General features: G+C 37.0%; 1 protein-coding gene across 2 annotated transcripts; it reads right to left on the bottom strand.

Annotated features, from left to right (window-relative positions):
* Positions 1-20,009: 20,009 nt before the first annotated feature.
* Positions 20,010-65,442, bottom strand: Gpr63 (G protein-coupled receptor 63). 2 transcript variants are annotated; one of them, XM_020154728.2, is made up of 2 exons: positions 65,309-65,442; positions 20,010-27,001 (listed from the first exon to the last, which is right to left on the bottom strand). In XM_020154728.2, exon 2 carries the CDS (start codon positions 26,851-26,853, stop codon positions 25,594-25,596), a length of 1,260 nt encoding a protein of 419 aa, XP_020010317.1. In that variant the 5' UTR covers positions 26,854-27,001; positions 65,309-65,442; the 3' UTR covers positions 20,010-25,593. The 2 variants fall into 2 exon arrangements, with proteins under 2 accessions (XP_020010317.1, XP_073934012.1); XM_074077911.1 differs by having other exon boundaries at positions 65,283-65,422.
* Positions 65,443-72,089: the final 6,647 nt, after the last annotated feature.

Genomic DNA, 72,089 nt, shown 5'->3' with positions numbered 1-72,089 from the left:
CATATTTTATTTAGATTTTTAATTGATTTTATGGTTGTAGCCCTGGGACCATGTGAGTCACTCAGGATGTTGAGAAAATTGACAACATGACTTCAGTGGGATTTTTTTCTTCTGTCCTTTTTCTGTCTTTGTTGTCCTTACTTGGATAGCCAATCCAGGAGAGAAGACAAGAGCAGGCCATGGAGTGGGAAGGGTGAGTAATCTCCATTATGGCTGGGGCAGATTTAGAGAGAGGCATTTTAAAGTTACATATTATGTATATCTTGAAAGATGAGAAAAAAAGACAGGATGACATAGAGGTGGGTTGAAGTCAAAAGGGAGGTTTTTAATGGTGATGTAGCTTTGGATGGTAAGGTGTTGGGTGGAAATCCAGCAATGGAAGATGGTCTCTGGTGGAGCTGTCAAGGAAAGGAAAGGATGGGAGAGTGGTGAAAAAAAGAGAGACAGCGAGGATAGGGGAGGAAGACTCCAGCCTCCATTCAGGGCCCAAGAGTGAAGCTGGGAAGAGCTGCTGCTATCCACTGCTTTTCTGGTTGTAACACTGGAGAGCTGGAGTCAAACCAACAAGCTCCAGCAGTTTGAAGAAAGGGAGGATCAGGACTTGAGACAAAAGAAAGCCTGAAGATAAGAGACCTCTTGCCATTTGCCATTTCTAACAATAAAGTTGTCAAGGTCTTGGAGGATATGGAGATTAAAAGTTTTAAATTTGGGCCATTTAGAGGAATTATCTAATTCTTTGAGTGGGTATTATCCATGTCCCAGGTTAGGAAGTTTTCTCTTGGGCATCCCCTGAAGAAAACTTGCAAAACTGGAAAAATGAACCAGGGGCCAAAAGTAGACATCTCTAACCTACACAGCTAGGGGCCAGCCTCACTGAGGCCAGATGGCCAGAAGGTGAGAGGGGGTGGGAGAAACAGGAATACCTAAGGCAAGAAGGGCCAGAGTCCAACACACTGAGGTGCCACAGGGTGCTAGACGGAGAGGCCATGTCTTACCCTTCCCTGTAGAAATCGGAGCCTGTGTTGAGCGGATGAAGTGAAGTCAGCAATGGGCCCTGCAGGAGATTGCAGAGGAACAGGAAGTTAGGGGCATATGTATGACCAAAAGGTCAGGCCCCAGAGCAATGTGGCTATTAGGTAGAAAAATGAAAGTAACAATATTTGGGGGGGCTTGACTCCAATCAGAAGGAGCAGTTGTACCTAGTCCTAAGCCAAAACAATTGTTGGCTCAGCAGAAAATATAGTAGTGTTAGAGTCATAGAGAGGATAGTGAGGAAGGAAAGAAGGATGAGAAAGAGGGAGAAATAGAGAGAGAGAGAAGTATGGAGAGAGGTTGGGTAGTTTGGGATAGAGGCGGGCACCAGCCTCATCCCTCTCGGGATCTTAGGTGCCTCTTAGCCGTAGTGTGTCGGTATAAAGCCCAGACCGAGAACCCCAGAGGAGTGCACCATTGATTGTATGAGGATCACCATGGAACCACAGTAACCCAAGAAGGGCATTCCCCCCACTTGAAACTCTCTCCTGGGTTTCAGCACTAAATGAAAGTGAAGAAGCCGAAAAGAGAGACATTCCGAGAAAAAATATGTGACCTTCACAAGCATCAGGTCTTTGTTAGGGAGAGGAGCTCTGAGAGGGACCCTCGCCATCACAGTAACACTCTGAGACGGGCTAGAGCATGCCTGTCTTACAGGCTGGTGACTTTAAACATCCTGTGGCAGGAAAAGGGAGATTGGAGGGGGATGGGCATTAAGTAAGATGGTTGGGAGGGAGGATGGGGGAGGTGCTGGACATTAGTGGGAAGGTCATTGGGAGTGGGTAGGTATGCGTGTTGTTTTCTAAACATTCCAGCATTTGCATTGTTTCAGTGTTTCTCTACATTCTAGCTCTCCTGGAGTCTAAAATGACTATACTCAGAGGAGCTTATTTTCATCTGTGCTTCGAATTTATACAGAAACTGCAGCCACTTTTTCTAACTTGCTTCTAGGTTAATTTACCACAAGGTGTTCTGTTTGGTTCTCTTTGGTGTTACTTAGCAGATAAAAATTGCTTGGAAATATTGTGAATATTCATATATTACCCTTATTATGTTACATTATTTAATTTTGTTTGGATCATAATATATCGCTCTCTCTCCTTTCCCCTCTGTCTCTCAATGTCTTTCACTCTCCGCTCCTTCATTCAAATTAGCATTTATTGCTCTCAAGAATGAATGGTTCCTCAGGGAAAATTCAGTAAAAAATTCAGATTGTGTGTTACTTTGAGCACAGCTGTGCCAAGTAATTTTAGGTTTTCCTCAGTTTAAAGTCACTCTTTTCTTACATATCTGAAAAAGGAAGTGGAGAAAAGTCATTTACCATTTACACTTTCAAGTATAGCATATCTACTAAAAAGAAGTTAAACTATTTCTAATCAAGAAATAAATTAAAATTTAAATTTTAACAATTTAACTTGTTAAAAATTAAAATTTTTAACACTTAAAATTTAAGTTATCCAAAATAAAATAGATATCCCCCACTGATGATAAATAATTAAATATAACTAAGAATTAACTCTTTATTTTAAAGGAAGACTACCAGTCCTGATTTGCTGGTTCAGGGTTAAAATCTTAGATCTTTTTGGGTTTTCACCTAATTTCTGGAGACCTTGTCAGATCATCACTTTCTTACCTACAACTGAAAAGTCTTGCTAGGGCTGTTCTCCAAGTGTGATTTCTTGCAAAGAGCACAAAGAAAAAAAAATCCAGTTATAAAAAGTAAAAAAAAGGACAATGTGCTACAAAAAAGTCCTAAATTCAAAACTGGTAAACAAGATTCTTAACACTTGCAAAGTTTACAAATTTTCCACACTGCCTAAGTCATACCAGTTTGTTTCTAATACCCCAAGTTTAGACAAAGAGAAAACAGTTAAAAATTTGGATTTATAGTTAAAGAAAATAATTTAAATAAAATTCTAGGAGAAACATTTAACTAAATCAAAAATGAAAGAAAATCACTCAGGCTGTGTAGTTATTAAGAATGAATTATAGTTATGTAGACTTACTGGTAAAAATAACCATGACCTATTAATTTGAAATCAATGAAGATTTGTAGAGTAATGTATGCAGTATAACGCCATTGTTGTAACATGAACAAAATTAAGCAAAATTAAACATGAGAAGAGGATGTAAGTTTCTAAGAGCATAATGTAAGTAAGTATACATAGCCAATGGTTAACATTAGGAAGGTGTATTTAAAAAGTAGAAAGTAGAGACTAAATTTTCATTCATATTTCAATATTAGTTTGACTTTCAAAAGTGAATGTTCATTATCTCATAACTAAAAATAAATAACGTAATGGAAAAATATACTAAGGAAGATATGTGCATCAGATAAGAGAAAGAATTTTTCATTCAATTTGATACATAGTTGTTGAAGGAAAGAATTGGCTTGAGCAGGACATTCAGTGACACACACAACCAGAAGTCCAGCCTTAAAGTGGGTTTCAGGAGTGACATAGCCCGACCTCCAGCTCCAATTCACTGAGATTTTCTTGGTTTTTCCTTTTTCTGTGCATTGACTTCATCTTGTCTGACAGGAAAAAGAGGCTGCACTCTGGGAATTATCTTTGTGTATTATATGTTTAGAAGAAGACAGAATTGCTGTTTAGAATCTCCCCTGGTAAACACCATAAATGCCTTCAACAGTTCTTACCTTGGGCCTCATTGGCCCAGTTTTATTACATTCCCAATCTTCATAAACTCATTGGCAAAAGAGATTGATACTATAGGTCATTTAGATTACCCTTAGAGTAGAGTGAAGATGGCTTCTGAAAATCAAGGGCTGAGTTGGAGAGGGGTCAGAAGTGCATATCTGAACAAAGCTGTGTTAGCAAAAAAAGAAGCAATGGTGAAATAATAATGGACAATGGAAGCCTAATGGAGTTTACATTGTTGCACCACATAAGCAATAAACTCTCTCTGATCAGAGAGAGTATATGAAAAAGTTGCAGGGCAGCAGTGGCTCACACCTGTAATTTTAACTACTTGGGAGGCTGAGACAGGGAGGATCAAGATTCAAGGCAAGTCCATACAAAAAGTTAGTGAGACCCCATCCCAACTAATACCTGGGAGCAATGCCATGCATCTGTCATCTCAAGCTACACAGGAGGCTGATATGGGGAGGACCATAGTTCAAGGCCAACCAAGGCAAAAAAAAAAAATTTTTTTTGAGACCCCATCTCAACAGAAAAAATCTGGGTATGGTGGCATGTGCCTGTCATTCTAGCAACAATGTGAAGCATAAAATAGGAGGATCATGGTCCAGGCCAACCCAGGCAAAAAGCAAGACCCTATCTCCAAAATAACCAGAGCAAAAAAGGATGTAGGCATGGTTCAAGCAGTAGAGCACCTGCCTAACAAGTGGGAAACCCTGAGTGTGAACCCCAGCACCACCCAAAAAAAGTGTATGAAAAAGAAAGTTTATGGTGCTTTGCTGGGGAACACATATCAAAGATTTATCATTGGAAAACAAAGAGGAGGGAAGTTTATAGAAAACCAGCCTGAGGAATACTTAAAACCTGAAAAGAAAAAGAGCAAACAGAACAATGACAACAGGAAAGTGAGCAAGTGCAATAGGGTTAAAGAGTGAATACCCTAACCATGGCCAGAGCCTAGAGAAACTGATGCAAAAGATACTTCTGCTGTATATTAAGGAAACACAAATTGCCAAGAAAGAAACAAGTTGGGGGAAGAAATGACCCAAGCCTTGTATGCACATATGAATAATAAAACAATTTAAAAAAAGAAAAAAAGAAAGAAACAAGTTACCAGAGGGAAAAAAGGGAACAGTAGTTTACAAGTAAATAAATAGAAAAGACAGATGAACGTATGGAATATTGCTTGGCCCATTAACAATGAAAGAAATGTATTTTGAAATAAGTACATCTCATTTTTCATTTACCAAGATAAAATTTAAATATTAGCCTTCATTTCAGTCTTAGGTTAAGACATATTCATAGAGTGAAAATGAGTTCATACTTTTCAAGAGGGCAATTTGACAATAAGTTAAATTTGAAAAAATGATTGCTTCTGAACCTCAAAATTCCAACCTTTGGGAATTTATCTCAAACAAACAAACAAAAGAGTAGAAAAATATGTTCAGAGATTTTTATCAGAGTATTATATGTAACAGCAAAGACTTCAAAACAACCTAAATATCAACAAATGAGAAAGGTGAAATAAATGATGACATATCACACTGATAAGAGTATTACAAAATCATTTTAAAGCACATTAAAATGTAATGCTAAAAGAAATTGTTAAGTGAAAAACAAAACAGTAGAATGTTAGTATCTGATTTCTGTTTTATATGGAAATAATATACTTATGCAAGACTGAAAGTGTAAATTAGTCGTTGGTAGATACTTCCTAAATGTTTTGTGATTTGCCAAATTTTTAGATTTTTCTATTATAAACATATTTTAATTTTATGATAAAAAGGGAGAGATTGTTAAAAATAAAAAACAACCAAACCTTTCTTTGGAGGCATTTATCCCAGTAATTAAGACAAAACAATTATTTCCGTTTATTTTCTATAACTATATCAATTCCCAGCTACTTGTTCATACAAAGCCTCAGTGAATTCAAATCATTTTGACAAAGGAAGTAAACAATATCTATCATATAATAAAGGAGCAAGATATCCATATCTTGTAATTTTTCCTTTTTTTCTCTTTTATTTATTTATTTTTTATTTTATTCATATGTAATTTTTCCTTTAAAGAAAATACTTGTTTAATGATTAAACTGGTGAGAATTGGATGGGGGAATTATTGGTTCCATTGCAACAACTATTGATAGGACAGATAAATAAGTTAACATGAGGCTATAAGTTTACTCTCATTATTAATAATTCTACCTACCTTTAGCACAATGAGTTCTGTATATCAGGTTCCTTGCAAACATTATTTTAGTTCCCAATTTCTCAAGAAAAATGAATCATAAGTTTCCTTTTCTTTCCTTTTCAGATGAGAAAACAAAGCCTCAGGTATTAACAATTGGCTGAGTCAAGACTTGAACCCAGATCGGCTGCAATTCACAGTCTATGTTCCCTCATGTACCCTAATCTGCTTTTCCATAGCACAGATATTTACTTCAAAAGTCCACATTGTCCAATACCTAAATTGACATATCCATCATTGATTTAGTATTTATGGAGGGACTATATATTACAGTCCCTCCATTATATATGACTGATGTCAAAAAATGTTCTTTGACTTTAAAGTATCCAGTCCTAATGAGGATTATGGGGAAGGGTAAGCAAGTGATTACAACAAAAATAAGAGAGCTTTTAGGAGAAGTGTGCAGGATGCTATGGGAAACCTGATAGGGGACATGTATCTCAGAATGGCATTGACAGGGAAGGGAATGTTTCTGAGAAATTTTTTTTTTATTTAAATTGGATGAATTCAGGGTTTATCAGGTAAATATATAGTTTCATTCAAGCTACTATCATAAAAGTGCCATATTAAAAAAAATCCACATATATGTGGGGTTTATAAAAATGGAAATTTATTTTGTATGGTTCTGAAACTGGGAAGTTCAAGGAAGGGAGGGAGGAAAGGGTTATTTCTACATCAATCAGCTTCCCATTACTGCAACAAAATATTTAAGAAATTAACTTAAAAAGAGAAAAGTTTATTTTGGCTCATAGTTTTGGAGGTTATATTCCATGATCAGTTAGTCTTGTTGCTTTTGGGCCTGTGGCAAGGCAGTACATCATGGCAGGAGTACATATTGAGCAAAACCATTGAACTCACGCCAGAAATGAAAAAGAAAAAAGAAGAAGAGATCAGGGTTCCACAATGTCCTTCAAGGGCATGCCCTCAGTAACCTAAAGCCTCCCACTAGGCCCCACCTCTTAAAGATTCCATCACCTTCCATTGGTACTATGAGCTAAGGAACCAAGCCTTCAATAAATGGGCCTTTGGAGGACACTTATCCAAACCATAGCATATATACTGTCCAAAATTTTTTACTATGTACATACACTAGTATTATTTATTAGATTAGATTTCCTTCTACGGTAGGTCATTTAGGCAGTAGCACAGAATGTGGATTTACAGAGTAAAGTCTATTACAGAAATCAAAGTTATGAGACTGAGGTGGTAATGGAAAGAAAAGGATAAGTTTGAGAAATTAAAAAAATGACAAAATTTGAGACCAACTAGATAGTAGGGAGATTATGGTGATGAAAAGGTCAAGGATAAAACATAGATTTATATCCTATTAAACTGGTTGAAAATTTATTCTGTAGAAAGAAATGGGGTATAAAAGCAAAAAAGGAGGTTTGTATTGGGGTAGAATTTGGGTGTAGATGATAAAGATGAATTTTTATGTAGACTTTAAAGTATTTGGGGAATATCCAAATGAAAATACAGTGACTTAAATTGTTCTAGTGCTCAGAACTGAGATTTGTACTAGAAATAGATGACAATGATAGATGATAGAGATGTGTGAGAGAGACAGAGTCAGAAAGAGAAAGAGGGAGAGAGAGAGAGAGAGGTGTATTGTCAGCATATTCGTGAGCAGCTAAGCTAAAGAACAGAATGAGATGATAAAATAATAACGTGGGGAACCAAGGAAGTAACATAGGGAGTGGTGGGGAAGAATAGTGTCCCCTTTAAATTAGGTCATATACGTGACCTAATTTTTAGAATCTGTCATAAAAGAGACTTGTAGGTCTTACTGTGAACTGACCTTAACAATTTGAAAGTAGAAAGATTTATTTTAGCTCCTGGTATCAGAGGGTCAGTTGCTTGGTCCTCTGCACTTGGGCAGAACATCACGGTGGCAGGAGTATATGGAGGAGATTGTTCACCTTATGGTGGACAGAAAGCAGAAAGAGAAGCAGGAAGGGTCCAGGGACAAGGTATCACTAAGGACACACTCCCAGGAAAGTAGGTCCAGCCTTCTAAAGTTTCCAGAACCTTCCAAAATAGCACTGTCAGCTGGGAACCAAGCATTTAATGACTTTGTGGGTAACATTTTATACTCAAGCCATAGAAGGGCCAAGCACATGAGCCAATGTCTGAGACTAAGGAAGGGCTAGATGCTCAGAGACTGAAATTCCCTAGGCCCAATCTCATAGTACAGAAACTTTGCCTTAACATGATGCCTGACTTTTGGTTACTAGCTCTTGGGACTCAGGTAATACAAAGAGGAGCTGTGGGTGGAAACCCTCATAAATCAACTCCCAAGACTCTGCAGATTATTAACTTGAAGTAAGACTACTGAGAGATAAAACTCTCAGCAGGTTCATTCTTCCTAACACACATCTGAGATGAGCATGACAAGTAAGGCAACAGACAAGAGAAAACCTGCTAGGAAGCAAAATGGGGTCAGCCAAAGTATTTGTTAGAATTTGGGCTCAGTAAGTCTTTGTTGGGATGCTCTACTTTTAATAGGTTAAATAAGCTTATTACACACACACTCACACACACATACAAACACAAATAGAATAAAGAAATGAGAACAGAAAGTGGGAGAATTTCATCCATGAATCATCAGAAATTCAAGGACCACAAATCACATGAGACCTTCTTTTATATGGACTGCCTGATTGTCATAGTTGATCTCCAGTACCACTTCCATGTGAATCTCTGCCAAGACATTTGTGGATCATAATCCCTACTCTAGTGTCCATCCATCAGTGGTAATCAATAGCAATTACTCATATTTGAACAAAGTGGGGTCTGCTCAGTAGCTGGGCATACATACCAGGACCAGAAGGATAGGATTTTCTACAGTCACCACTTTGTGGAGTTGTGCCCAGCCCATCTTGGTCCCATGAGCACCCAGTATCCACTGTCTTATTAGAATAGATGGAAGAGAGAATGAAATGGGAGTGAAGAATAAGCTGGAGGAAGAGAAAAACTAGTAAATGAACTTAAGTATAGCTGCTGCAACATTTTTTGAATCATTGGGTAAAGGACACTTTGAATAGATAAAAGGGAATATTGACAGAAGTAACTGGTTTCCTGAAATATAACTGTAATTGTACCCAATTGATTGCATGTTCACATGGCAGCAACCTTCTTCTTTCACTCACACAGCTATTTCCAACCCTCACCCAATGAGAACGTATATCTACCTGGCCAGATGAACTTCCATGCACAGACACAGTCAATTGACCTTGTGGCCTAGAGAAAAAAAATCATGAAAATGCCCAGAAATCATTCAGATACTCTCATTCTCATTTTCCCTACATATAACCTGCTCCAGCAAACAGAGCATCAAGATACAGCAACACTTTGTTGATGGCATAAGGAAGTTGAGGGGCTAGATTGTACAAGGGAAAATCTTTCCAGTAGAGTATCAAAAGGGAAGCAGAAGTTACACATGGGGTAACTCTCCTGGGCCACTATCAAATAGGGAGGGAAAGCCCATAGTGTACAGATTTCCTCTTCTTGGAATACAGTGGCCAGAAATAAAGAAGTCACTGCTGGCTCTAATGTGACAAAAAGGAAACAAAAACAAACAAACAGCATCCTGTTTTCCCCAATACTCATTTCATTTTCATTTGGGGCACAAAGCTAAACCATATGTCTCAGTCTCCATGCAAGAAGGTATATCCATGTGGCCAAATTCCATCCACTAGAATACAGGTGAAAGTTATGAATGCAACTACCAGGTTTAGTCTATAAAAATCTACCAAGGATCCAGGCATAGTACCTCTTTTACTCAATCTACTGGGTGGATAACAGCACAGTAGAATTTACATGCTGAAGACAGTAAAGCTTCCCTCATCCTAGATTCCTGAATGATCATATAGAGCCAACCAAGAGCATCTGTATTAGAGAGAGAGAGAGAGAGAGAGAGAGAACTGTTGTTGTGTTAAACCACTGGTTTGTGAGGTTTGTCATGCAAAGGTTACCACAACTTTAATGAATACACAGACTGATGGCCATGTCACATTGGTGGGGAAAGCTAATACCACCCAGAGTTATGGCTGGATCAGGGGAGATGATTATCTAGGTTGGCTGAAGAAAACATGGGTAGAGAAAGAGTTTGAATTTTAGTGTAATAAGGAGGCAAAACTAATCACTAGAAAACCTGCCCAAAGTTAAGGTCAATTAAGGAAGCCATTCATAAGAGTAAGAAATGAAGATTGAGCCAGGAGGATGTGAGCAAGTTGGTTGCATGGCATGAAGACAATCAGACCACGCAGTATAGAGCAAAGGTAAAAATGGACAAATAAGAAAACTTCAGCCTGCCCTTGGTAGTCAGCTCTTCACCCCATTAACTTGCTGAGGCCACTAGGCACCAACTTCATTAGGTAAGGCCAACAGATCAAAAGATGACTGTCAGAAGCCAGGAAAGATGGCAGATTGTTGACATCCTCTAATCCCAGAGCCTAATAACTCCAAATAAGGAAGACACTGGGGACCCCAAAGGATACCCTTATGGTCCCATAACCAGTGACAAGCAGGGCTCTCTACAAATCCACAAAGAGAGAAACAATTTCATGAAAAAACAGCTCTCAGGTCAGCACTCCTGATCTCCCACCCCTGAAGCGTTCACAGATCCACTCCTCTGTGCTCCCCTACCCACTCCCCTACCCACACAGAGGCTCTGGTCACCATGCTCACCCCTGCTCTGAAGCCCACCACCTCATGCCCTGAAATGCCTGAGAAACCCCCTCTGCAGCACAAGTAGGCTCAGGTCCCCCACTGCTACACAGGTGTCAGAAGGCACACATCCACCCACTTTATTGCCACACAGGCAGCCAGCCATGCTGGGAAGCCTGCAACCATGCACAAACACTCCACACTCTGTTACTCTGTGGGCGCCAGGAGGCCTGCTTCAGCACTGGCACTGTGCACAGCAGCCTAGCACTCCCCAGCATGCCTGTCCGAGAGTCCCCACTCCTTCCTCACAGAGCAAGAATATCAACAGGTCCACTGAGGACACGAAAGCAGTAATCTGCACCACAAGAACCTTGTGCAGTGTAAGGCTTCCTGTTTGTCTCTCCCTGAAGAAATTTGTTGGAACCCCACAAGAAAAAGCCGACAGGCTCCATGTGGCTGCCTTTGAATAAGGACCATCCCTGAGCTTGTCTTCCTTGGTGAAGACCACCAAGGAACTGCTGACACTGGAGTCTTCTGTCAATGAGGACATCTGGCAAAAAGCCTACCTCTGAGCATAACAATAGACTGTAAATACTGGGGAGCCACAAGAGGGAATAGCTGCAACAGGTGATGGCATGAAACTGGCAAATTGACAAGAGATCCAGTTTAGGTCTCCATCACCCCTCCTCCTCCTCATCAGATGCCATTCCCTAGCCATGTATTCAATTAGACTGCCATCTGGTGGACTGAAAGACTCAATCAAGAAGTGGTGGGTGGGGGGAGATGCTCTCGATAGCACTAAAAAACTCATAATCTTTAAATGTAAAATTTGTGTTTGTTGCTGTTAAGACTGTAATATAGATTTTATATTCATCTACCTGTGTCTTCTTGTGCTGTGTACTCCAGCAGAAGCTCTGCATTCTCGCCTTCCAATCTTCTCTCAAACCCTGTCTTCCACACTTCCCACTCTGGGCCATCATCACAGGAAAGCCCTGTAACCTGCATTTCTGTCTTTAATCTTAAACCACATATCCCCCTTTCTATTACCTTCCCCAACTCACTCCTTCCACCTAACAACAACCAGAACATCTCCCTAGCCCTCCCTAGCATATACCTCAACTAAGAAACATGAGTCAGCAAGGCAACCGCTCTCTTTCAAAAGCCACTCCATTGGGCTGGTGGAGTGGCTCAAGTGGTAGAGTGCCTGCCTAGCAAGCACAAGGTCCTGAGTTCAAGCCCCAGTACCGCCAAAAAAAAAAAAACCAAAACAACAACAAAAGCCACTCCATGACTAATGATTTAAACAACAGTGAAGAGGAGGAAGTATCAAATATTAAATTCCAAAAATTAATAATAAGAATGATTAATGAGTGCAAAGAAGAGACACAAAAAGCTAGTGTCTGATCTCAAAGACAATATGAATAAACAACTAAATGAGTTCAAAGAGAATACAAACAGATGAATGAAATTAAGAAAACCATGCAGGATATAAAAGAGGAACTCAATAAAGATACAGAAATACTAAAAAAAGTCAATCTGAAATAAACAGCTCAATATCCAAAATAAAAATCTCAATTGAAAGCTTGGTGAACAGAGTGGAGGAAATTGAAAATAGAGTATCAGGAATAGAAGACAAAGAAGAGGAATTAGATCAAATAGCAAAAGACCATGAAAGAATGCTAAGAAAACATAAATAGAACATGCAAGACATCTGGGACACCACGAAAAGACCAAACCCACGAATCATGGGTACAGTACAAACTATTCAATAAAATAAAAGCTGAAAACTTCCCCAACTTTGAGAAAGAGAAGGTCATCCATGTTCAGGTATCTTACAGAACACCAAACTCTCAAGACCAAAAAAGAAACACCCCAGACATATCATACTCAAAACATTCAACATATAGAACAAAGAAAGAATATTGAAAGTTACAAAAGAGAAAAAAACAAGTCACATATAGAGGCAAACCCATTACAATAACAGATTTCTCAACACAAACTCTAAATGCAAGAAGGTCATAAGAAGACATATTTCATGACCTAAAAGAAAATAACTGTCAACCTAGATTAGTCCATCCAGTAAAGCTATCCTTCGTAATTGAAGAAGACCTTAAAACCTTCTACAACAAGGAAAAACTAAAGAAACTCACAACTACAAAGCCAGTACTGCAGAAAATACTGAAAGGAGTCTTACACACAGAAGAAGAAACTAGACTGAGACAGGAAGATGCAGGAAAAAAATAAACCCTTTTGACCAAGCAGACCAGTAAAAAAGGAATAAGTAAAAGTAAACAACAGGGGAATAAAAATGGCAGAAAATACCATGCACTTCTCAGTATTAACACTGAATATAAATGCCACAATAAAAAGATAAAGAATAGCAAACTGGGTTAAAAAACAAGACCTAACCATATGTTGTTTATAAGAGACTCATCTCACTGAAAAAAATAAACACTGGCTTAGGGTCAAAGGGTGGAAAAAGATTTTCCAAACAAATGGACCCCATATAGAAGCAGGAGTTGTTATACTCATATCTGACAAAGTAGACTTCAGGCTGAAATCAGTCAGAACAGACAATGAAGGTCACCTCATATTAATTAAGAGAACAATTCATCAGGAGGGAATATTAATTCTTAACATATATGCACCAAACATAGAGACACCTAACTACATTTAAAAAACACTAATGAACCTAAGAGCACAGACAGACCCTAAAATAGTGATAGTGGGAAACTTGAATATCCCACTGCCACCAATAGATAGGTAATCCAGGCAAAAGATCAAAAAAGAAACTTCCAAGTTACTGAACACATTAGACCAAATGGACATAATAGACATCTACAGAGTATTTCACCCAACAGCTATTGAATACACATTCTTTTCTGCAGCTCATGGATCTTTCTCCAAAATACGTCATATTTTAGGACACAAAGTAAGTATCAAAAATTCAAGAAAATTAAAATAACCCCCCATATCATATTAGATCAAAGTTAAATAAAACTAGACCTTAACAACAAAGAAACCACAGAAAATATTCAAATACATGGAGACTGAACAACACTCTGTTGAATGACTGGAAATTGACCAAAGAAAGGAGAGAAGAAATCAAAAAGCTCCTAGAATCTAATGAAATGAAAATACAACTTTCTGAATCTGTGGGATAAAGCAAACTGTGCTAAGAGAAAAGTTTATAGTTATAACTGCCTACAAAACAAGAGAAAAAACCAAGACTTCTCAAATAAAAAACCTAATGATGCACCTTAAGCTTCTAGAAAAACAAGAACAAACCAACCCAAAACTAGCAGACAGAGAGGAATAATAAAGATCAGGGCCAAGATCAATGAGAATGAAACCAAACATCTATACAAAGAATCAATGAAACAAAAAATTGGCTCTTTGAAAAGATTAACAAGATCAACAAATCCTTAGCCAACATGACAAAGTAGAGGAGAAAAAAGACCCAAATTAATAAAATCAAAGATGAAAAAGGGACATAACTACAAATACTAACAAAATCCAGAGGACCATAAGAGAGTACTTTGAAAACCTGTATTCAAGTAAACTGGATAAAGTAAAAACGGATAAATTTTTAGATGAGTATGAGAACCAAAATTAAGCCAAGAAGATATTAACCACCATAATAGACTTACTGAAAACAATGAGATTAAAGCAGTAATAAAGAGCCTCCCTACAAAGAAGAGCCCAGGACCTGATAGATTCATGATCAAATTTTATCAAACCTTTAAAGAGGAACTAATACCAAAACTCCTCAAACTTATCCAGGAAATAAAAAGAAAAGGAACACTACCAAACTCATTCTATGAAGCCAGCCTTACATTCATCCCAAAACCCAACAAAGATGAAAAAAAGAGAGAATTATAGACCAATATATTTAATGAATATGGACACAAAGATTCTCAACAAAATACTGGCAAACAGAATTCAACAACACCTCAAAAAGATCATACACCATGACCAGGTCAGGGACGCAAGGATGGTTCTACATATGTAAATCTATAAACTTAATATGGGGTATAAACAGAATCAAGGACAAAAACCACATGATCCTCTCAATAGATGCAGAAAAAGCCTTTGACAAAATTCAAAACCCTTTCATGATAAAAGTTCTGACTAAACTAAGAATAGAAGGAATGTTCCTCAACAAAATAAAGGATATATATGACAAACCTAAAGCTACATTATACAAAATGGAGAACAACTGAAACGATTCCTGATAAAGTCAGGAATGAGACAGAGATGCCCACTGTCTCCACATCTATTCAGCATAGTTTTGTAATTCCTAGCCAGAGCAATAAGAAAAGATCAAGAAATAAAAGGGATTCAAATAAGTAAGGAAGAAGTCAAACTATCCCTATTTGCAGATGACATGATTCTATACCTAAAAGACCCTGAAAACTTTACCAAAAATCTATTAGAAATCATAAATTCTTTTGGCAAAATAACAAGACACAAAATTAACGTACAGAAAACAACAATGAACAGACTGAGAACGAAATCAGGGAAATAATCCCATTTACAATAGCCTCAAAAATAAAAAAGTACCTTGAAATAATTTTAACAAAGGAAATCAAAGACCTTTTCAATGAAAACTATAAACTACTGAAGACAGAAATCGAAGAAGACATCAGAAGATGGAAAGATCTCCCATGCTCATGGATCGGTAGAATAAACATTGTGAAAATGGCTTTATTACCAAAAGCAATCTACATGTTCAACACAATCCCCATCAAAATTCCAATGATGTTCTTCACAGAGATAGAAAAGTCAATCCTAAAATATATATGGAAAACCAAAAAACCTTAAATAGCCAAAGCAATGCTGAGCAAAATGTCCAATGCTGAAATTATCACAATACCCAACTTCAAACTATGCTACAGAGAGATAATAATAAAAACAGCATGGTATTGGCACAAAACAGACATGAAGACCACTGGGTCTCTCACCCTGTACCAAAATCAAGCCACATGCTTTCTCTCATACCTGGAAGATAGATCCAAAAGATAAATAAATACATAAAACAACCATGTGCATATACAAACTCAGATGGAGTACATGTTTGTGATAGAGAAACTACTCTATGGAACTCGGGGATGAAAAGAAAGGAAAGAGAAGGATAGAGCACAGACAATGTTGTAAAACATAACATCTGTGAAGGTAGAGGATATAGGGATGTGTACTGAAAGCTGTAGAAAAATGGGGGATGGGAGGTAAAGGAGTAAGAGAGAGTAATGGAAGGGGTCGAATGTACCAAAGTAAAGTGTACTCACAGTGGAGATACATTGAGACACCCCTTTGAACACTGACTTAAATATTAATAATGAAAATCAGGATACAGCATGTGTGGGAGGGTACTTGTGGGAGGGAGGTGAGCAGATGAAGATTAAGGTGAGGGTATATGGTTGAGGGACTTCATATACTTATAATAAACAGAACAAAGAAACCTCATGAAATTTCTTTAAGTGGGGCAGGGACAGGGTTGAGGGGAAAGACGGTGGGAATGATTTAACCAATGTACAATATAAACCTAATTGGAATTGTCACAATGAATCTCCCTGTACAATGAATTTATCATAATAATAACAAATTTTAAAACACACTGTTTGAAAAACGATGACTGTCATTGAAGATACTTTATTCTACTGACAATTCCCAAGGGAAAGAATACAGGTCACATTACAGTGGCCTGACATGTTACCCATGACAGGAGGCCACAGAAGGAGTCACTGGGGTGAGTCACAAGGCAGAAGGAAAGGAGTGTTGGCTAAGTCCTTTACTGTGCTTTCCAGGGGGGAGAATGGTTAAAGTGAGGTAAGGAAGCTTGGAAGTGGCTACTTTGAGGAAGCTTAGCAATCTTGAGGGCATAGGTGCTGTCCCTGCTTGCCTATTATCTGGCCTTTGTTTGATTAGGATGAGTGCAAATATGGTGACACAGGAAGTAACGGACCTGCCTCAAACCAAGATTCCCAAACTAGTTAAGACAGCATTAGAAAAGTTGTATTCCAATCTGCCACTCACTGGCAGTGTTTTCATGCTCTGTTTCCTAGTTCTCACCATATCTTTTGCCTCAGCTTTCAATTTCTCTCAAAAACTTGTGATTGTTGAGTACACTGCTGTGGGTAACAGACCCCTGCCAGAGAAAGAAGGAACTGCTGTTTTCACTCTTACAGTATTCTAACCCTTCTAACTACTATAAAACCACTATTAGCCACCTTTGGTTACAGCAAAAGTACCAAGTGTAGCACATAGGTTTTAGATGAGGGCAAATTCCCATGAGGCCCTGCTTCTGGGAATCAGGACTTAATGAGGACAGCCACAAGCCTCGTAGGCTCTTGGCAATGATAGCGTTCCTGAGGAAGGAGGCATCTGGCTTCAGTAGGATCTTCACCAGTCTAAGTTCTTCCTCACAAATAAGATATTTTTTGCCTTTCTAGTGGCAACTATGTGTAAAAAAATCTCAAGAAGAAACTCAGCACAAATCATTTTTAGATGATTTTGATCTCAAGAGTTTTCTGTTGCCCTTCCTTATAGAAGTTGTGTGCCTGCCTGACCTGCCTAGATTTCTGCCCTATATTCAGAGATTCTCTAAGGACTCAAGCAGCACTAATGCTCAGTAAGGATTTGAAGTTCATTTCCTGTGTCCCTTGCTTGTAAACGACAAATACATGACTTAGGACATAACACGGATATTAATGTTTTTCCTGTGTCAGACCTTGTGGATGGAATCTTTTCAAATTGCCAACACTGAGCTGTGTCTAGCAGTGAGCATAATGTATGCCAAGATGAGGAACTGAAGAAAAATGTAGACAGGGCCCACAAAACAGGGAAAAGTTGAGGACAAACTGAGAATAGGATCAGAGGCAATAGCTTGTGTCATGAGGTCCAAGCTAGGCTGAATAAGATAATCAAATTCTAAAGAATAATCCCTCATGAATGAGGAAAAAAGTAAAGTGAAGGAAACAAGACGCACAGGTAACAGGCTGGACAATGTAAGAACAGCATGAATTTGGTGTCTATGCAGATGTAGGTTTGAATGCATGTATTTCCATTTTATGAGTCCTGTGACCTCTTAAAATTCAATTAACCAAGTTGGAGCCTTAAAGGACTTGTGAAAAGGAATGATAATATGTACCTCCCAAAGCTGTCATAAGAACTGGGGTTTATATGTTTATGTAGAGATAGAATTTACATTCTCTAGCAGGCATCCAACAGATGATGGTTGCCATCAATGTGACTTGGTTGTAAACTTTCTATGGGCTTTAAATTGCTGTAACACCCTTAGCCAGGAGCTGGCAATTGAAATCATTATTTTTATTTATTATTTTAATATTTTAATATTTATTTATTCATTGAGCAAAATAAGTTAGATACCTTTTATATATGCATGTCTGAGATCTACCCTCACCATGTACATACCATAACATTTCCTGGTATTACGTGACTATGTATCTTTGTTTTAAATCATCAATGTTTTAAAGATTGGATTTTAGATATAAGTTTTCTTCACTTCTATACAATACTAGACTCATTTGGCTGCCTTTTTTGTTCTCCTAAATTTTCTTTCTTTCATTAAGCCAGCCTTTGTTCTGGTACCACATTAATGTACCTTTTGGTCTATTTATACATGTCTCATCTTGGATTGACTTTTTATTCCCAGTTTATTCCTGGCATAGACAATGAGCACAGTGAGCATACTTAATAAATGTTACATAATAACAACTATTAAATGTTCCTTTAAAATCTCAGGCAGCTTTTTATCTTTAGTTTCTACTTTGAGATAATTATATACTTCCTCAAAGCTATTTATAGTTCTGATCAGGAAGAACAGCTGAAAAAAAATGTGTTCATAGTCCTGCAAACTCTGAAGATCCCCTGTAAGAATTCAAATGTTATTTGACATATGGATGTCAAATTTCATCAATAGAAAATTTTTGCAATAAAAATTTCCACAATGGAGATAATGATGGAATATATCTTGTCCACACCACCATTGCAATTCATTTACCAAAAAAAACTGATATTGCACACTTCACTTGCTGGTGTTATCAGTCTGTCTAGTGCATTCTTTAGCTGCATCACAAGTCATTACCACCCTCTACCCTCTGAAGAGCTGAACACCAGCATGTTTCATTAAGACCACAAGATGAAGTCACAAGTCAGGCTTAAAATAAGTGGAACCAAGGGCCTCCTCATTGTATTAATCAGAGACTACAGGGTCAGTATATGTGTGTGTGTGTGTGTGTGTGTGTGTGTGTGCATAACTCTTAGGGTGGCCAATTTTAATTCAAAATTTAGCAAACTTACCACTTAATACACTCATCTCCAAACATGCTTAGATATGGCATTGGAAAACTCCCAGATTACTTTCTCCCTAAGCCAAGGAAGCATCAGACTTGAAGACCTTAGACCTGGGTGCTGATCTCAGATCTTGCTACTGTTTGATTTGGGTAAATCCGTTATTATTTCTGCCTAGAAAATTGTTAAAAAAGTTCATTTCCAGACTTTTAGGAATACTAGTCTCTGTGAGCCACCATGGTAAGAGATGGGGAAACAATGAATAAGCACAGTGCTGTGCTTTGGGGAGCTTAGTATCTAGGAGAGAAAGTGTGAAGTCAAGGTCAAGTGTGGGGTGGAAAAATAAAGATCTATTGAAGAAGTCTCCTTTTTTTTTTTTTTTTTGCTGAGGTATGGGGAGGTATTACGGCATCTCTGTCAAATTACATTTCTACATTTCTCTTCACTGTGCATCCTGTTTGACTACATATTTGTTTTCATGAGAAGCCTTTTAGCTCAAGAGCAAGCAGATAGAACCTGTTGTTTGGCAATAGTAGCCTTCACACAGATTCACATAAAATATTGTGACTTCTTGCAGTCGAAGTTAATTACAGATTTTAGGACTATAAATGCTGTTGGGGAAGTTGTAGAAGAAAAATCTTTCTTCCTGTCACAGAGAAATGGTTTCTGTGCCATTTATGGTACTTTACTAGCAGAGGAGGTAAGAGGAGAAAGGAATCCCTGACTACAGACACTTTCACGAGGAGTCTCCAGTATCTGCAAAGGAAAAGTTCCTTCAGCATTAAATCCAGAGGGACAGAGGTGATAGCAATACTTACCAGAGCAAGTGGAGTGTGGAGTCCCAGCTTAGAGCTTCTCAGAAATTTCTGTCTAGGCTAAAAAGATCCAACTGCTGATCCAAATACTGGAAAGCAGCAATTCCTGATCTTATTACATTGGCCTGCCCATATTCTTTTCTCCATGAGCTCACCTTTTTTTCTTAGTGGTTAAGCTTGAGTGATGAACTCATAAAAATTGTCTTAAAAATTTTCTCCAATAATTGTTCATATTAATTGGTAAAATCAACTTTATTTAAATAATCATGTACAGTGCCATACCTACTAATCACAAATTCCAAATTGCTGGGTTACTATATTTATATATACTACATATAGCTATTTACCAACACCACTGAGTCAGTTTATATTTGAGGATGCCAATGTCATTCCAATCCCAAAATACCTATCTCTTTAGAACACCTGGATGTTAGTCTCCCCTTCAGCCATTATTATTATTGTTTTAATAGTTATTGACAATATTAACTGACAACTACTGTGTACCAGAATTGAGCTCAGTGCTTAGATGAAAGAGTAAGCACCACACTACTCATGGGGCTCACAGTCTGGTAGGGACCATCACTTTTCAGGGGTGGCTTTTTCAGTTTTCCTCTGCAGAACTCCTGGAGTCCTCCTGACAGCTCTTTAATCTATTGGTGTTTGCTCCTTCGAGGGCTTAGGCAAGTATCCCCAGCAAAGACTGGGCATGGGAGGTGTGCACATGAAAGCCTCACAATGCCTCTTCCAACATCTAAGCCATGCCAAGCCTTGCCACCTCTGCCAGCCTTCATCACCTCCACCTTCTCAACTATAGATAAATATCCCAGGACTCCAGGCAAAGCAGTATGTAACAGGAACACCATTCTATTCTATAACAAAATTCTTTCCAAAAAGGTAGAACTCCTTACGGGAAGTAGTTACATGTTAGTGTCCCAAAAATTTCTGCTTCAACAAGCTCCATAAATGTTGTATAACATTAAAGATTATGTGTCCAAGGCTCTCAGAAGCCCAGTCATTTCTGCCTTAACCAAATACAGCTTATGACTTAAAACCCAGACCAGCCCAATCTAGGCTCAGCATTAATATCCACAGCTTTGATACAAGAATTTTTGCTATGAGAATTTATTTTCTAATGTATGGGCAGTAATAATCATCCAGTATGATTTTTAGTAAGCTCTTGTCCCTAAGGGCTCAGTTATGTCATCAGAGCATAATAGGAGCAAGGTGACCCAGAAGAAGTATGATTTTTGACATTAAACCTAAATTTGAATCCCAACTATATCTGAGTTACTAATGTCTTGGGAACAATTTCTTCAACTAGAAAAGGAGAAATGCTGTGAATTAAAATAGATACTGTATATTATAATCCAAATACAAAGCCTCAAATAACCCATTGTTGTTATTATTATCACTGTATTCTATGCTTAGAGTTAGTATAGCTGTAACTATAAATGCCTTCAATTTCCTTGAAACAAAGGACCCTCTTTAATATTACAGGTGATGGAAACTTATATAGAAAGGATACAAATAAATGATGTTTCCTATGGGTTTATAAATGGATTTTAGAAAGACCATAGATTTCAGAAATAGAATTGCAATATGAAATCATTTAATCAATATAGAAGCATTGTGTTTTGCCAGCTGCCAATCTAACTTTAAACAACACAGCAATAAAATTTTCATAACTCTCCTAAACAGAATTCCCTAAAACTGTTTTAAATCCTAATTTTTTTGTCAAGTTTCATTTCATCCTTAACAACTCTGAAAATTTCTAAAACTAGAATACAGTTACATACGCACAGGCTTTGAGAGTTAATTTGAAAATAAGAACCCAAAGGAAGCAGGATTTGAAACTAGTCAGATTTTAATTTTACAGAACATATTATTCATGATGAAGTTTTCTGAGATGAAGTCCTTCAAAAAAGAAACTCCACTTTAGAAATGTTGAACATTATTCATTTTCTTATTGGGAGCTCTTTTCTTGGTTGTAATAAAAATATGCACAAAAAACCATAGCATATAGGTCAGGTACCATTGTAATTACAAAGGACTAGTACCAGTAGATACCTAAGATGTGTATTATCATTTACTTGCAATAACAAACATGTGCTTCAATACTTTTATTATTATTAAAACTGAGATTTCAATGAAGCCAGTTTAGCAGGACTATGATTATGAAAGTAAAGTTGATCTAGCAGTTCTTTAAACTTAACACAAAGTCATGGAAGGACAAAATATCAAGCAGGTGGAAATTTTTCTGTAACATACACATAAATATTTTCATGTAAACAAAAGCAAAGATCTAAAGAATAAACATCCTTACGGCAACAACAATACATAGATTAAGAAAATTACTTTATTTTACTTCATGCTTCCATTGAATGTAACAGAGCAACAGGAAGTAGAAAAATCTTTACATTTTCCTCACAATCTTTAAGAAATAGTATACAATGAAGAGAAAGATGTCTCTAAGAAAAAAGTAAATATTAGAGTAATTAGACTCCTGAAAGTCATGACTTTCAACTAAGTCACTCTTTGAGCTCTACTGTTGAAACTATATGGTTCATCAGAATTTTGCCAGGTAAAAGAAAGTGAAGCTAACACTGGCAAGATCCACACTAATACACATGGCAGCCACTAGGCACACAATACGTAGATTTTCCTCTCAAAGTGGATTATCCATGCACTAGGAGATAATTGCTTGCAATATAAAACAAATATTTTGAGATAAAGTAGACAATATTTAAATGGATGTGAATTCTACAGGAGCATTTTTTTTGGAAGTGTGCCCCGAAGACCACCTGAATCAAAATGAATCAAATGTTCAATAAAATAAAAACATACATTCCTGACCTAATCACAAACCTTTTGTGGGCCCAGAAATTTGTACTGTTTAGCTCTCCCAGAGATATTCAAACACTTATTAAAGTTTAAATATCACTACTGCAGACTATTTGGAATTTCTCGTCTCTTTTAACCACAAATATTTATCTCTTTCATGTGTCTTACTTATTAGCCAGAAAGAAAAACAAAACCCCCCCAAAAAATTTCTGATTATGTCAGACAGCAATGATAATTAATAGTGGTAATTTCCCCTCTCAAGAAAACACGGGGGAATAGGCAACATGTAATTTTGCACCTAAATTTTTCAAAGATGTACCATAGTGCTTTTCTTTTTAAAGCTTTCAAACTGTGTACATAATAAAAATGATCAAGATGATTTGTAAACTGTCATTTAATCAAGATTATCCAGTGTAAAGAGAGCCCCTGTTCAGTGCTGTTGCTGAATTCTCACAAAGAGCCCTGACAGTCTTCCATGAACACTGAGCATCTCAGCAGGCACTCTGGAGACCTGGACAAATGAAACAATGCCAACTCGGCCGTATAAAGTACCTAAAAGCTGCTCAGAAAACAAGAATAAAGAAAACAAAGCTCAGTTTCAACTCTAGCCACAAAAGGAGTCAAAAGTCCCAACAATATGTAAGATGAGTACAGACCTTGATGACTTTCCTGAAAGTCAGAGCTCAAATATTCTTATTAATAATTGCTTGAAATCTAACTTATATTCACAATGGAAAGCAGAGTACATTTTACCATGCTACTGGTATCTACTACAGTGTTTATGTCCTATAAGATTCCTACGGACAAAAACAATTTTATCTGTGATATAAATTAGAAATTAAAGAGGTAGGTGACTATCATCCAAAGAAATCCCAAAACATGCTGAATAATATGCTTGCATCCCAAACAAGTTCTTTAACTAGATGTGAGTTTCAACACCATTGCAATCACCTTAAGAGCAGTGTTTACTTTCCAGTGATGTCATCACCCTTCCAACATCCTAACTCCTGATACCATGTCACAAGTCTTCAGATATTTAATATAAGAAGTAGCTAATGATGTAAAATATAAAGAAGTAATACTGGAGAGCAAAGAGTGATGCTTAAATTGGCTGGGCTCTTCAAATGCCTATACTCTTATACAAAAGAAAGCACATTAGAGTTGTACAAGTCATTAGATGTTCATCTAATCCAATTCTGGTCTTATAAGTGAAGAATCAGGCTTATTTTTTCCAACAACCCACAAAGTCCTAAAATTTTCAAAAGCTTCTATAAATTCTTGGTTAAAGTACCCATTTAGCCAAAGAGGTAGCCAAGAGGTCAAACTTCCAGTCTTTATGGCCTTATCCTGCAGTCACATTATGGCTGACTATTTATAAAGGGTGCCAGTAGTAGCAGAAGTCAACCAAAGCCCTGGATGCACTTTGTAGACAGTTGGCAAGAAAAACACATAGATTCTCAGAACTACTCTACTAAAACTTGCTCTAGGCTTAGACCAAGTTTCATCTTCCCTTCTTTGTGGTAGACACAGCACTTGAGGACATTCACAAACTCCAGTTCTATTCGGGCAAGGACTGAAGAAACAAGGCTACTCTACTCAGAAAATTTACAATGAACACAGCTGAACAGTTGGAAACTTCCAGCCCCATAAGTGCAAGACCTATGTACAGCTGTATTTAATTCTTCCATAATTGTCAGTCACTTGTTTTGCAAATAAAAAAATCACATTTATATTTATTATACTTGTTTATATTTATTTCTATACTTAAATTTAAAGTACCACTTAAAAGGTAGCCATGATTATTTTGTTTTCTTTTCTGTTTCCAGACTTTCTGTACCAGATTCCTGTTTCTTTAGTAACAAAAGAATGCAACTACTTTTTAAGTAAGGTTTTATCTTTAAAACAAGGATATACAAAGTTCCCTCTTGATTATAAAACACCTAAACTGAGTGAGTAGTCTATGTGGCACAGTAGAACAGCACAGTCTCAGGACCTCAACAGATGTTTGGATTTCAGCTCTACCACTAACTCTGGCCAGGATTTTAGTACCTGAGACTTTGCTTTCTTCATTTGTAAAAAGGAAAAAATAATACCTACCTCACAGGATGCTATTATGAGGGTAAGATTAGGTACAGTGCCTGCACACAGTAAGTATCCATTAGTGACAGCCCCTTCTCCCAACTACACTTGGTGAGAATCCTTAAGTAAAATGAATTGTCCCAGCCTGTGCCAGCTACTTTCCTCACTTTTTCCTTTCAGAAATTTATAAGGGTGCTGTCTCCTCAATTTTCCCCTATTGCTCTGAAGAGTCCCTATTGTGCTTAGAAAATTTACTACATTTTTATGTTCTCTCTTTTAAAACTGTACATGCACATAAAATATTTTTTTTTAAAAACTATCTTCCTAGAAATGACAATGTACCCATTTCCTGAAGCACAACATGTCATGTATAAAAACAATTCTGAAAAATAAGGTTGAATCAATTTGTACATTGTTTCTTAAAGTGCACCAAAGAAAATAGTAATGACCTTTAAAATGTCACTAACCAGCTTGGATTATTTTTTTAAATAAAACTAAATATTTATCAACTGAGATATATGGGGGTTTGACTCCAATGTGATAACAAAGAGCAGCAGTGTATTCTAGAAAAAAAATTGATAAGCTCAACTAAGTACACCTCAGCAGCATACAAAACACCTACAATTCAAGGTAACGGCAGGTGCAATACAGCACAAACCTGATTCCTTCTACAAGAAAATAGAATCAGACAATTTGTTTAAACAAGAAACCACTTCCTCACCCTAAATGGAGGATTTCTGTTGAACCTTGGAGGTAACAATTGTGATCACCTTCTATTGTGTGTTCTTGGTAACTGACCTACAACTACTCACCATTTTTTCTTTACACTATGTACACACGCAAAAACCATAAAAAACAACAAAGTTTAAGTGGAGAAAACACATGAAAAAAATTCACTTAATAAGGAACAATCATCATTCCAAATGTCAGAGTTCCAATATTCACACCACCGTCCGATGTTCCCCACACACATAGACAGCACTGGGACGTATCCGTCGTCTTGTGTGACCTGGGAGCCGAGGCAAAAACTTGAAGGACTTAGGCATCATGTCCAGGCAGGCGTCATGGAATTTCTTAATCCTCCAGTAGTAAATCAGTGGGTTCAATGCAGATTTGAGGTAGCAGAGCCACAGTAGCCATGTGCTAATCTCAAAAAAGTTGTGCTTATAGTAAAAGTGCTTACTGAATGTTGCCACAAGGCTGTAAGTGGTGAATGGGGCCCAGCAGACAATGAAAACAGCAAAGAGAATCAAAATGGTGGTGAAGGCACGTGTTTTAAAGGCCATGTCAATGCTTGTCTGGAAGGGTCTCTGTAGACTCATGAGACCCAGTTTGCTGGCCTGGCTGAGGCATATACCTTCTGGGTAGCTATGAATCCTCAAGGCATTGTGCCGAAGGGTATTAAGTATGCCCATAAATGAATACAGTATCACCAGGAAAGGTATGAAGAAAGATATGAGAGAAATCAAAATCACATAAGCCTGGTAACCTGGATTCACTGTGTACCCAAATACACACTGTGGAGCTCGGGAAGGTATCTGCAGCTCAGGGTTTCCAACAGCCAAGGGAAAAGCTATACAAAAAGAAGTTGCCCAAGAAACAGCAATCAAAACCTTAGCCCTATATGGATTTAGCTTATCTTGCCTCTGGACTATAATAAGGAACCTATCAATGCTAATGATAAGCAGGATGGTGACTCCTTCTATCACAAACAACCAGAAAAACATAGCAGATACCCTACAGAAGAATTTCCCAAAAATCCATCTGGTGGTAAGAATAGTTACCAGAGCAAAGGGCATGTTTAGTACTGCAAGTAACATGTCTGCACAAGCCAGGCTGGCTAGGAGGATGTTAATTGCAGATCTCATGGCAGCTTTTTGATAAACCATGAGGCAAACAACCAAGTTCCCAAGAAAAGACACAAACAGAATAAATATCATGATAGCGGAAAGAATGATCTGGAGAGGCAAATTTAGGCTCTTAAAAAGTGCTGGTGTTGGGGGCACAGCTGTGCTATTCACTGTCAAGGAACTCAAACCAGTGAGAGTCATGGTCTCAAAACTGTATCTAAGTAATGGACCAATGCTAGGATGCTGAAATAGTGGAGGGACTGTAATATTCATGTGGGAGTTTTCATAGACTACAAATGTTGTGTTGGATGCCCCAGTACGGGACGCCGTCAACACTGCCGAGAAGACCATGGTTTCAGGAGGATGGAAGGTGCAGGCAGAGATGTGGGTGCTCTTCAAGCATTAACACAGGACAGCAGTGTCAGGTTCCATTGATGAGCTTGGAAACACATTCTGGGAAATGAACAAAAAGTTCCGTCTTCCGCAGGAGTCCTTTCGCCTGCAAACAAGCCAAAAACATGAAAAGTAAATGAGAAATGAGCATTTAACTTCTTACCTTTCATCACTGAAGGATCAGTTTTGTTCTTCATAACCCTAAAAATATTTGTCTATAGCCTAATAAGCACTAAAATATTATTGTTCTGTTGCTTGACTTTAGTCAACCGTGATGAAAATTTCATGACATTCATATATAACGCAAAAAGGATCTTAAAATGTGTTAACGCCCCAAGACAAGTTATAACCTTATTGTTAACTTTTTTTTTAATTACAGTAGCATCCTGGCTTTCCATTGTCACTATTAAGACACATTTCATTGTCTGACTTTCAAAAGGGTACTAAATTTCTAACAGCTATTTGATGCACATTCTTATTGCATTTTTACATGTACATAAAGCTGAATGGCAAAAATACCTTAAAGTCAGTTCCCTACAGACCACAGGATAATACACACCTTAAGTCTAACATCTTTATAATGAGGTGTTAGATTATTTTCAATTAAAGTCTAAAAACAATATCCTGGCTTCCTTTCCTTCCCCTCTCCTTTCTCTCTCTCTCTTCCTTCCTTTGTCCTGCTTACCCCCTTTTTATCTCCCTCACTCCCTTCCTTTCTTTTCTTGTGTTTCTTCCCAGAAATTCCCTACCAATCATTTTAGAGAAGTCACTCAGGAAAAGAAATAGTCTTAGTCATATTTTTCAAAACTTTTCTTTCCCTAAGCTCTCTTTGCTTCTCATATTCTCTTCTCTACCAAGCCCATCTATTTTCATCCTTTGTCTTCTAATATGTATATGTCTCTATTCTTTCTCCCTAAAACTGACCTCATCTTATGTTAGCAACTTGACAGAAGATATTAACCAAATAATAAAAATGGAGATGCAAAAGAAGATGGATAGAAAAATATTCAGATATGGAGAATCTATTCCAAAAAAATTAAAAAGACATTTAGTAATCTTGTTCAAAAAGTTACTTATCACCATTCACTTATCCCCAATTTCTTATCAGTTAGTGCAGCCATCAAGTTTTATGAAAAGACCTTTCTTTTTTCTTTTTTATTAGTGTAAATTAATTGTACAAAGGGTTTCATTGAGACATTTCCATGAATTCATATGATGTCGTTTGATCAAATTCACTCCCCCATTATACTTTCTTAGCTGCCCTTCTCCCTCCTTCTTTTTAAACAGTATTTAGTGGTTACATTACATGCTATTTTCATATAAATGGATCTTTCATACACAGTTTAATAAAAAAAACTATTTTCTTCAGAGGCAGGAGTGTAGCTCAGTAGTAGAACTCTTGCCTGGCTTGCATGAGGCACTGGGTACAATCCCCAGCACTGCAAAACCACATAAATATAAACAATAAAATAAAATACTTAGTTTTCCTTGGCCATATTGAGGACTAAAAATTAAAAATATATTGAAGCTAAAGCAAAATCTTAACTTAAAATGTGCTTTGTAAGCTGTTATATTTGTATTTATAGCAAAAATAACTTTTCTACCACCGAGTCTTTCATTACTACAAAAAGTATAGTACTTCATTTGATTACTGAATCATAAAATGTTTACTGAAGAGCCTACTGTGTTAGTCACTAAGAAGAAAATGATTAACAAATGGCTCCTGGATTTCTTGTTAAAAAGGGAAGACTAACCACAGACATTGTATCCCAAAAGTCACACTGAAATGACAGTAAATAGACTTTATTAAACAAATTGTGTAAACCCAAAAGGAAGCAAATAAATGAAAAGCAAATCTACAAATAAGGAATTTTTAAATGTCTTAATACAAAAAGAAAATGGTGGTGTTGTGACTGACTTAAAGTAAACCAGAGAAAAATTTATCCTTGGTACTTCCAGAGAAATATACTTTGAGGAAACTCTGTATAGTAGTGACCACAGAAAGTGTGAGTTGGCCAAGAACTGAAAAAGTGACTGAAAAGCAGGACCAGTGAGACCCCAATCCATGCCCAGGTCTCCTCTCCTCTGGGCATCAAATGAAAGCACACATCCTCTTCCAGTAGTCCAAGTCTGTGGCACAAGTGATAAAAAGCAAACCAGAAAACATCATTGCAGGGCTGAAAACAAGGGGGTTGAGTAAATGTCTGAAATTCAACATGAATTTCTCCTTGCTCTACCTTGTTTCCAAACTTCCAAAAGCTAGATCATGCTACCCAGGCAGATGGATGAAGAAAAGAACTAGAATTTATAATGCCAGGGAACACAGCACAGACTTAATACCTTTGCCCAGTCTATGTTCGTGCTCTATTGTACTCCTGGCTCACTGGAATGTAAATATTTTTTGGCCTTATTGCTTTTCTTTCTTTCCTTTTTCATTGGCATATATTAAATTGTACATAATAAGGGGTTTCATCATATTTCCATATATGCAAATAATGTACTTTGATCATATTTACCATCTCTATTATTCTTTCACATCCCCCTGTGAAAGAATCCCCTTCCACTTCCCTAATACTCTTCCTTTTACTTTCATGACCTTGGTTTTCTTGTTTTGTTTTGTTTTCCCCTAACTTCCACAAATTTGAGAAAAAAATGTGTTATTTGTCTTTGTGGGAAAGACTTATTTTATTTAACATGGTGATCTCAGTTCTATCCATTTTCCTCAAATGACATAATTTCATTTTTCTTAAAGACTAAGGAAAACTCCTATATGATATGTGTGTATATTTATTTATTTACTAATTAATTAATTTATTTATATATACACACCATTCATCTATTGACAGGCACCTAGGCTGATTCCATACATTGGCTACTGTAAATAACGCCAGGATAAACATGGGTATACAGCTATCTTTATAGTAAGCTGATTTTGATTCTTTGGAGTATATACCCACAAGTGTATGACTGGATCACATGGGAGCTCTATTATTTTTTTTTTTTGAGAAACCTTCATACTTATTTCCATAGTGGCTGCACTAATTTGCATTCCCACCAGTAGTGAATAAGAGTTCTTTCCCTTCACATCCTCACCAGCATTTATTATTATTTGTTTTCTTGATGATAGCCATTCTGATTAGGGCAAGGTGGAATCTCAATGTAGTTTTGATTTGCATTCCCCAGATGGCTAAGGATGTACATTTTTTTTCATATATTTATTGGTTATTTGTACTTTTTCATTTGAAAGTATCTATTCCATTAATTCATCCATTTATAGATTAGATTACTTGTTATTTTGTATTTAATTTTTGAGTTCTCTATATATTCTGGATATTAATCTCCTGTCAGATGAATATCTGGCAAAGACTTTCTCCCATTTTGTAAGCTAGCTTTTCACTATGCTATTTCTTTTGCTGTGCATAGATCTTTAATTTGATATAACCCCAGTTGTCAATTCTTTCTCTTATTTTCTGAACTGTTGAAGTCCTACTCAGAAACTTCTTGACTGTAGGTCAATATCTTGAAGTGTTTTCCCTATGCATTTCTTTGATAGTTTCAAAGTTTCAGGTCTTTCATTCATTTTGAATCAATTTTGAGAAATAGGGATCTAGCTTCAGTTGATTTTGAGAGAGGGACATAGTGCCTACTTGTAGATATCCAGTTTTCCCAACACCAGTTGTTGAAGAGACTGTCTTTTTTCTACTTTGTGTTTTTGGCACTTTTGTCAAGAATCAGATGGAAGCACTGCTCGAGGTTATTTCTGGATCTTCTATTCTATTCCATTGTTTTGTGAGTCTGTTTTTATGCCAGTACCATGCTATTTTTTGTTACTGTGCCTCCATAGTATAGTTTGAAGTCAAGTGTTATGATACCTCTAGCATTGCTCTTTTTGCTTAGGATTGCTTTGGCTATTCAAGGTTTTCTGTGTTTCCATATGAATTTTAGAATTTTTTCTATTTCTGTGAAGAATGTCATTAGGATTTTGATAAGGATTGCATTAAATATATATAAAGCTTTTGGCACTATGACCATTTTAACAGTATTTGTTTTGCTGATCTATAAACATGGAAGATCTTTCCATCTTCTAGTGTCTTCTTCAATTTCTTTCTTCTACGCTTTATAGGTTTAATTGTAGAGGTTTTTAATATCTTTGGTTAAATTTATGCCTAGCTTCTTCTATTGTAGTTTGCTTATTCAAGGCTATTGTAAATGGGATTATTTTCCTGAATTCTTTTTTTAGTGAGTTCATTATTAGTGTATAGATAAAGCAATTTTTGTATGTTGATTTTATATTTTGCTACTTTGCTGAAAGTGTGTCAGATCTAAGAGTCTTCTATAAATTCTTGCAACCTGAAGTCAACAACATATTAAAGAGATTATACATTATGGTCAAGTTAGCTTTATTCCAAGAATGCAAGAATGGTTCAACATACATGATTCAATAAATGTAATACAACATATAAACAGAAGCAAGGACAAGAATCACATGATCATCTCAATAGATGGAGAAAAAACTTTGACAAAACACAACATCCCTTCATGATAAAGGCCCTGAAGAAACTAGAAATAGAAGATTCATACCTCGACATAATAAAGCCTGTACATGATAGACTTAGTAGCAATATTATACTGAATTTGGGAAAACTGGAAGCATTTCCTCTAAAATCAGGAATACGACAAGGATGCCCAGTCTATTCATACTTATTCAATATAGTACTTGAATTCTTAGCCATGGTAAAATGGTAACAGAAGGAAATAAAATGGATATAAACAGGAAAACAAGTTAAACTATCCCCATTTGTAGATGATATGATCCTATACTTAAAAGGCCTTCTTATTTTCTTGTCGAGAAGTTTAAAAACCGAAGAATTGCTTTTGGCTGCTCATAGTAACCATGTTAAAAGAATCTTTCCTCTTGACACTTCTCATCAAATAGCATTATGACCTGAAGTTTCTTTGACTTTTATACCAAATCAAATAAAAGCTTTATACTTAAAAAGCTTACATTTCTAAAGAAATAGATTTTAGCACAAGGACAGTAGCCAATTAGCTTAGGATGGTAACACAAAACAGTCCTAATGTTAAATCTAACCTAGACCAATGTTTCTGTGCCATTTTTGAAAATGCTTAGTACATTTTCCAAGTAAGAAAAAAGTGGCTGCTGTCTGCATATATAGTCATACATACACACGTATATGTATATATACACACTGTGCATGTACAAATATTATAAAACTTGTGTATGACTGAGTGATTAGATTTATGACTCTTTCTCACTTATAGTGTCCACAGAAACAGCATTGCAGTTATTAGGTTTGTAAGTGTAGTGATTTATGTTTGGAGTATGCCAGAATGTTACATTACTAGGGCTTCAGAGGCTGGAATAGTCAGTGGAGGTTGAAGTAAGCTCTTAGTCCTCTCTCCCTAGTCATTTCTGCTACTATAGTGCTTTAGATAAATTTCTATTTCCTGAAAAGATTATATTCTCCTAGAAGGAACAGACTGATTCTATTAATCACATTCTGCTCTATCACTACTATGTTACACACAACCCAGTGAATATTTGGAAAATTAAATTCACTGGCACTAGGTTTTAAGAAATAAGGGGATTTTTTTCTTTATTCATTTTAATATTTATTTATTAAATAAGCACACAATTTAGGAAATAATCAATTTTTAAATAAAAATCAAACACTGCCTCACTTGTCACCATCCATTTTTAATTATTTTAAAGGTCTATCTCAAGTTTGTTTATTTATTTATTTTGGTTTTTGAGATAAGATTTCATTATGTAGCCCAGACTGGTCTCAAAATGCAAAGATATTATGTAAGATTGGAAAAAACATATTAGATGAGATAAAATTTACTGGTAATGGGTACATTAAATAAGGATTCTGGATTCCCTGTGTTAGCCTAGTAATTAATATAGTTCTAACATAGGTGTGCTCAGTTTGTTGACTGAAGCCTTGTCCCAAATGTTTCATGTATCACATGAAACTGAAATGCTATAACTTTTTTGGTACAGGCAGAACTATCCAAAAACTTAGGTAGGTGAATATGTTGGGATGAATTTACAATGCAAGGTCTACTCACCCACCTCTACCACAACTGGGAAGACCCAGGATTTTGAGATACGCATTGATTGAGAGGATTGACAGCATCCCTGAAGATCTTGGCACTAGTTATTTTCTGCAGGGACCAGGAATAACAATGGGAAAAGATGCCATCTAGAAATAGGGTTCCTGAATTAAATGGAGATGATAGCATCGCAGGGGTCAAAAAATAAGTGACAACATTTACCCAGAGAGAGAGTAGGGATGATTACCATAATGGGCAGCAGAGTGAAAGATGTAATCAGAATAGTTTGACTTGCAGAGATCTTTGGTGTTTAATCATGGTGTCTCTAAAAAAGACAAAACCCCACAAGATCTTGTTTGATCTATATAAACACAAAGCTATAAATCAAAAAGATGCAGTGTTTCCCTAAGTTCTCAATTTGAGCCAGTTTTTAGACCTACAGCCCCTTGAGTCAGAGGAAGTCAAATACCCATGAAGAAGGGTCCTTGCTACTCTGACAAATGTTCAGACTGCAAATCTTCCTTAAAATCTTCCCCCAAAACACTTGTATCCAATTACTACAGCAATCAGACATCAAGGAAGAGGAAATAATCTGAATTTGAGGAGACTGTTGAATATGGTTCTGAACTAACACTCATTCCTGGAGACCCAAAATGGTACTGTGTTCCAGCATTCAGAGCAGGGACTTGAGTAAGTCATGAGAATAATGAAGTTTGGGCTCAATTCCAGTTCCCAATTATCCCAGAAATCATGATTATTTTTACAGTTCTGAAACATGGAGTTGGAAGACATACTCAGCAGATTCCCTCCCTGCTTCCTTAATCTGTAGAGTAAGAACTATAGTAGTAAGAAAAACCAAGTACAATCCCCTCCCTAAAACTACCTCTATTTACAAAAATAGTAAACCATAAGCAACACTTCTTTCCTATAGAAATTACAAAGATTAGAACCACCATTAAGGATTTCAAGGATGAAGGTGATCATTCCAACCATATACTCATTCAATCTGCCTATTTATTCTTGCAGAAAAACAAATAAATTTAGGAGAACACAGATGCTGTACCAGATGTGGTTTCACTGCTGAGGCAAATAAACATATTCCCTAGAACAGAGCTACTGATGTGTCAAGTTCTGTTTTTTCCTATATGTGTTAGCAGACTACTCAAAGTTGTTTGTTTCCACTGACACCTTACTTCCTACCTCAGGGCTCAAACAACTCTCCAGCACACTGACATTTTATGGTCCATAAGGGCCTCAAACACCCCTGCATTCCATAGAATGCTATGCTGTCCATTATACACTGACTGAACAGTAAGCTGCAACTATCCTATACACCTTGGAAGGTACATGTATAGAAGAGGATCAGGAAAAGATTCCTACACAAATTTTGCCTGCCATCTTTATAAATTTCCTAGGTATCTAAGAAAAATATCCATTTCAAAGTAATACCTGGCTCCTCCTACCACTAGAAAAAGAACAGAATCTTGCCAACTTTTTTGAATTTTGTAGACAATATATACCTCATTTGGGTTTGTTATTCTGACCCATTCTGCCAGCTTGAAAAGCTGACATGCTTACATAATAAGTAACAATAAGAGAAGCTTCAGGTCCAGGCTGTTATAAAACTTGCTCTGATTCACTGATTCACTGGTATTTTAAATGTCTGTAGCAAATAGGGATGCTGTCTGGCATTTGATAAGCACCCTACAGGTTTTGCTGTGAAAGTGGCTGTGCACAGGGCATTTAAACCTTAAAAGGAAGTTATATATGTGGAATCAGGCCTGGCAGGTCCTGAGGGCACAGTCAGGTAACACAGTATGTCAAATTTCCATAGCTCCTATTCTTACTTTACATTGGTCCTCTCTTTAAACTTCACCTGTGGCCTCATCGAAGAATTGCTTGTGATCAGTTAACTAATGAAAAATATTCAGGTATGATTTATAGATTGTGCTACACAAGATGTTGGTGACACTCAGAAGTGAAGAGTTGCATCATGACAGTCCCACTCAGGAGGACAAGGAAGGGGAAACTTCCCACTGGGCAAAAATTTGAACAATATGCCTGGCTGCTCACTTTTTAAAGAAGATATGTCAGAGATGCAGAAGTATTCTCATTCATGGATAATGCCTAATGGTTTGGCTGACTGGCACACGCTTGCTAAAATATATAACCACCAAGAGAAAAAGCTTAATCATCAGTTAGATGAGATGGCTCACTTTATGGAAATAAATCAGTCTTTCTCTAGTCACTCCTGTCTTCAGTCAAGAGGTCATGGCACAGAGAAGGTTGTACATGTGCTCAGCAACATGGATTTCTATTCACCCAAACCAACTTAGCTACAGTTCCTGAGTACTCAACCTAGCAACTCAGAGACCAAACTCAACTTGCTGGGCACAGCAACATCTCCTGGGGACAGCAGCCGGCCAGCCATCTGGCAACTTGTTGATTACAATGACTATTTCCATTATTGGAGAGTTCATTCTTATTGGAACACAACCACATCCTGGGTAATCACCAAATTAAGCCATCCAGCATGATGTCAGTACATAGTATCCCGTCCTCCTTTCTTTCACACGTCCTATGTGTGCAAGCGAAAAACAATCAGGTAGCTGATACTCTCACTGCAGTTATACTTTTGGAATAAAGAACAAGACAAATTATTTAGAATTTTATTTTTAAGTCAGAAGTATAATGTACTGACATATCAGGATACTCTTTCATACTCAAAGAAGGAAGTTCTATTCTTAAAGAGAATTTCTTCTACTTTTTATTAGGAAGTAGAATGTCAAAAAACTGTCTTAAGGTCTTTAAATTTATGTTAGCTTTTTAAATTTTCACAGCAACACTATGAGATTATTACTATTACAATCCCCATTATAATAAGGAGAAAACTGACACACAGGAGGTCAGGTAACTTGCCTAAATAGCCTAAATAACTAATGATGGGTAAAGATGGGATTTAAACCCAGGATATCTGCTCTTAGCCACAATGCTGTGCCATAAATCCAAGAGTAATATGCAGACATGTTATTGGTACAAGAAAAATATGACACATACTTTATTTTCATTTATATATCACTTATAAATTTTCAAAGACATATCACTAAATTTAAAAGGCCTTTACAATAAATTTAGAAATGACTGAGAATGAATCAAGATTATGTCTGTAATTTTTTAGGAAGAAATTCATGTCAATGTTGAGCTCAGTCCCTTGATTGCAAATGTCTAGGTCTGCCAAGAAATGTATGACATATGGAATCCAAAAATGTATGGGAAATTCAAATACTCTTTTTCTGCTTCCAGAAATGAGATTCAATAAAAAAAGGTCTAAACAGTGGTAAATTTGCAGTTTTTCCCAGTGTAGATGGCTCTAATAACTGTTAAAACACATTAAGATCCAAAATAATGAGGTTGGTTTTCATGTGTGGTCTTTAAAATCAGAGTGGCCACCTTTTAATAACAACTCCCAGGAAACAACGGAGAAAAGGAAATTGTAAAATCCTAATAGAAATGAGCTGAGTCTGTTAGTGAGCAGAGCCTTCTATGGCTCAATACATATGTTCTTTTCTTTCATTTTCTGTATTTTTCCCTTCTTTTCAAATCCATAGTAATTCATTAATACATAAAACCTATCAACTTACACAAATGCTAAGAAAATGACATCTAATCATGGCCCACTTCAAGCCTTTTCTAACTTCATCTTACCATAAGCACTTCAGCTATAGAAATGGAGCTGTAAAGATAGGGAGACTGTCTACAGCTTTGCTCCAGGAACAGTGTGTGAATATTTGTAGCAAATACTCACAAACTGGAGAAATTTAGGGGAATCACACCCAGAGGGAAAAAACCACATTCTCATTCATTTGTTCACATTCTCACTAGTTCTTAGGTGAAGTAAACAACAAGAAAATGCAAATAGTTCCTAATTCATGTTTTCATATGAATTGATTCTTTACAAAGAAACAATTTATATATGAACATACTAATTTTTAAATTAATTTTGGGATCTTTTTATTCCCACATAAATATATTCCCTTTCAGGACTTAGAATAACATCTGTATATTGGAATCTTAACCATACACCAAAACAAGGAATGTGGTTCTCTTTCAATTAAGCTTTTCCTTTTATGATAATTGTAGATTTACATGCAATTATACAAAATAATACAGAAATCCCATTTATTCAGTTTTCCCAGGTTTCTTGCAAAACTATGTACACTGTCACAACCAAGATATTGACAATAATACAATCAAGATACAGAACAGCTGCACCACCACAAGGTCACTCTTTCCCTTTTATGGACACATACCCCTCTATCTCACTCCCTCAACATCTATGACCCCCCAAAAACCACTAATCTATTCTCCATGTCTATAATGTTGTCATTTCAAGAATGTAAAACGATCATAAGGTATATGATCATCCAGTTTGTAATCTATTTGGGGGATTGGCATTTTTTACCCAGCATAATTCTCTAGAGATTCATCCAAATTGTTTAATACACCAGTGAAATGTTGTTTACTGGTAAATGGATGGAAATAGACAACATCATCTTAAGTGAAGTTAGCCAGATACAGAAGGCCAAAGGCCACATGTTTTCTCTCCTATGTGGAACACATAACTAATACAAATATAAGCAATAATATGAAAAACAGATCATGCTGAAGGTAGGTCACAGAGGGAAGATAAAAGAAAGAAATTAAGAAGGTGAATATGGTTGATGTACTTCCTACACAAGAATGAATACAGAATTTTTAAACCTGTTGAAATCACCATAAGAAGGGGACTAAAGTAGAAAGGAGAAATATAGAGGACACGAACCAACTTGAGTTATAGTACATATATATGTGGAAATGTCACAAGCAAACTCCTTGTATTGCTATCTTAAACAAACAAAAATGTCATTTTTTTCTCTTTCACAAAATCTGAGAACAGGAGGGCAGAACAGGTCCTGTCAGGGCGATTGGTACAGTGAGAGAGGGGAACAGGTGGGGAAAGGGTGTAGGAGGGTGAATATGGTGCAAATACTGTGCAGACATGTATGTAAATGAAAAAATGATACCTGTTGAAACTATTCTAGGAATGGGGAGGGGGTAAAGGATAATGGTGGAGGGGGTGAATTCAAGTATGATATATTTGATATATTGCAAGAACTTTTGTAAATGTCACAATGTACCCCAAGCACAATAATAAAAAATAGTTTGTTCCCATTTCTTGCTGAGAAATACTCCATAGATCAATAAAAGTTTGTTTAACCATTTACCTATGAGGGGACATCTAGGTTGTCTCTGGGTTTTGTATATATTATATAAAAGTGAGTGAACAATTATGTACAGGTTTTTGTGTAAACATAATTTTCATTTCTCTGGGACAAATGCCCAAGAGTGAAATTTCTGGGTTATATACTAGTTGCATTTTAATTTCATAAGAAACTGCCCAATTATTTTCCAAAGTAGCTATACAATTTGATATTCCCACCAGCAATAAATGGGTAACCCATTTTATCTGTATTCTCACTAGCACTTGGGATTATCACTGTTTTTTTTAATTTTAGACATTCTGGTATGTGTGTGGTAGCAATTACTGTGTTTTCAGTATGCATTTCCCTAATGGTTAATGATGTTCAACATCTTCCTGTGAGTTTATTTACCATTGACAGATCATCTTCAATGAAAAGGTTTCTCCAATTCTTTTACCCATTTTCAGACTGTTTTTGCTTTTTATTGTTGAGTTTTGGCAGTTCTTAATAAATCCACATTCTATCTTTGTCAGACATGTGGTTTGCAAATAGTTTCTCTCAATCAATAGTTTGCCCTGTCATCCTCTTGTCAGGGTCTTTTGCAAAGCAAACATTTTTAATCAGGTTTTCCTCTAATCGAGGGTGATTTCTCTCAAGGTTGAAAAACCTTTGCTTTTCCCTGGATCCTGAAGATTTTCTTTTACTTCCTTTTCTAAAAGTTCTATAGTTTTACACTTTACATTCAAATCAACGATCCACTTGAGTTACTTTTCAGATAAGGTATGAGGTTTACGCAAAGTTCATTTTTCTGCCTACTGTATAGCCAATTGCTCCATCACCATTTGAAGAAAAGTCTACCCTTCCCTCAACTGAATTATCTTTGTACCTTTGTCAAAAATCAGTTAAGTATATCTTGTGGGTATATTTCTGGGTTCTCTATTCTGCTCCATTCATCTCTGTGTTTGCTCTTCCATGAATACCACACCATCTTGACTACTGTACCCATATTGTATGAATGAAGTGGTTCCTTCCACATCTTTTTCAAGATTGATTTATCTGTGCTAGGGCCTGTGCTTTTCTATCTAGATTTTAGAATAAAAACTGTGTGTCTGCAAAAATGTAATAGCAGGGAGGTATTGATTTAAAAAAAAATTTATGTTGCACCACCATCCCTTGTCTAGGGAAAAATAGGCTTTATTATTTGTTTTTAGAAGCCATGGGGTTTGAACTCAGGGCTTTGTGCTTGTTAGGCAGGCACTCTACTGCTTGAATCATGCCTCCAGACCTTTTTGCTCTTGTTATTTTGGAGATAGTGTCTCACTTTTTGCTCAGGCTGGCCAGGAACCATGATCCTCCCTGATGTTGGCCTCCCTTGTAGTTGGGATGACAGGTGCATACCATCACACCCAGTTATTGGAAAACAGGCTTTTTTGGAGACTGATTGTGTCTGTGCCCAGGCTAAAGGCCTCTATAGCTCCCTAGGAACTCATTGATGTGTTATTCCCCAATTCCCAAAGTCCATGGGAAGCCTTCCTCCCTTCCACTTTTTAGAGATGTCTTATGCTTATATGTAGTAATGACTGATGTTCAAGAAGTGGAAACTGGGAAGAACAGGGCTATTTCCTCTTGATGGAAACAAAGTTCCAATAAACATTTTAAATATTTCCGGTACAAGGAGAAGAGAAAAGAAGAAAGGTAACTATGGAGATATGTAGAAATGAACTTCCAGATATTTTCTACAATTTGTAAAATGCTACTTTGTAGTCACTTAATGTAGTGGCACAAGTAGAAGCAAAAACATGACAAAATAAAATAGGAACTGCGTTGGAAGCATATACACACAACACAAAACACAAACACACACTCCAGCTCTATTCATTGAAAAGATCTAGAAGCTACAATACTTCAGATACAATGAGCACCCAGCTCTTGATTTCTAAACACCATTCACCATTAACTGGAATGTTAAGTTCCTTAGAAAAATAGCTGACTCTAGGTCTGAGATAGGAAAATTCTGAAATCAGAATATTGGAGTACTGTATTGAACCAGAAAGCAAAGATGTGCTCACAGATGACTAGGGACTTGACATCTTCACTTCCCTTTAGAGGCTTTTAGAAACATTTCTTTACATAGTATTCTTAAGTTTCACAAGGACTAGTCTAAGTTTAAAGTGATCTTCATCCATTTTGCTGGATGAAAAGATTCAGATTATTTCCAGAGCACAATGAAAGCTTCTATTACTTATTACGATTTCTTTATTCATGGTATTGTATCTTGTATGATTTGGAGTATTTCAATGTTAGACCAATTTGAGCTTGTTTCTCTGCCTTTTTTCTGCCTCGTTATGTTTTTTTATTGTTGAGCTGGGTGGGAGTATATTGTAGCATTTACAAAGGTTCTTACAATGTATCAAGTGTATCATACTTGGATTCACCACCTCCATTGCTTTCCTTCACCCCCTCCTCGATTCCTGGAACAGTTTCAACAGGTATCATTTTTGCATTGAAATACATATGTATACATTATTGCTCCCTCCCATTCATACTCCTACCCCTGCCCCACCACCTCCCCCTCCCACCAGTGCCAAGCCCCCCTGGGCAGAACCTGTTCCATCCTCCTGTTCTCCAATTTTGTACAAGAAAAAACATAAAAGATAAAAAAGAAACATGACATTTTTGCTAACTTGAGATAGAGATAGCTGTAAAAGGGAGTTTCCTTGTGTTGATTCCATGCAAATATGTATTACAACCCCAACTGATTCATCTCTTCCAGTCCTCTTCACTCTTCCCTAGCCCACTCCCATGGTGGTCCTGGCTGGTTTAAGATTTCTATATTGATTCCTGTACAGTGAGCATGTCAACCACATTCAAGTTTTTAGTTTCCTTCCCTTGCCCCATCCCTCCTGTGCACAGCATCCCCTTAGTGTGAACAACGTCCCATAATATTACTGCATTTGTTTTAGGTCCATAATATGCATATGAAGAAGAACATGCAGCTTTTGGCCCTCTGAGCTTCACTAACTTCACTTAAAGATGATGTTCTCCAGTTCCATCCATTTATCTGAGAATGACAAAATTTCATTTGTCTTTGTGGCTGAGTAAAATTCCATTGTGTATAAATAACACATTTTCTTAATCAATTCATCAGTAGTGGGGCAGCTTGGCTATTTCTACAGCTTAGCTATTGTGAATAGTGCTGCAATAAACACGGGTGTGCAGGTGCCTTTGTTGTAATCTGATTCACATTCCTTCAGGTATATCCCTAGCAGTGTATGACGGTTCCTTTTTCCCCGCATCCTCGCAAACATTTGTTGGTGATGGTGTTCTTGATGGTAGCTTTTCTAACAGGAGTAAGGTGGAATCTTAGTGTGGTTTTGATTTTCATTTCCTTTAGGGCAGGGATGGTGAGCATTTTTTCATGTGTTTTTTAGGTATTTGGACTTCTTCCTTTGCAAAAGTTCTGTTCGGTTCAGTTGCCCATTTCTTTATTGGATCATTGGTTTTGGGGAGAGTTTAGTTTTTTGTGCTCCCTGTATATTCTGATTATCAGTCCCTTGTCTGATGTATACCTAGCAAAGATTTTCTCCCATTCTGTGTGTGACCTCTTTAATTTAGAGACCATTTCTCTCTTTTTTGTGCAGAAGCTTTTTAATTTCATGTAGTCCCATTTGTCAATCCCTTCTCTTAGTTGCTGAGCCAAGTGGGCTCTACTGAGGAAGTCATTGCTATGTCTATTACTTCCAGTATATTCCCTGCTCTTTCCTGCACTAGCTTCAAGGTTTCAGGTCTGATATTAAGGTCCTTAATCCACTTTGAGTTGGTACTGGTATGGCATGACAAACATGGACCTAGTTTCAATTTTCTGCAGGCAGATATCCAGTTTGCCCAGCAACATTTGTTGAAGAGGCTGTCTGCCTCACTTTATAGTGATAACCTTATAGGCATCTTTAAATATTCCACTGAATTTGTGTTAATTTCACCAAACAGATGTCTAATTTTCAAGAGTTCCTCTTATTCTTTGATTGTTCCTTTTTACTATATCCACCTCTGGCTTTCCTGATGCCACCTTCTTGAAACTGCTCTAATGTTTTCTTTTATAATCTCATCTATTCCTTGATTTCTCTTTGTTTCTTCCCAGGATCCTACTTCTGTTTATTTTGTTCTCACTCCTTCATGATACCATTTGTCCCCTCTCATATTTCTACTGCATATTTCTGAACTATGGTCAGGGCAGCTCTTTCCTCTAAGGCTACTGTGGATTTCCTCTGCATTTGGGTACATGGCTATGATTTTCAGAAGACAGCAGGCAGCAAGCCCTGTGTGTGGAGATGCTGGACCTATCAGAAGACAGGCTTCACTTTAGGATAAGCAGAGGATAGACCTTCAAATACCAAAATAAGGTCTATGTTTGAGGCATATGTACTACTCTAATCAATCCTAGTTCTCTCCAGTCTGTTCTTTTAATTTCTTGAGAAAAGAAGTCTCTAGCTTTTAACTTGAGATAAATGCTGGCTGCTCTATTCTATGCTAAGATTATAGGAAGAGGCAAATAAGTACAGATGTGGCATGCAGCATAGCTCTTCTTTCCATCTCCTCCATTCATTGCACCTATCATTGTGAATCTTGATCTTTACTTTAAGTATCTTTAATGGCCAAAGGAAGGCTGTGGAAAACAGACTTTTTTTCACTGTGGTAAACATTTTTAAAGTTATCAGTTGTAAGAGTATTCTCAAAGTTCATGCTAAGAAATTACTGATCCTATCTGTTTTTATTGTTTCTCTTCTCTTTTTAATAATTTCAAAAATCTTTGTAGAACTTGAGATGAAGAGAAAATCACTCTGCTATAAAAAGCATTTCATTTCTTATTTTATAGATGTGTACACATTCATGAGTATCTCTCCTCCAGGTTTGTATTACCTTTAAGCTATATCTGTATATATGCAACGGCTATGGTTTATTTAAAAGCCACAACAATCAAATATAAACATTTGAATGAGTCTACCAAATATTACATCTAGGTTGAAGCAAAGGCTTACATAAAGATTGGCAGTACTTGGAATGTAGGAAATAAAAAGAAATTATAAAAATTCATCAGAAAAGAAGAAAGTACTAGTATTATTTATCTAATCCAAAGCAAAAGAAAAACTATAGCTTATGAACAAAGACATTCAATAGTACTCAGAAAATAATCCACAGATTTGTTCATCTCCAACTTTATATCTCTAACATTCTATGTTTTACATATACACACATACATATACTTAGTAACTTTTCAAGCAAAGGAGAAAATGTGTCATATTTTTGAGTGCTGCTTGAGTGCTATGTGGAAATATTTTCTTTTTTTTAAATTTTATTAGCATTTATTCATTGTACTGGGGGGGAGGATTTGTTACAATTCTGAGTAGCCTTACATTATACATTGGTTAGATCGCTCCCTTCAGTTCCCCCCACTACCCTTTCCATGTCCCACTATTGTTCTCTTCCCTGACAGTAGAGTATACAACAGAAACACGTAAGAATGTTTCTTTGCAATTTCTCATAAGAGTGAGTTAAAAGTAAAAATCTTTACTACTCTGCAATTCCTATTATGAACAACAGCCATGTGAACTTGTGCCAGTTTCAGAACTGTCAGTTTTCAAGGCACTAAACTCCAGCATACCCATGTTTCTGACCAGCTGACTATCATTTCATACAAAGCAATGGGACCCCATCTCAACTCCCATTGTCTTTATTAATAATAATAATAATCAATTAATGCTACCTTTGACACTACTCTGAATTCTTTATGAATATTAGCATGATTAACAAGTCTAGAACAGAAGCGTCAGTAACTATATTTATAGATGAGGAAGCTGAAGTACAAAGAAATTAGGTACTTGTGCAAAGTCTCACACAGCTAGTAAATAGCAGAACTAGGATTAGAACTCAAGTAATCCAACTATGGATTGTCATTACATTAAAGGGAAAAAAGCAAAGTCTTATTCCAGAATATGTGAAAAAACTAAGACATACGATTATACTTGCTATTTCTTAAATTCTCATGATGGAACAGTCCTTAATATATATTACTGCTAATCCTGACAAACCAAACCAAAGATGGAAGTTATTTCTCCCATTTTGAAGATAACTAAATGGAGGCTCAAAGACTGGCATGCCCCCAATCACAGTTCTGGTGGGAGAGCTGGAACCAAAACCTAAGGAATTCTGGCTCCAAAGTTTCAGCTCCCTCAAAATGCCTTATTGCCTTTCTCCCCACCCTAGAAAGGATAAATGGACTTGTATTTCATTACTCTAGTGATCTGCAATGTAAAAAACACTGTCCCTAGATCTGGCCCACATCCCTGGTCTAACACCTAGAGGGTTTTATTTTTAGACCTGACTTCCCCAAAGGCTGGTTTCTTTACAACATCATTTTTCTTCAGAACATTCTTCCCTAAGGGCCAAGGCAGCATAAGAACAGACATTGTGTTTTATGCAGAGTAAATGAAATGATTAAAAAAAAAAAAAGTAGGACAGTGACTAAAACAAGGACATTTCTGTGAATAAAATTATACTTCACAATTAAAAGTCAAAGTATGTCAACATAAGGAAAATTCCACTATCCCTCATCTTCATACACTATTTTCATAATGCTGAGTAAAATTAAGTTGTATGGATGATAACTTGAAATCCAAACACTTGGTTAAAGCTGGATAAAACATGTGAATAGAGGATTTAGATTTTTTTTAATTTTTATATGCAAGCTTTAGAACTCTGAATTCAGTCTAAAAGTGTCTTAATTCTTAACGCCTTCAAATTTCAACTGATAAGATTGCCACTCAGCATTTATGATGCTTCCACATGAGATTAATTTAACTTCATGTGAAGAAGGTAAGGCATATAATTCCCTTTTCTACATATGCAGAACAGGTACCTACCTTCTACATCTATTGTTCATCACAAAGTAGAATTTGATCTTAAATTAGTGATTTGGATGGATATGAGAAAGAAGATAAACACTCAAAATGGGATGCCTTTGATACAACTTACAGGAAAGATCTAAAATAGTCAAACTCATGGAAACAGAAAATAGAATTGCTGCCAAGGGCAGGGGGGCAGGGGGGCAGGGGGAAAGAAATGGAGAATTGTTCCTCAGTAAGTAAAAAGTTTGTTATAATAGATGAGTAAGTTCTAAAGATCTACTGTATAACATACTAACTACAGTTAACATTACAATATTGTGTTCTTTAGTATGTTAAGGAGACAGATCACATGTTAAGTGTTCTGACAATCGCACACACACACACAAATTACACAAAATGAGATGTTTGGAGACGATGGATTCATTTAGTGCCTTTGTTGTAGTGACAGAATCAGGGTATATGCATATGACCTAACATATACACTAAATGTATACAGTTCTATGTATCAATTATACCTCAGTAAGTTAATAAAATATGAGATACTCCATGACCTTAACTTGAAGTCATGCTCCTAAATATAAATCAATAACTTGACAAATTGTTCAGACTACTTAATTGCTGAACACAGAGTGACATAAGGAAACATTCTTCAAGAGCTTCCTGTTCCTGGCTACATTATCTTTTAAAACAATCTGCTTCATGTCACTTTGGATGATGCCATGCACCAGATACCATGAAAGAACACAAAAGAAAAGAAGACGCATCCCTTGTCATCAAAAGTCTTAAAACTTTATAAAGACCAATGGAAAAGTGGTAGAACTTTTAGGACATGGGGCCTGGTGGGAGGAAGTTAGATCATTCGGGGTGTAACCTTGAAAGGACTACTGGAACTCCAGGACCTGTTTCTCTCTTTTGCTTCCTGCTGACTTGGATGTGAACATCTTCGCTCTACCACATGCTCCCCACCATGATATGCTGCTACATGTCAGGCTGAGAAACACTGGAGTCAACCAACCATGTACTCCAAGTAAACCTTTTCTTCTTTATAGGTTGATTAGCTCAGGTATTTCATCACAGTGACAAAAAGCTGACTAACACAGGACTCATGCCTTGAAAATGTATATATGTATATATGCCAATAAATTTATAAGAAAAAGATGAGCTATACATTTGGGAAATGAGCAAAGGAATTTAAAATCTTCAAAAAAAATCCAAATAACTGAAAAAAAAACAAAACCCCACAATATATGTAAAGGTGTCCTCCCCCACCACTTGTCAGGAATATGCAAATAAAAATCATAACAAAAGACAAATCCAACAGAATGGCTTAAGTTTAAAAAACAACAGAAAATACCAGTGTTGATCAGGACATGATGTCAATGCAACTTTCATACATCACTGTAGTGGAAACTGGTAAATGTGTTTTGTCACTTACTGTAAATTTGTAGTCATGCCTGCTCTGTAATCCAGTAATTCCACCCATGAGTGTAGATTGAACAGAAATGCTCACATTTGTGCACCAAAAGTCAAGCACAAGTATATTTCTAATAGTACTATCAAAATAACAAAATATTGGAATAGCTAAAATGTCTATCAATAGAATTAATAAATGTGATCTCTTCATATAATAAAATCCTATATGGCACTAAAATAGCAAACTCCAACTGAGGATGAAACTCAAAACATTATACTAAGCAAAGAAAATAAGTCACAAGAAACTACATATTATATAATCCCATTCATATGAAATGGTTGCCTGAAACAATGGAAGGGAGGGGGTTAACTATTAATAGACATGAGGGATGATCGGGATAAAATGTTCTAAGCTAACTACACTGATGGTTGTACTACCTGACAGAGTTATTAAACACTTTTAAAATGGCTAAAATTTATGAAATGTAAAAATATCCTTTTAAAGCTATTAAAAATTTCACATACATGATAGCAAGGAATTAGAACCAATCTAAAAGTTGTCATTTAAAAAACAGAATGTACAACAAAGCTGTATATACAGTATATTATTCTATGTTTTCTTTAAAAAACTAATAGGATTATTGGTTCTATATATTACTTTTTTATATTTTCCAAATCTTGTAAAAATGAGTCCTTAGTTTTTTTAAGGTCAGGGGAAAACTTCTTTAACATTTTCATATATAATAAAAATAGATGTTGGTATTTCCTATTGGTGATCATAAGACATATTCCTTTAAACTCTATTCCTTAGGAAAGTCATTAAAAAAGCAAAATAAGCATTCTCTTGTGTATCTCATCATGTCTGTTATCCATAGGTAGAACAAAATATAGTATTTAAACAACCAGAAACTGAATACAGGGGAAACTACTCAAGCATACTTTATCAGTTAGACAAGTATTACTGTTTTAAGCAAAAAAAACCACTTTACAGTAAAGGGCATATAGACTTACCAGAAAAACAGAATTCTGTTTCCCCAAAAGCATAAAACTTAGCCTAGTCAGTACTTTTAAACGTAATTCATGTTTCCTGAATTTACCTAGTCATCTAAGAAACTATCTTTTCATATTAATTTCTAGATCTCTTCTCTGCTTCCCACAAATTTCCTTCAGAATCCATGCAATTTTATAGAAAACCAAAAAACCCATGTCCCTCCTAACCTGCTTATTTTCATGTTATTCCACAAGAGTATTTGTTTTGTTTTGTTTTTAAATTCACCTTTAGAATCAATCTGAATTTCTGGATACAGCTTAGCTTGCCACTCCTTTTTTAGTTTGTTCCTCTAGCAAACTCTCTAACCCACCTGATCCCATATACCTATCTACATGAGTATTAAATATTTAATTTGTCCTTAATAGTAACAAAGTTGGCATAGGTTTCCAAGGCCTTAAAATTAGATTATCTAATCAAAGCTAAATGTTTCTACTATCATGGGGGTATTTCTTCTAAAAAATGCTACTACTCTTCTCTGTTGCATCTCACTAAAAATGATTATGACTTTCTCTGAAGGGAATAAAAATCAGTCAGGGGCTGAGGATGTAGCTCAGTGGTAGTCTTGCTAAACATGTACATGGCCCTGGGTTCACTGTCCAGCAAAACACACACACACAGAACTGCAATCATCTGACTGTTGACCATGTCCATGTATGTCCTCCAAATGTTCACTGTGCCCCTCTTGGCAGTGCTCAGAGTGCATGTGTCAACGGCCCTGTTATTTAACCCCCAGTCCCTTCAAGTTCCTCATCAAAAAAATGGATCATATTGTGCATTCACTCATGAAGCTATTATAACAATTAAATGAGACAGCAAATGTAAAGTACTGATGCTTATTGCATAAACTGGGCTAGCAGTTTAATTTAGGCCAGAAAAAAGAAAACCACATCCTCCACAAAGCCAATACTTCAGTAACATTTAGAATTTACTTTTTCCTCCTTACAAATGACTATTTTTCCATACCGCAGCCCAAACTGAATTTAAACCTATTTCTCACTTCAAGATCTTATTCTGTGAACTTGACACTGTATCTTTGTTTCTCCTTAATCTCCTTTATTTCAGAAGAGAAGCTATCAATAATCTCCTTCTAGAAAAAGAAATGGCATCTCCTGTTGTTCTTTCGTTGCTTTAAACGTGGTGGAAATCTCTGTATTCCTTACTGGACTTTCTAGAAATATTCTACCACAACCAAGCCCAGTTTATTCCTATATCTCCAGATGGAACTGTGGTATAGCTTACTTATTTTTCATAAGAACACTTTTTGTTGGTGACTATAATTATCCTTGAGAGCTCTAGCCAAATCAATTCAACAAGTATGTCTCAGGCGTCAATCATGTTCCAGACACTGTGTTAGTTGTTTGGCATCCATATATGGCAAACTGTCTGCCAAAAACAAGTGGGGGGCACATACCGACATCATGGTCTTCTCTTTCCTCCCGCACATCCAGACAATGGCTCTGCCTAACACAGTTCAAACACAATCTCTTGACATAACACAGACACATCTAGTGTACTCCCTTCCCCACCACCCCATCAACCTGGCGTATCTTCTGCCATGGTATTATAAAAATGCTACAAGATATAGACTCAGAAGGCCTTCACAACATCACCAGAGAACTCAAATAATCTCATAATTGCGTATGACAGTCAAATATATATTTATGTCTGAACCATATACATTACTTTTTTTAAATCAAAGACCTTTGGTCTGCAGTACATAACTGTCATTCAATACCAAAGCAAATTCCAATAATGAACACAAAGAGAAATATGGAATTACTAAATTTTTCTATGAGTGGGAAACTAGAAAATAATACAAGAGAAGTAGCACAGCATTAAAGATCATTCTGCTCTTTATATGACACTTTAAAACAGGATTGGTGAACAGCAGAGTTAACTCATCCACAAATATAATGGCAAATCTGTTTTAACCTTGACTCACTGCCAATGATCAAAATAATTCTGGTTAACTTGAGAAGATTCTGAAAACACTACAGGTAATACTTAATAAACTTAAAGTTCAAAAATCTATGAAAAAATCAGGTATGGTGATTCCTACTTATAAACCCAGCAGCAGCAGTCAGGAAGCTAAGAGAGGAGGTTCACAAGTTCAAGGATAGCCTAGGCTACATAGTGAAACCCTGTCTCAAAAAAAAACAAAAAATCAAACCTATGAAATAAGACACTGACTTACTCAAAGGGGCCAAAAGATAAAGACAAAGGAAATAGTGACCAAGTCATTATGTATCAACTAAAATTACCTTTCCTTGCTTATCTTCTACTGGGTTGCACCATGTTGTGTGTGTTGTGAAGAAAAACCAAGAGGATAAAAGAGAATTAATCATTTACATGTGTCTATATTTTATTGTGACATTCTCTAAATTTCACAGTCTAAGTTAGTATGACATTATCTACCAAGATGAATTCATAGGCTGAAAACTAGTATAGTTTGATTTCAAAGTTACACTTTATGTTTAATTCTGCTTTGTTTTTGGTTGGAAAGGAATGGGAAAGAGGGGGTAAAGGGAAATAAAGAGAGAAAGAAAGCAAAGACCAAAAGCTGGATAAAATTTTACAAAATGCATGTGGCCCTGAAAATAAATAAATATAATATATAAAGAGAGAGGAGATATATATATCCTCTAAAGCTGAATTTTGACAAATAGTTTTAAATTCAAAAATATTTAATGTTTCTTGGGATTTCACTAGGTGAAAGACTCTACTAGATCTTGTCATAACGCAAAGTTCATCTATTAAAATAATTATCTCCTCTAAAACAGCCCCATTTCTATGATTTCTAAATTTTAATGTTCAATCAAGTTTACTGGGTATCAGAAGGATCACTTCAAGTAACAAAGGTGCATAATTGCCATTGTAAATTTAAAGTATCAAATTTTTCTGTGAGTGGGAAGCTAGAAAATAATACAACCTATATAACTCCCAACATGAACCCTGTTTATTCCTGCCCCCAGAAAATGCCTCAGTAAAAGAAACATTTTAAAGAAAAATCTGCAAAACTCATTTTGAGCCTTTAAAAATTAAAAAAGAAAAACTGCCAAAGTGATAAAACAGCTGTATTCCAAACACCAAAGAGCAATTTTTCTTCAAGCTTCACAAAATCACAAGGGCCCAGGAAGAGGTTGTAGTATTTGCTGGTTACTGGGTTTCCCACTGATAGTGTCATAAAGATGCTGCCATTCAGTAAAAAAAGACCTGTTGCTAGTCCTCTGGTCCTCTGCTCGAAGATGAAAGCATCAGTAAGTGCTCTGCAAGCTCACAAGGTGCTGATGCAACTGATACAGGATTGGTGAGTCCAAGAACCCACAGGGAATTCACTGGCCCAGTGTCAAGTATACACAATAGTTCTAACTATTCATAGGCTGCAATTCCTGGATTTCCTCTTAAACAAAAAAGGGGGAAATTAAAAAAACCTAAATGCTGGATGTGTGTGTGCACTTCGTGTACATTCAATAATGGCAATTATTGTTGCAAGAACATAGTCCAAATGTAGACTTTGCCTGATGTCGGATTAAACCAATGTGAAAGTTCTCCTTATGTGCACTGTATTTATTACACAGGAACTGAGTAGACCAAAAAAGAGCATAGGTTCTGGGAAGGCCATCATTTTATGAATAATCAAATCTCAAGTTTTAGTAAATAAAAAAGAATATTTCCAAGTGGATACTGTACAGAGTGTGGCTTTTGAAACATGTACCAGAGAGACCTTTTTTCTGGAATCTAACTATGAGTAAAGACCTTTCCAGAGTGAGATTCCAGTGTGTAAGTTTCAGAGATCATTTCTATTCTGGTACTTCTTTATGTAAGATGAGGAAAAGTAGGACACAGAGAGAGACTTTAAAACTGAGAATACAAAAGAAAAATTTTTAAAAGCACAGAAAATATTAAAACTGAATTCTATCCTTATCCAGTCATGGATAACCATTATTGATGAATAGAATAATTATTCAAAGGCAATCAAGATAATGATATTTTTCTGTTTTAGATTATTATTATTCAGCTTCATTTTACCACTGTGCCTGTTTTATTGCTAATCTATAGTAACTGAGTGCTGAGAGATGCAAATGTCAAGGTTCTTAACTCTGTATTTGCCTGTTCATCACAACCAATGCAGAACCCACATTGCTATATTACGTATGGTTAAAAAAAAAAACTAAATATGTATGTCTTAGTCTTTTCAGGAGTGCTGTAATAGAATACCTGAGACTGGGTCATTTTTGAGTAGAAATTTATTTGGCTTACAACTCTGGACACCAGGAAGTCCAAGATTGGAGAGCTGCATTTGACCAGGACCTTCATGTCTTGTCATCTCATAGTTCACAACAGAAAGGCAAGAAAGGACATCATGAGAGAGAGCAAAGGCAGAAGCCAACAAGAGAGGTCCAAACTCACTTTTATAGCAAACCCACTGTCACAATAACAGCACTTCCAGAATAACGACATTAATGTATTTCACAAGAACAGAGCCCTCACGACCTAATCACTTCTCAAAGATCTCACCTCTCAACACTACTGCATTGGGATTACCTTTCAAAGCATGAGTTTTAGTGGCCACACTAAAACCATAGCAACGTTTTAAGAAAAACAATAAAACAAAACAAAAACATGTTTCTTAAAATGTTTACCAAGATGCAACTATTAGAAATTGGCAAACAATGGTTACTCTTTTTCAAAAGCAAACTACCCATAAGAGTCCTGCAGTTTAACTTCTGAAACAAATTGTTCTAAGAAGATAGGGAGGGGAATGAGGAAGAAAGATAGAGGGGATGAAACTAATGAAGAAATATTGTAAGCACATATATAAATGTTACAATGAAACTGTCCTGTACAACTCATACATGATAATAAAAATGTTTTTGTTTTTTTTACATAAGGGCAACATAAAGCAGGGTGGCTTGTTAACTTCACTGAGTACTATTTTAAAGGCAAAGCACAGAAATCTGAAACATTAGGAAGTTAAATGTGACTGGCTGTGTCTTTCAAATTGGAAGATGACACCAAATAGTTAAGTAGAGTGCCACTACTAACTTCCCAAAGGACAAAAAATAAAACAAAATATTAAATGTCTGTGACCAAAAAAATGAAGTTCGGGGCTTTGTAAGAAAAAGTGCTGATATCAACACAGACATTTCAGATTTATCAACAATGAGAAATGACAAATAATGCAATTGGAATTAAAAAGGAAAGCGAAATGCAAGCATTGTGCTATCATATTTTAATACATTAATGTATGCTTTTTCTTTTCCAAGCCAAACACCCTGCAGTGGTTAGTTGAGGTTTGTTTATTAACCTAAATAACAAAGATATCTAATCTTATACACATTTGTAATCTCAAAAACAAAACAGATTCTTCAGTATACTTAAATTTAAGTAACTTGAGTTTAGATTAAGGAATTATGCATGTTAGAAGACCTCAAAAATAACCAAGGACGTTAAAGGACTGTATTTCTTATGCTAAAGCTGAATAAGAAATAAAACCGCACCATGTAGAAAGGGACAGAATGAAACTTTCAGGTTTTGATACTGTTGTAGGATGGATATGGCAAAATAATTTTCTCAGAGGATTTGTAACCACAAGCAGGCCCTGAAACAAAAAACAAATAGATGAAAACTCCTCCAGCAGAAATATGATTCAAATGATGCCCAGGTCAGTACAGCACCCAAGCTAACTACAAAAGTAAAGGTATTTTCCCACTGGAGGAACTCATCTTCCACCCATACTTGAAAGAACTGCCACAAAGTTCCACAGAAAGCAAGCAATTCACAGTGAAAACAAATCACAGAACATCAAACTGATCAAAGCAACATGAGTGATTACGAGCAAGGGAAAGAAAGAAACAAACCCACCAAGACTTTAGCTACAGAACTTATTAGACAAAGCACACAACATAAAATAATAAAGCATTATAATTATGAGCAGGAAACAAGCAAATCTAGAAAAGTACCAATATTACTCTACAAATGAAAAATATAGTAACCAATATTTAAAACTAAATAAAGTACTTTATTACACAGAACTGAAATGAATTAACAAACTGCACCTTAGAACATTTTTTTCCTGAATGCAATCAAAAAGAAAACAATGAATGATAAGAGATACTAGAGATGAGACAAAGAAGATAAGTGTAGAAGATCTAATAAATATGGAACTTGGAGTTCCAGAAGGTCATAAAATAGGAAGAGGAAGTACTGATAATGAGTGTGGATAGAAGTTTCCAGAATTCCTGACACATGTTAATTTCAGAATTCCTGGAGCCCACCTAATGCCTAACAGGATTTTGCTTTATTCATTCACACCCAGAAACATCAGATTGAAAATTCAGAACAGAGAAAGCGAGACAGAATACATTTAAGCAGAGAGAAAATGTCTTTAAAAGATCTTAGAAAAAAATCAGTTTGGAAAAGATACATTACCTAACAAAGAAAACAAAATGGGCTTGAATGCTTAATTCTCAATGGCAATACTAAGATTCCGAAAACAATTATGGTATTTTTTGGTGTGCTGTAATAATTAACTGCCAAAAAAGAATTCAATACCCAGGGAATCTCCAAATAAAAAGTAGGTAAAATACACACACGCCATACACAATAAAGAAAAAATAAAGACTATAAGTCAGTAAGAAGAAAAATGATCCAGACAGAAGGCCTGATATACAAAAAAGGAAGTGAGAAAAGATTTTGATAAATATATGGTTAAATGTGACAGGCACCATGCATAGCACGTGAGAATAAAAACCGGCAAGCACTAAAATATTTAATAGCAATAACAACTGGGTTTTATAATAGTTAAGAAAGTCTTGGAGTCTTAGAAGTTAGTATCCTTTTAAAATGAGGGTCTTTCACCTAAAAAACTAGCTAGCATTTGTTGCCCTTAACGCAGAGAAACTAAAGCAGATACCTTAAAGCAACTGAGGCCAATAGGAAAAGGGGACCAGGAACTAGAGAAAAGGTTAGATCAAAAAGAATTAACCTAGAAGGTAACACCCACACACAGGAAATCAATGTGAGTCAATGCCCTGTATAGCTATCCTTATCTCAACCAGCAAAACCCCTTGTTCCTTCCTATTATTGCTTATACTCTCTCTACAACAAAATTAGAGATAAGGGCAAAATAGTTTCTGCTGGGTATTGAGGGGGGGAGCGGGAGGGGGTGGAGTGGGTGGTAAGGGAGGGGGTGGGGGCAGGGGGGAGAAATGAACCAAGCCTTGTATGCACATATGAATAATAAAAGAAAAATGAAAAAAAAAAAAAATAAAAAAAAATAAAATGAGGGTCTTTTAGTCATTTAGGGTTACCATTTACATATATTGGCCAGGAGTCTGTGGCTCATGCTTACAATCCTAGCTACGCAGGAGGCAGATATCTCGAGGTTAACAGTTGAAAGCCAGCCTGGGCAAATAGTTTGGAAGAGCCTATCTTGAATAATACCCAATCAAAGAAGGAGTGGCTCAAGTGGTAGATGCCTGCCTAGCAAGCATGAGGCCCTGAGTTCGAATCCCAGTAGCACCAAAAAAAAAAACCACATATTTATTTTCTCACAGTTCTGAAGGCTGAAAGTCTAAGATCAAAGTACAAAAAGGATTACTTTCTGTGAGTCTGCTTCCTAACTTGCAGATGTATGTGTTCTCTGACACGCATTTCCTCATCTGGCCTTTTCTCTGTGCATGCAGAGGGACAGAGATATCTGTGTCTCAACAGAAATCTTGTCAGATTAGGGCTCCACCCTTATGATCTCATTTAGTCCTAATACCTCCATATAGGCCCCATCTCCAATACATGGATATTGAGGATTAAGGCTTCAATACACAAATTCAATTTAGGGTAAAGACACTGATTAGCTATAGACTAGATGAAGATCAGTATTCATAGTAAAATTGCCAAACTAACAACTAACCCCTCAAATAAATAAAAAGAATAGTAAAAAAAAAAGGGGGGGTGGGAGGGGAGATTCATCTAGCTAAAAGAAGATGAGAAAAGATACAAAAGAAGCAGAATAAAGAGCCAGGCACTGGAGGCTCACTCCTGTAATCCTAGCTACTTAGGTAGCAGAGATCAGGAGGATCTCTGTTCAAACCTAGGCCCAGGCAAATAGTTCATGAGACAAAAGGTTGGTGGAGTGGCTCAAGTGGAAGAGTGCCTGTCTAGGAAGCAAGAGACCCTGAGTTTAAAAAAAAAAAAAAAAGCAGAAAACACATAATATGATAATAAACAAATCCAAATATATCAGTCTTCATTCTAAGTATAGACTAAATTCTCCAGTTAAAGGCAAAGATCTCCACCTTCCTAGCAAGCAGGAGAACCTTCATTCAAATCCAATACGACCAAAAACAAAAGAAAAAAATTAAAACTGGGCTCATAATGGAAAGGCAGAGATTAGGAGAATGGCAGTTTGAGGTTGGCCTGGGCAAAAAGTTAGTGTAACTCCATCTCAGCCAATAAGGCAGGCATGGTGGTATATGCCTGTTTTCCCAGATACACAGGTGAAGGACATAAATAGGAGAATTGCATTCTGAGGCCACCCTGGGCAAACACACACACACAAAAATAACAAAAAGCAAAAAAGGGATGGGGACATAACTCAAATCCAAGGTCCTGAATTCAAAATCCCAGCACCACCAAAAAGAGAAAAAGAAAAGCTCCAAGATCTAGCACACAGCTATTTACAAGAGACACACTAAACACATAAGGACATCTATCCAACTTGAAAGCCAAAGAGAAGAGAGAAGAGAAAGCCAATCACAATTTATAGGGAGCCCTGTATTACTTTTATTACTACCAACAGAAAAAAAACTTTGAAGTCGAATAACAGTATTAGAGAAAGTCATCCTATGTGACAAAAAAAGTTTAATTTACAAGAGATATTTAAAAATCTGAACTTGTATTTAGTAACAACCCTCCAAAGATTTAAAGCATTAATTTATCATCATTAGCATTAGTGATGACAAAGCATCATTAAATGTTCTCAGTAATTGAATCATCAGGCAGACAAAAACATCAGTAAGTAAAAAGATTTAAACAACACAATTAAAATGTTTCTGCTTATAGATACATGTGGACCACTACACCTACAAGGCAGAGAGTACACATTATTTTCAAACCATACTTGGAACACTTATTAGACAAGAACACCTGCTGTACCCATAAAGCTTACTTCAACAGGCATCACAGAACAGTGTGATATAGATCATGTGCTCTGACAAACAGGTTAGCAATCAGCAAGAACAACAAACGTTTGGAGATTAGGAAACGCCATTCTCAAAAAATTCATGGATCAAAGAAATCACAGAAAATACTTAGAACTGCATTAATAACAAAATACTCTGATAAGAAGCCAAAATGATGACTCAAGGGAAATTTACAGTCCTTGAATGAAGCAAGACCCAATTATAGAGTAAGCTAGGGGTAGAATGTACCTAAACACACTGAAGAAAGAAAACAAAAGCATGAGGATGAGTTAGAAGTAAGCCTACGATAGACATGGTCAGCAAAACCAAAAGTGATTCCTTGGGAAGATGCAGAGAAATGATCTACCTCAAGACTGAAAAGGAAAGAGACAGAACTCAAATTGGCAGCATCAGGAGAAAAAAATAGGACATATCACAGATGTGGCAGTGATTTAAACAGATTAAAAAGATAGGATGGAAAACTTGATGCTATACTGTTTGGGTAGGGGGGCGGTTGTTTTGTTTCTGTTGGTTTGATTTTGGTATTTTGAAAGAAGGTCTTGCCACGTATATAGCCCCGATTGGCCTCACACTCACTATGTAACACAGACTTGCCTTCCACATGCAATCCTCCTGCCTCAGTCTTCCCAGTGCTGGGATTACAGGTGTGTGCCACCACATCCAGCTCTTGATGCTATATTTTTAAAACATATTTACAATGACAAATACCTCTTAACAGAGGAACAGATAAGTTGTGAAATTCATACAATAAAATACTAAACAGTGAAAACACACCTACAGCTGTAAATGATGACTCTCAAAAACGTAAGTGTGCAAAAGAAAAACACAAAAAATGTATATATGTATTCATGTATGTATAAATATATACATAATTCCATTTATGGGAAATCCAAAAATAATCAAAAGTAAATGAAGAACTCTTGCTCTGGTGACTAAGTGAGGAAAGAGTAGACAGGGAATTCCAGGTCTTTTTTTTAAACTTTGGTACATGTTCGTGGATATTCAATTTTTTAACTTATAAATATATTGATGCACTTTATATGTATAATATACTTTGCGATAAATATTAAAAGAAAAATTGCACAGTAAAATCATTTTCAAAAGGATATTCCAAACTTCCCTGTAAGTCCTCATGAAAAACATTTACCTGATCGATGTATCCATGCCTGTTACATGCCATGCCAAAATACAAAATATTGTTATTGCTTGGATATGAAGTATTCAAAGGGCTCAAGAATTGAAAGCTTGATCCCCAGCTGATGCAGCCAATCATGGAGATAATGGGGGCTCTGACCTAATCAATGGACTAATCCACTAATGTTGTTTATAATTTGATGGCATTAACTGAGGCCAATAGGAAAAGGGGAACAGGTACTAGAGAAAAGGTTAGATGAAAAAGAATTAACCTAGAAGGTAACACCCATGCACAGGAAATCAATGTGAGTCAATGCCCTGTATAGCTATCCTTATCTCAACCAGCAAAAACCCTTGTTCCTTCCTATTATTGCTTAGACTCTCTCTACAACAAAATTAGAAATAAGGGCAAAATAGTTTCTGCTGAGTATTGAGGGGGGGGAGAGGGAGGGGGCGGAGTGGGTGGTAAGGGAGGGGGTGGGGGCAGGGGGGAGAAATGAACCAAGCCTTGTATGCACATATGAATAATAAAAGAAAAATGAAAAAAAAAGGAAAGACAAAAAAAAAAAGATATAAGCCATCCCATAACACAAAAAAAAAAAAAATTTGATGGCATTACTGGGAGATAGTGGAAAATTTTGAAGGTGGAGTAGAGGAAGGTCACTGGGGGGGACATGACGCTGGGGGCTACATCTTGTTCAAGGCTCCTCTCTGTCTCTCTCTCTTTGCTTCCTGGCCTCCCGTGAGGGGAGCAGGCCTCCTCCTGCACACACTCTGGCTGCCAAAATGCTCTGCCTCACTTCAGGTCCAAAGCAATGCAGCCAGCCCACCATGTACCAAAACCTCTGAAACTGTAAGGTAAAATGAACTTCTCTTTTAAATGGTTTTTCTCAGGTATTTGTCACAGCAACAATACCTCACTAACAGATGATTCTTTGCAATATTAAATAAAGAGGGACATGACAAACAAACAAAAGCAAAATTCATTTTGAAGTGCTAAGACAGAAAAGCACCAGGTACTAAGGGGGCACAGAACCTCAGTTTGACTGAGAGAGGTGAAAACACGCCTGTTCCACGGTGCAGAATACAATGTTCATAACCAGAATAATTAGCCCAGAAAAGAAGTCTGGGAGTCTGTGTTCACTGGTTTTCTCTTACCTTCCACAGCCAGCACTAAATTTTAAAAATGAAAAATGTACAAGGAAAATGCAAATAAGACTACATTCATTAGGGTCTTGTGTGATGGCTGAAGATAACTTCAGTTCTAAAAATGAAGAGAAAAAAAGAATTTCTCTCTACATTTAGCCACCAGTCCTCATGTTTTCACATATGTGCTTTTCCTAGTTTTTGCCCATTTTACATCTCTGATTCTGTGCCCAAAAGTAACCACATGTTTTATGATAGCTGGGCGACACTTCTCTGGTTTCAAAATGTAATTTTTGACTGAGTTTTATATTATTGACAGAAAGGAAGAAGGAGAGAAATATATAAATAATAAAATATAGACATGTATGTGTACAAACTCACAGCCTAAAGCTAAATTCTGTACAAAATATCTTTAAATTTTAGAGATGACAACACAGGAAACTATTTGTTCATTCTATCATATAGCAAATGTGTATGGATCAATATACCAAGGCAGGAGATGAGACAGGAATACAGTAAAGGAGACTGAAATTGAAAAAGGGAAAGCATTCTCAGACACACTATCACCTGCTGTTGCTGTTTACTTGAAAACAGTAATTAAAGCTGTAAATGGCATTAATGGATGATTTGGGAGTAAGGCTGAATCTTTGCAAATATCTGGAATTATTTCATTTAGATAAAGCTCTACTGGATTGAAATCCCAATTTGATACTTTAATACTAAACTAAGGAAAAAAAAGCCTGCAGAAGATAAACAAATAAGATTATGACTGGGTCTGTAGATGTTTTATTGGTAATAATTAAGTGCCTTGAGGTCCATGAAAACCATCATTGTCCTTTATCCCTCGCCAAAATTTCTACATCTAGGAATTTAGTAAAAGGAAATAACCACAGACAGACGAGCTATAAAATATTCACACCTGCAGAGTAACAAAAATATTAAAGGAAACAACTTATCTGATATCATGCTATATCCACAATAAATTATGAAACATCCAAAGAATAATAGGATTCAGAATTCAAAATGTTACATATCATTTCATGACATGGAAACTGGTTCACTTTTTGTAAAAATTATAAAGCAATATATATATATTGCAATATATATACAAACCCATATATATATATAGCAAAGTGGTATTTAGAAATTAAAATATCAACTATATACACATACATACATACACAGACACATACATATATATATATACACACATATCACACACACACAATAAGATGGCAACAATTATTTCTGAGAATAATTTAATTCTTTTGGCTTGTCTGGATAAATTTTCTATAATGAACTTGTATCATTTCTATAGTAAGAAAAATATCTAGTATAGCATGAGAATAAAGAATGAAGATTTGAATGCTTACAATGGAAATGATACATGAAATACAGAAATAGAAAGAAGAAGTTGCCAACATCATTGCACCTCTAAGTAGGAGAAAATTCGTCCAACTTGCAGAAAATGAGGAAACCTTAAATTGGAAACTCATAATACCTCATTAAAGAACTGCATAATGCAAAAAGATGGCAGAACATTTTTAAGAAGTTCTGAGTAGGAATGAACAAAGAGAATTCAAGAATGGACTTCTTCCTAGTGCTGGACAATGTGAAATTTCAGATGCCATAATGGATTATCTAGAGTTACTCAAAATGTAGCAGGTAGACTGCTTTACACACAACCTGAAGGGAACGGCGAGGGGGAGAACAAGCTAAAATGATAGAAAGAATGAACATTATGACACGCACATACTCAGGCAAACATTTTTCCATCTGTAAGGCAACAATGCTATGACCCTTCCCATCAAACCCTCTTCCTTTGTATTTATAGCATCCCAGTACCAACTTAGAGCAAAAACTTAAAGCAGACAGCCTTAGCCAGAAATACAGAACCAAATACTTGGCATAGATGTTAAATTGACTCTTAGGTAATTTTCAATTGAAACCTCTACTCTGATTCGAATTCAGGCATCTTTAAATGCTTCTGAATGTTCTTGCTCTAAAATTTTCTATACAATTGTTTCTGGGTTTTTTGTTTGTGTGTGTGTGTGTGTGTGTGTGTGTCTTTGTTTGTTTTCTTTTGTTTTTAAGTAGGAAGAGGTGAAGGAAAACATCTCTCTTTTGGAAGGTAACAGCTAGAATATTGAATCAGTCCTTTCTGCCTAGACTCCCCAAGACTGATCCTTAAAAGTTTACACATAAAAGAATTTGCCTAAAATAATTTTCAAATACTTTAGTGGTATAGACTAATATAAGGCAATTGAGAGAAAGAAGTTAACCAAGAAGTTATGGTCAAAAAACCTAAAAAACAGTTCAGGTACAGATGTTCCTGACTATAATCTCAGCTACTCAGGAAGTGTTGATTGAGAGGGTCACAGTTCAAGGCCACCCTGGGCAAAAAGCAGCAAGATCCCATCTCAACCAAGAAGCCATGCATGGTGGCCCACACTTTTGTACTGCAGTCCAAGGCCATCCCTGGGCAAAAACAAGAAATCCTATCCAAAAAATAACTACAACTAAAAAGGGCTACAGGCAAGGCTCAAGTGATAGAGCATCTGCCTATTGAGCAGAAGGCCTTGCGTTCAAACCCCATTAACCACCACATAAAAAATAAAATAAAAGTAAATTTAAAAAACTAACTAAAAAGGTATGTAAAGCATGACTACAATGACAAGGGTTTCAAGTGAAAATTATCTAAGAATCAATTAACACATATGCCAGGTGATTGGAATGGTGTCTGGCTGGGGAAGTTTCTGATCTAAATTGGGCCTGAGAGGATTTAACTTCTTCAGAATTATCACTCAAGTGAAATACTGATAATAATAGTACCATTATTAATTTCAATAAGTGACCCCTAACCTACTCTCTTAACAGCAAATACACACTCTTTTGCACCAAACCTAACAGCTATGTTAAAATCCAACCTAACAAGCCAGGTGTGATGGTGCACATCTGTAATTCTAACAGTCAGGAAGAAAAGGCAAGAGAATCTAGAGTTCCAGGTCACCCTGGGCTACACAGCAAGACCAGATCTCAAAAAACAAAGCAAAGCAAGCAAACAAACAAAAATCCAATCTAGCTCTTCACTACATTTATAATAAACATGAATGAGCTTTCCAGTATATATAAAACTAGAGTTTATTCTTGAGTTTTCTGAATCTTCTATCCTACACAGAAATGATTAAAAGATTACTTTTAAGACCTTGCCCATACTTCCTGGCATAGTGGCCAAAAAAGGGCATTTTATCCCATGTGTCAAATTCAAATACTAAAATAGCTTGCTGTCAGTTTCAGAAACCATTTTTTACAAGCATGGCACACTGCCTCAAGCCAACTAAACACTAAAGCATGTTGGCCTTCCCACCCTGCAAATTATGTGGAATGTTCTCCATGTTTTGTGGTTGCAAAAGTACTGATTTTGTTGGATCATCCAGTTCAAACTGGGGACACATCTGACCTTAAAGAGAAAATTCCCACCATAGCAAAACTATAATTGACCAAGATCCCATTACTTTGACAGTCTGTGATCTCAGGGTCATAGTCAAACTTCTGAAATGTTATTTTTTGAAGGCTAAAGAGACACAACGTAAACTCTGTGAAACTTGTTAATGTATTTCAGGTAAACACTAAAGAACTCACTCACCCTAGTTGCACAAAGAGGAGGTAGGTTGCCAAGTGCAATAAAGTAAAGAGTATTTGTACCAAATACATTTCTGGTAAATGCCTAACAAATTAAAGCAAAAATCAGTCTAACTGCAATTCATTTCATTTCTAGCTTTCATACATATGCCAAAATGTAGCAGCTTCAGCTGTGAAATGTGGCTAAGAAATATTACAAAGGTAAAGGAGATAGTTTTCCTTATTAAAACTGCAGCCCTATGTTATTCGTATTACTTACCCAATCATTAAGATGTTTCACAAATTGGAGTGCCAGGAGTTCCCTAAGGTTTGCCTCTTAAGCTTTTGAGGTCTGCTGGCTAAGCCACCAATTTATGGCAAATGACCTAAAGGTCATGTTTGAAGTGGTAAAAGAAGAAAATGCTATATTAAGAAGCTAAGTTTTATCTAGAGATTCGTCTACTAAAGATAAATTATTGGAGCCAAGAAATGCCTGACTCACTCATCCACTGGTGAAACAATCCAATCCATTTTAATAGTTAAATAAATACTTAAGATCATCGGTGTATGGCTCCTCAGGGCAAGCTTTATGAATTCAAGAACATACTTAGAAAACAGTATTTTTTAAACTTAACTGATATCTACTAAAAATGCTGAAAGATGACAAGCCCTAACAAGAACTATTTTTAGCTTCTGATCTTTTAGACCTGCTGTTCTTACTGCACATGTATCATCAAGTTCCTGAATGTTTTTCCCTGTGCTAGATAGACAGATGGACAGATATAAACATGGGTGATATGGCTGTAAATCTATATAAATAAATAAATTAATATAATATGCATATGTTTCAAAACAATTATTCATAAAGCAATCATCCCAAATCAAATGTAATTATTCAAAATCTCAAGGTATGTCACATTAATCACGACAGTTCTAGAAACTAAGTCACATGCACCTTAGAACCCCACTCTCACCTGGTACAGTGGTAACTGCAGTTAGGGTTTTAAGTATGTGACTTTTCTAAGCAAGCTGAAAATGTACAACTGACTGCAATTCTCGGAACAATGCTTGAGATGTTGAGTTGTTTTTTAAGTTTTAGTTCTAGTATGTTTAACAGCAAAGTGTCAAAATTGTACTTAAAGACAAAAATCTATGTCCCAAATAAATATTTTGCAATACTGATGGTATTCTGGCATGCTTTCTTGCAAAACTTCCTATTGCAAATAAGATGTTTCTTACACTAGTCTCTGACTATTTTGCTAGTATGCATCTTTCACACACAAAATTATATGTAGAAAATATACCTATGGATTTACTTTCAATACTTCATGACACTTTTCTTTAAACAAGCTCTCACATTCTATTTGTATTGTTCAAAGTGATCTGGATGATGTAATCGATTATGTCACTAAAAGTTTGGCTGTGCAATAGTTCACAAAATATGGGGCTTTTCATTAGCACTTCTCCTTTTTTGTAGCTGACATCAGATGTACCTGCTGTGAGCGGAGACAGAAACAGGAATGAACAATCAATCGGGGTGTCTCAGAGTGAGAGTGTTAAGTACACATGATGGCTTCCTTCACCCATGGAACCCATGAAAAAACAAAAAGTTACCCATCGGTGTAAAAAACGTACTTATATATTAGGTATATCAAAAGATTAAATATCTCATTCATGAAAACTCTCTGAAGCAATGTCAGGGTATACAAGAAACACCAGGTTTTGTTTACCATTCTTAGAAATACTACTGCTAAAACTAGTTGAGTATTCTTATTCTAAGTCATAATGCAAAACAAATTTACCAATAAACAAAGAAAATCCTATTTTTAAAAATATGGTTAAACCTAATCCTACCTCATTGAAAAAAAAAAATACAACCTACTACATGGATACCAGTATTTCCTAAGTGTCCAGACTGAGTCTAAATATTTCATCAAAGACTAAACCATCACTTTGAAAATCTGGACCAGCCCTGGAGGGTAATTTTCATAAAGATATGTTGTTGAAGATTTTGTATACACCCCGAGGATATGAGAGAGAGAAAGAGAGAGAGAGAGAGAGAGAGAGAGAGACTGAGATTCATTCTTAAAAGGGGCGGGGGAGAGAACTAAAATCAGGGCGAAGCTGCAAACCTACCAGGCTGCAAGCCAGCGCCGCAAGCCTAGCCACACGTAGGAGGGAACCCCTAGCACAGTGCTGCAGCTCGCCAGGAGCCTTCTCCCTGGGCAAACGAGGTGAACGTCGAGCCTCCGGGGCGGCGAGACCGCAGTGGGACAGTTTCGAGGATGCGGTCCTTTCCTGGCCCTCAGCACTCGGGCTCCCGGCGCCACACGCAGGGACGATGCGCTCGGGCGCAGTGTGCAGCCGCGGGTTCCTAGAAGGCCGCGCGGCTAAAGCGGCACCAGGAGCGCGTAGAAGCCGGGTCCCCGCCGGGCCCCCAGCGCAGCGCTGGCTGCTCAAACAACTCGCGTACCGCCGCAACAACCTTACGGAAGACGGAGCTCCCAGGCACAACTTCGGTCTCAGCAGCCTCATCCCCCCCACGCACTCCGCCCCACGGCACATCCTTCCCGCGGCCGCGGATCCAGGCGCCCCGTACCTGTCCCGGCCCAGGACGCGAATCACCTCATACAAAGGGCAGCGCGTGGGCGCAGGTCCCAGAGCCCAGGGAGCATGGCCCCATCCAGTTGCTCCCGGAACTTCGCTGGCATAGCACTGCTCCCCTCCGCTCCAGAGAACGTCGCTTCCAGGCAGAGAAGGGGGACGGCGACCTCGCGGTAGTGGTGGCGATCTGGGCGGCGGCGGCGGCGGCGGGAGCTGGAGCAGAAAGTGAGGAGCATCACGGCGGAGCGCCTCCGCCTCGCGATTTGCAGAGGGGTTCCCGCCCCCAGGGTAACCAAAACTCCCTCTTAAAGGCGCCAGTCCCGTTTTAGCTTGCAAGGGGTGGTGGAGAGGAAAGAGGGGGAGGAGGCAAGTGAAGAGGGAGGGGAGAGTAGGCACTGAGCGATCCAGGGAGGCCTCCGCCCTGGCTGTCCCAGGCTGGTCGCTGGCTGGTTTTCTGCTCCTCCGCCTTCCCTACCCATCCTCCAAAGCCAGTCGCCTCTGCTCCTGGGCAAAGGTCCCAAGGGTATAGCAAGTGCACGGACCCAGCACGGAGGCTACGTTGGCCTGCACCCCGCTAAAGTCCATGGAACTCACCTCTGCTTCTGTTCACACCCTTGTTAGAGTTTTGACTCTCAACCCTCTCACCGCACCACCACTTTCTCCCCTTCCCTGGCGCACTCAAAATAGCCTTTCCTAGGGTGCTTGCCTTTCCTCCCTGGTTGTTCTCATCTCCAACACTGTGAGGAGGGGTTCACCCAGGAGTTCAGTTGGGGCCCCTACATAGACCCTTGAAGGTGTCGCTGATGTGTGGCAGAAGAGACTTGCCATATGCCTTGCTTTACCCCAGCACTGTGTTCTCTTCCAAGGGCCACTTGCCAGGTGGCCTCTAACTGGATTGCTGGAACCACTGACTTTCATGAATGTAGATTGTAAAGATTGCCAAACTAAATCCAGGAAGGCCCTGGATGATGCTGCTTTTGAAATACTGCTCTCAAGGAACAAATGATATTTATTCCCAGCTATCATCAACATTTGTAATAATCTAAGAGGTGCCAAACTGCTTTTGGTTGAAAAGCACTGACTCCTTACTTGGGCCCAAGAATTATCTAAAAACATGAGAAAAATTTGGCATTTCTATCTTCGTTTTGTACCTGTCGTCCTTTACTCTGAGCCATTCTCTCTTGCATCCACCTTGGAATCAAGGAACGACAGAACTGATAACATCTTCATGATTGAAACTACCCCTAAGTAACACCAGAGCCTTGCAGGATAGATCACCCCCTCCAAATAAGGACAATTACCTATAATAATGAGCCTGCACCCTGGAGTAGAGATAAGCATGTCTTGGCAACCAAGACATTACTCCTCCCAAGTGATGACAGCTATAACAACTTCTCTGGAACCCTCAAAAATCAACAACTGAGATACTGGTCAAAAAGGCCCCAACCAACCATGGGAACACACCTGTGACTGGGACTGTTTATGCATATCTTTTGCCTCTTGCCCATCTTTGCTTATTTAAAGCTAAGTCTCATGTCTGTACCCCAAAGATGGCTGAAAATGGGCTGCGAACTTACTTTGCCTCTTCTTGTGATATGTCCCAGGCCATGTAATAAAACTCCTTTAAAGGCTACCAAGTGGCTGGACCCAACATGTGGAATCCCAGGAGTTTGGGCCTCAGGTTCAAAACTCTGATTAGAATAACCAACACCAGGGCAGGGTGATGATGATGCCCAGGAGGCCCACATCATCAGCAACTGTTGTGACCCATAGACCCAAGCAACAGTTAGCAGTGGATGTGAGCAGCAGAGGGTTTGCCACTGTCCACAAGCTTGTTTTGCTACCTCATGGCTCCAACCCTTGCTTCTTAGTGCTGAGGGACCTCAGCATAGATAGTGTCATTTGCACTCTACACTGTGTCTTCTGGCTAAACTGGAAATGGACAGGCAATTGGGGTTAAGATCCACACTGAGCTCCAAAGCTGGACCTGAACATCTCAGTTCTTCCCCCCTCCTGCCATCTGCAGCCACTGTTGAAACAAGTACTGGTATTCAACTTGTAAAGAAAGAAGGCAGGATGAGCATATGGAAAAGGTGGGAGCAAATTACCACATGGAGAGGAACCAAACCCTGGACTCTAGGAAAGCAGGAGACTAAGACTGGAAAGGCAGTAGGCAAGAGTGAAGGTATCTTGATTTTATGATAAACTCCTATATGTTCAAGATAATTGGATATGACAGGTACCTAACTCAAACTGACTTAAGAAAACCTATAGCAGGGGGATTGGAATTTATTGGTTCATATGTTTATAAATCGCAAAAGTAGAAATGGCAAAAACTGTACTTTCAAAAATCTTTACTTTTTGTTATTCTTTCAGATGCTCAAAGAGTGTGAAGACTCAGTTTTTCTCCAAGTCTTGGCTGTGCTTTCATTGCACTGGGTCTGTTTTCTCTAAGCTTACTTCCAACCTCTTTAGCAGCTAATTTCATCAGCAAGAAAGCTAGCAAGGGTAATTTTCCTTGGATTCACTTGCATCCTGTGCTCACCTGTGAACTAACCATTGCAACTGGAGATGGAATGTACACTGCCAGGCTGGCTCATTTGCTTATGTCTGAAAAATGTCAAGGGTAATAGTTTTAGTATTCCATTCTCCATATATATCTAAGCCAGATGGAGTGAATAGAAGAGGTTCCCTAAAAAAATAATTAAAGTGTTAACAAAGAAGGGGAATGAATATTGAGTAGACAAATAGCACAGATTCCCAGTACAATCCCCATTCCTCAACACACATATGCATGACCTCTGCCACTGCCACTGTTACCACCACCGAAGGGACTGACTACCTTTCTGTTACCTTCAGCTATAGCCTCAAGTTTAGAAGTTTGAGAATGCTGATGGTCATGGAGTTTCACGTAATTGAGCCAGCTAGTCACATCCTTTGGCTCAGGACCCACGGGAAAGTTACTTGGTGTTATTTAGCAACTACTTGCAAACAAACAATATCTAAAACATAATTTGTCTTTGATGATTTTTCCCTAAATGATGGTAACTCTTGAAACATACATCCCAACTCACATTCATTGTTAGGTCTTATGTTATTATGTAATCAATTCAACTTGATAAAAGTCCTTAGAAATTCCTTGTAACTGTACACGTTCATTCAACTTGAAAAAAATTGCTATGAATAATCACATGTCCATTTTTACACTTTAGTAACTTCTTATCTTTTCACAGGTAGAATGGAGGATTTTATATCTTGTCTACCAAAAATGCTACTTTCCTCCTATTTCTTTTCACACAAGAAACCTTTCTTATAGTTCTAAATTTAAAAGTTTCCTGTTTTTCTTCCTTCACTTGTAAACTTTATAGAATCCCATACATATTGAAAAACAGACACAAAAGACACAAATCCAGAAGAGACTAGCATAATCTGAAACATCCCCTTCACTTCAGAATTAAGAAATGGAAGTTCAAAGGTTGGTTTGAACAGGGCTACAGGGCTAAGCAGTTGTTTTTAGCATCTGTAGTGTGCTTACATTCAAAGGAATGGAAGCAAAAGCATAGAATGTAGTCACTGCCCTCAAAGAGATTAAACTTATTTAAGGAGACAGACCATTTAACACATAAAAACAATTGCGAGCATCATAATATAGCATATAATTAATTGTATAATTTTTAAAATGTGAAAAGAAAGCTGGACTTGGTGTTGTACATCTATAATCCCAATACTTGGAATGTACAGGCAGGAGAATCATGCATTTGGGACCAGCCAGGGCAAAGTTAGCAAGACTATCTTCAAAACAAAATACAAACAAAAGGACTCAGAGCATGACTCCAATGGTAGAGCGTTGTCTAGCATGCTGGAGGCCTTGCATTCCCAGTATGCAAACAAAATAAAATGTGTGATGAGTTCTCTGTGTTAAAAATAAGCATTACAGTAAAAGGCACTGTGGACTAGAGTAGTTTTGGGAAAACTTTCTATGGAAGAAGCAACTTAATGGCCTTAAAAAAAAAAAACAATATAAAACGAAGGGGTTGTCCAAGTAAAAAAAAAAAAACAATGAGAAAGCATTGACGGGAAAAAGATATTGCCATTTATTAGAACAGAAAAGTAAACTGGATTACCATGATTTTGAAAAGTGTTTCAAACTAAGTCATGACATCATTTTACTAGGTATTAGCCACTATTTTTGTTGGTGTAGTTGTTTTTGTCGAGCTAGTGATTAAACCTAGGTCCTCACACATGCTAGGCAAGTGCGGTGCCACTGAGCTACACGCCTATCCCCAACCACTGTATTTTTTAATTAAACAAAATAAACTTCAGTGTCATACTTAAGATTAAATATTCGTTTTAATTAATACTTGTGTTTATCATGTATGTTGAATTATAATGTAAATTCTGTCTTATAAGTTCAAAAGCCTTGATACTAAAGCCAAACAGATAAATTTGAAACTGTACTTTCTGGCCATATATTAAGCAAATAACATCTTTCCAAACTTCAATTTTCTTAGGTGCAAGATTTTAAGCACAATCTTCTGCATGCAAGAAGTCCTGTAAATAGTTCCCCTTATTTATTAACTAGATTGCAAATTTTCAACATTACAATCACCTGAAAGTTTTTTAAAACTGTCAATGCCTGGGAGCCACCCTCAGAGACCCAGATTCAGTGAAGCTAGAACTCCCCAGGTGGTTCCAGTGCACAGTCATGCTGAGGACCCCTGGACGGTACCGATAGCAAAACACATCTAGCCCTGAGGAGCACGAGGATACACTGTCTCTTTAGTCAGGGGGCACAGTGACTTTCATTATTTATGTTTCTAGTATCTTCATCAGGCACGCATAGCATGCTAGATAGTCAGTCGAATCCTAGCTATTTTCTGCTCCACATTGCCTCTGACAAAATCCTCAACTGTGGGCCAAACTACTAATAGTTTACCTCAGTCAACCACACAACATGAATCTCGAATCATAATCTTTTATGTGCTTCTCCACATGTACAATTATGGTCAGTTATCAGCACCCAGTAGTTTGTGGAGGTCTTAAAAAGTAGTAAAATGCCACCAAAACTCCCTAAGGAAGAGAAGGGCTAGAAGCAAATGGGATAGGAAATCCATAAGCTGAATCATTAGCAAATGACTCATTAAATTTTAGCAAGTTTCATCCAGACTTTTAATAGTGTAGCTTCTAAATATAATAGTGATGTGCTTTTTTTTAAATAGTTTTTCATTCATTAATACTTCTTAAGTGTTCATGACTTACATGTTTTTCCCTATCCAGTTAATCTCTTTGTGCTGAAACATAACAAACTCCTTCAAATACAACTTATCCAAGAGGTTCAGAAATTCAAGTCACTGATATTTTGCCTGGCTATTTTGTCTATGTAAATCCAAGTTGTTTTGGACTTTTGTTGGGGAAAGAAAATAAAGATAGCATAATTCTGAATCTTCTCAAGGAGACATAATATCTAAGGTAAGAAAAAAACCCCTAAGAAATTCAAATTTGATAACCAGACATCATGTTCTTCATGATATGACAAAATCAGAAGTATGTAGAACCACTATGAAGTCTCCTTGTCTAAGCAACTGAATCTGAATCTAATCACGACCTCTAGACCTCACAGGAAATGCAAAGGAGATAGAATCAAGTGAAAACCACCACACAGAGGCCATCAGTCAAACGCAAACGTCGAACATTCAATAAGAAATATGACCTGGGTTTCTCTACCAAACCAATGGCATGAAAAAAATAAAAATAAAAACAGATTAGACTATAAAGGATTTTAAAATATTTAAGAATCATAATAATTAAATGCAATATGTGGACTTCTTATTCTGTTTTGAACCTGCCATCTGTGAAAAGAATCCTTGACACAATCAGGAAAAGCAGATTATAGACAAAGTATTTGCAACGGTAAGTGGATAGCTGCTAGATTTGTTAGAGGTGATAATTGTATGTTTATTATACATAATACGTCATGAGAAGGGCATACTGAAGAATTTCATAATCCTGCAAAATAGTGGAAGGGAGAATAAATGAGAAAAGGACTTAAAGTTTTTGAAGCTAGAAGATTGGCTTTATGGAGATTTATTATCCTGTGCTTCCTTTTATTGTACATGTCTAGAACATTCCATAATAAAAACTTCTATTTTATGTTGAGCTAACTTTTTATTAAACTTTCTCTTTGTTATGTTAATAGGACAATTAGATATAGATATGTTGGGTCTGGGGATCAGAAAACTAAAATGAGCCAGTGTCCCCATTCCCCATGAGAGCACTGTGAGCCCTACATCCTGCAAAGGTACATGCGGTTTCACAAGTCATAATCCCTTGGGGACACCTCAAAATGCCACAAGGCTGATAAGCAGGAGGCTTTCACAGGACTGTGTATATTCCTGTAGCTATGTTAAAAGACCACTCCACCCCGACTCCTGACTCCCCTCCCCAACAAAAAGGAGCAAATAAAAAACCCCTCTATGTAAACAACAGGAGCTACCAATTTTCCAGGCTCCCTGTCCACCTCTAGGGGCAGCTTTTCCTTTCTTTCTAATAAATCCTACTTTGTGTGCTGACCTTACCATCTCATGAGTCAGTCCACTGCCTCACAAGTCGATTCTTTGGCCTGTGGAGGCAAGAACTCTCCACACTGGCCCGCAACGTGTGTGTGTGTGTGTGTGTGTGTGTGTAGCATATATATATGTATATATACATATATATATGTATATGTATCACTGGCTACATATCAAGTATCTTTAGAAAGAAGTGTTCAGACTCAGCAGCCTTTTATATTAATATTTTTGGCAAA

Source organism: Castor canadensis, chromosome 1 (assembly GCF_047511655.1).
Source record: "Castor canadensis chromosome 1, mCasCan1.hap1v2, whole genome shotgun sequence".
NCBI classification, from domain to species: Eukaryota; Metazoa; Chordata; class Mammalia; order Rodentia; family Castoridae; genus Castor; species Castor canadensis.
Note: the sequence above shows the minus strand (reverse complement) of the source record. Positions and strands in the feature narration are given on the sequence as shown.

Excerpts from the sequence above, each read along its gene's own strand:
- Gpr63 (XM_020154728.2), bottom strand. The coding sequence starts at position 26,853 with ATGGTCTTCTCGGCAGTGTTGACGGCGTCCCGTACTGGGGCATCCAAC.